This window comes from Chanos chanos, chromosome 12, assembly GCF_902362185.1.
Source record: "Chanos chanos chromosome 12, fChaCha1.1, whole genome shotgun sequence".
NCBI lineage: Eukaryota > Metazoa > Chordata > Actinopteri > Gonorynchiformes > Chanidae > Chanos > Chanos chanos.
In genome coordinates this window covers 2,931,732-3,003,820 of record NC_044506.1, presented here as the reverse complement: position 1 = coordinate 3,003,820, position 72,089 = coordinate 2,931,732, and the positions used below count along the sequence as shown (strand labels likewise).

General features: G+C 39.0%; 1 protein-coding gene across 1 annotated transcript; it reads right to left on the bottom strand.

Moving 5' to 3' along the window:
* Positions 1 to 33,096: 33,096 nt before the first annotated feature.
* On the bottom strand, positions 33,097 to 71,003 carry LOC115825445 (uncharacterized; the record flags this gene model as incomplete). The annotated part of the gene is made up of 3 exons (XM_030789278.1): positions 70,938 to 71,003; positions 34,075 to 34,173; positions 33,097 to 33,879 (listed from the first exon to the last, which is right to left on the bottom strand). Coding segments are annotated over exons 1-3 (948 nt in total), but the record flags the coding sequence as incomplete, so codon positions are not given.
* Positions 71,004 to 72,089: the final 1,086 nt, after the last annotated feature.

The window sequence follows — 72,089 nt, the reverse complement described above, 5'->3', positions numbered from 1 at the left end:
AAACCAAAGGCATGGTTAAAGCCATGGTGAAATTCTTTTCTACTTTTGGATTGCCTAAGGTGGTTCAGACAGATCAGGGATCTCATTTTATGTCAAAAATGTTCGCACAGGTGTCAGAATTCGGCATCAGTCATCGAACCTCTAGTGCATATCACCCGGAATCACAAGGAGTGTTAGAAACATTCCATCAGGCTTTAAAGTCAATGTTGCGTGCATACTGCACTGATTCGGGTAAGGAATGGGATGAAGGCATACCTTTTCTTGTATTTGCTATCAGAGAGATCGTCCAAGAATCTCTAGGTTTTAGCCCTGCTGAATTGGTTTTTTGGCATACTGTTCGGGGTCCTCTGAAATTGTTCAAAGAGGCATGGATGTCTGAGGAACGCAAATCCAGCAATAATGTGAGTTCGTTTCGTGAAACCCTACATCATGCTTGTGTGAGAGCGCGTCAGTCATTGTCATCTCCGCAAGACAAAATGAAATTGCATTTTGACAAGAAGGCAGTGACTAGAGATTTTAAACCTGGTGATAAAGTTTTAGTTTTGTTTCCTGTTGTTAGTTCTGCGTTACATGCAAATTTTCTGGTCCTTAAGTCGTTGATCGTAAACTGAGTGACACTGATTTTGTGATTAGTACTCCTGACCGACGGAGAAAAACTCGTGTTTGTCACATCAGTATGCTGAAGGCATATATTTCTAGAGACTCTGCTGAAACTAAATCTGCTGATGTCCCTGCTGTTTCTGTGTCCGTAGTTTCCCCTGTGTACAGTCCTGAGGAGGACGATCTCCGGTTGTTGAATAATTTGTTGCCCTGTGCACATTTGCAAAACTCTGAGATGTTGGATAATCTAGAGACTTATCTCTCTCATTTAAGTGATTCCACCCGTAAAGACCTCATCCAACTAATTAAAAGTCACTTACCTTTGTTCTCTGACCATCTAACCCTAACCACTGTCCTCCAACACGATACTGATGTATATAACCATTCCCTGATCAGACAGCATCCATATCGAGTGAATCCGACAAAGAGATCCCTAATGCAGCAAGAGGTTCAGTATCTCTTGGAAAATGGTTTCGCTACACCCAGTTCCAGTGCCTGGAGCTCACCGTGTCTCCTTGCCTCAAAACCAGATGGCACAGTTAGGTTTTGTACCGACTACAGAAAAATAAATGCAGTAACAAAACCAGATTTGTTTCCTCTACCCAGTATGGAGGACTATATTGATAAAGTCGGTTCTGCTCGTTTTGTGTCTAAACTTGATCTACTGAAAGGGTACTGGCAAGTCCCCTTAAGACCCCATGCATTGAAAATATCTGCTTTTGTCACTCCTGACCATTTTATGCAATATACGGTTATGCCTTTTGGACTTCGCAACACTCCTGCAACGTTTCAGCGTCTAATGAATAAGGTTTTAGTTGGTGTCAGTAATTGCATGGCATACCTAGACGATGTGGTTATATACTCCTCGTCATGGTCCGAATATTTGACTTCACTTAAAACAGTGTTCGGTCGTCTGCAGGATGCTTCCCTTACCCTGAACTGAGCTAAGTGCGAATTTGGAAAAGCCACAGTTACCAATCTTGGCAAGCAAGTGGGCCAGGGTCAAGTATGCCCCGTTACAGCGAAGGTACAGGCTATTGTAGAGTTCCCGGCACCAAGAACAAAAAGAGAATTACGTCATTTTCTGGGGATGATTGGTTATTATCGTGGGTTTTGCAGAAATTCCGCTAACGTGTTTACCTCTTACTGATTTACTTTGTGCTTCTCGTAATTTTGTTTGGTCAGATGTGTGTCAGTCTGCTTTTGAAGCAGGTAAATCTCTCCTGTGTAGCGCTCCTGTACTTGCAGCCCTGGATTTTTCTAAACCCTTCAAATTAGAAGTAGATGCAAGTGCTGGTGGGGCTGGTGCAGTTTTATTGCAGGAAAATTCCCAAGGCATAGATCATCCAATCTGTTACTTTTCAAAGAAATTCAGCAAATATCAGTTACATTACAGTACTATTGAAAAGTAAGCCTTAGCCCTTTTACTCGCACTTCAACACTTTGAAGTATGTGTCGGTTCCAGTTCGCTACCCATAACCGTGCTCACAGATCACAACCCATTAGTATTTCTGGCTAAGATGAAAAATGCGAATCAACGACTGATGCGTTGATCGCTATTTCTCCAGGATTTTGTATTAGATATCCGCCACAAAAAAGGTTCGGAAAATGTCATTGCTGATACTTTGTCCAGGGGAGTGTAGACTACACCTAGAAAAATCAAACAACAGGGGTGTTGTATGATTTTTTTTTTAGGGGGGGAGGGGTTACAACCCTTGGTCGTTAGTTCTTGTGTATGTTTCTGTTGTTTCGTTATGTGGGTGTGTGTCTTGCTGCTGTTGGTTCGTTTTGTGGGTGTGTGTCTCTCTGCAGATGTGCGGCGACGGGATTGGCTCCACGAAGCCACGTGGGATTCCGTCTTTTTTCCTGTAGGCTGCGGGGGAAGCTTTTAAAAAAAGACCAGCAGAGCAGCGGAGAGCGAGGAACAAACAGAGAGAGATTTGTTGTATTGGATTAGTGGTGTTATGTGGTATTTGTTAAGTGTTCCTCCTTTGTCTAAAAGAAACTGTTTGTCGATTGTGTGAGTGTTGTGTTAGTTTCTGTTCTGTTTAAAATTGTGTTTAAGAGTGTTCATAATTTTTGGTGTGTGCGGTTAACATCTGTTTCTCTTTCCGCCCTGGGAACTGTAGAGTCTTTATTTTGTCTTTTCTTTTCTGGTAGAGTAGGTAGTTTTTTTTTTGTTTTTTTTTTTTTTCAAAATTCAATCATTTTGGTTGTTATTTTGGCCTTGGCAAACCTCGACGCTATTCTCCCCTTTCTTTTTTTTTTTTTATTTCTGTGTAATTAAAATTGTAAATATCTTTGATAATCATATGGTCTCGGTCAGTTTTATGTTGCTCCCCAGTACCCCTGGAGCTGGGACGTAGCACAGGCCACAAGAGGCTCCGCTCCATCACGCCTTCAGTCCTTGATAACTCCTTATACCCCTGCTAGAACCCTCCGCTCTACCACCTCTGGTCAACTGACGGTCCCCTCACTTCGGGAACCCGGCAGCCATTCTTCCCGACCATGCCTCTTCTCCTCCATTGCTCCGCGGTGGTGGAATGACCTCCCTCACTCAGTTAGGACTGTGGAATCTCTTGCCATCTTCCGCAGCAGGAAACTGAAAACCCACCTCTTGAAAACCCACCTGTCACCCACTCCCTAACCTCCCTTTATATATATATATATATATCATCCCGGTCCTACATAACACAAATCTACACAGACACAAAAATCCATTTAAAGCCTTGTTTATTGTCTTATCTGTTCGTCGTTTTTGAAGATCTTCGTTTGTCGTTGTTTGTAAATGCGCATTATGTTCGTCCACTGTCTTCCGTGTTGGCTATGGCTATGGATGCTGCAAAAGGCCAAACTAAGTCACGATTTCCCTGACGGTTTTAAAGCTTGGTGGGTAGCTCTTTCGCGCCACGAACTGGTGGGGCAAACCATGCCCGAGTATTAGAACATGAAACATATTAAAGAAATGGCTTGTGGAAATGGTTATTTTAAATATTATGACCTTTTTATCATCACCGTGGGATGTATAAATTGAATGTGATTTTTAGGAATCCCTCAAATTATAACAGTGGGGGGAAAAAAGGAGAAAATGTATTTGGTGGTCCAGCCTCCAATATGGTATGAGCTAGGGGCGGGGCTTAGGATAGAAGAAGAGCCCTGGGGTACCTAGAGGGGTATATATATATATATATATATATATATACACACTAACCTTGTGTTTGTCATTCACTGTCAAAGAATTACAGGAGCGTCTACGAAGGGTAAATTAATGTACAGCCTTATTGTGATCTCTGTTTGAAGTAATAGGATCTGAGTGATGCATTTATTGAAAATCGCTTTGGATAAAAGTGTCTGCTTAATAGCAAATTGTAAATTGTAAAATTACGTAGTATGATGCATTTTAGCAAAACCATTGGGAGTCTATGCATTAAGAAATGAAACTGCTGGTCCTGAGAATCAGCTGAATGTTAGTTTGTGAAATGCGATTATTTTCTGAGATCATTTTATAACTTTGCTGGCAGTGATGAATGTAAAGTGTGTGGTTGGTCACCTTCTGCATGAGTCGACTCTTGTTCCGTCATGGTAGACACAGTGACAAGTGATGCTGTATGGATTATTTTTGGGGCTGTAGTTTCAACTGTAGTTTTGGCTTTAGTTTTGACAGTCATGGCTGTTTTAACTGAAAGGAGAGGAAAAAATGATAAAATTTTCACTAAAAATGTCTGTCTTAAGGCTAGATGAGCATTATACAATATACAAGACAGAGGATACACTGGAGTGATAATGTCCAAACTCTGTTGTATTTTGTCACTGAATTTGTACTTTCATTACACACTTCAGTCAGGATATATGTGGGCTCTTCAGGACTGAACTGGGGTGGTTTTGAATGATGCCAGCCTTAGACATATTATCCTTAGATTTTTGAGTGATACTATCCTTAGATACAGTAAAAGGACTAACATTAACCTGATAAAATTGACTCTGACAGTCAGCATGATACAATGCCCAACTATAGCTGCTCTTATTTAGGGAGATATTTTAATTGCCTCTTTTTCTTTTTTTTGTGAAATTCCATTCAGATTAGAACTGGAAAAGACTCAGTTGTGTGGTCAACGTAAATGGTATATGAATCTACATGTGAGAGACACTAATGATGAATTATCTGTGTGCAGTGTCTTAAATCTCCCAGTGCCATGCTACTCCCCATAATAACACATCATGTTTCATCATTTAAATCTATTAGTAACCATCTCGTTACGTTGCCTTTAAATGACAAGGGCTGAATTCAGTTACACTGTGTTAGAGTACAGCATGTCATATCTCACCATATGATACCTTATTGCGTTATGTCTTATCCACAAAATAACACAACATATAACACCATAGATCCAGAATATGAAGTCATTACAGAATCTACAGCCAGTTTTCCAAATTCAGGCTAAATATAGTCTGAAGCAGAAAAAAAGATTTCAATGAAGAACCAATTTTGAGTGAAATGTATTATATTAATAATTTATCAATCAGGTTTACTGTACATTTGAAAATGTTTTGAATAAGCTTTTTTGTAGAGCTGTGTATCTCAGACAAAGCTATCACAGAGTGATATATGGCATAGAAAAGGTATATTTGGAGAGGATTATTCTCAACAGTGTTTAAAACACAGAAGGAGATGACCTGTTTTGTGTTTACATGTCAGGGTCTGTTTATAGACATGTGAGATACAGACACACTGATGGCCATTAACCACAGTGGACTAGTTTCATTGTCACATTTAAATCATGTTTTTGATATGTCAGTGTTGTTGAGTTAATTTTTACTGCACAAACCATTAAGCATGTATTTCAACAAAGAGAGATATTTCATATTTCGCAACAGGTCCCATGAGACATGTAATATTTATCTTGTTATGCTATATTAGTAACTAAATCATTAACTGATAATTAAATATGAGGGATATTGAATGAAAGAGAATTCACACCCACCGGATGATGTCACAGTCAGACTGACCACTGGAATTTCATTACAGAAATAGATCCCAGAGTCTGAGAAAGAAAGTTTCTTTATCCAGAGAGAGAAATCAGATGATGTGTGAAACTGCTGGTCTGGATCAGGAATGGATTCCCATGATTTACTGTCAGCAGTGTGAATGTTCTCTATTCTTCCATCTCTGTATCTGCTCCAGGTCACTGTGTTCTCTCTTGTTTTATTACAGCTGAGGACAACACTACTCCCCTCTATACCATTCTGATGAGGTAGTGCTATAGAAACAAATATGAGGAAATATAATCCATCATCATCATCATCATCATCATCATCATCACCATCATCACCATCATAATCATCATCATCATCATCATCATCATCATCATCATCATCATCATCATCATATGCTGGTGTAACATCACAGTGACAGAAGTGCATCACCTAGACTGATATGTTCTGAGTGTTGAAACTGTTTCCAGTGGATGTTGCCTTAAACAGAAGCAAAAACATTCAAATACAGTCCAGGGTGGTATTGTGGTTGCCCTGAGGGCTACACGATGGGGATTTGGGTGTCATAACATCTTGACCATGGCAAGAACTCAGAAACAACCTGTATAATAGTGTTACGGCTGTGGTATTGGGGTGTATTTTTTTTTCTCCATGTCTCTCTCCAGATACTGCCCTCCCCTGTTCTCATCGTTGCTTTGAGTGGTTAACAGTGCCGGTGCTTAATTGTTCACCGGAACCGGCTGTTTCAAAAGTCCTGGGGAGACCGATAGACGGGGCCAGTGGGCCAGACGGCAGGGTTAACGCTGTGTGTGCGTGCATGCGTGTGTGTGCGCGCGTGTCTTGTAACTCTTACAGTGATATATCTCTGTGTGTATTTTATCTCTGTGTGTATATTGCCTGTTTACAGAAGTTACGCTGTGTGTTTAAATCGGATGACGGTGATTAAGTAGTGGATATTACTTTTGGTTTTGTTGTAACCCTTTATTTTCTCTTTTCTTGACTTAATAAATTCACAACCCACATATTTCCGTTTCCCATCTATCTTTTTGAGTTTTTTTTTTTTTTTTTTTGTTACCTCCCACAGTCCCTAGACCCTAACTCACGGGGACATAACAAATAGCTAGAACTTCCTATTATAATAATAGCAAGAGTTGCATCTACGATTTCTCCAGTCGTGACCTCCAGTCTTATAAAATCTTCATAAAGGCTTATACCACTGTTATTGCAAGGGTCATTGCACGTTTTCAATACAGGAGTTCCAGTTTGGTTTGCAATATAGTTTTTAGTTAGAAGGATTTCCGATTAGCTCCGTATAATCACTAACAGAGTAAAATATATTCCATGTGCTGCAATGTTATAGTTTATCTCTGGGAGCGGTTCAGTTTTTTTTTTATACTTTATTTGGTATTCATGTTCAAAAAATGTAGCATCAGTTTTGGAGGAAATAAACAACACGATGACAACATTCAAAATATATGGAGAGATTGGAGACAGTGGTGTGCCATTGAAATGAAACTCTTAATCAACACTGTTTAGAAAAACCAAGACCAGTGTGTTTTTATGTTGTTTGGTTTAAATTCTGTTTTTCATACAAGAATGAGGATTATCCCCAGCATGGGAATTTACACCCACCTATTGTCACAGTCAGATTGACCACTGGAATTCCATTACAGTAGTAGATCCCAGAGTCAAACAGAGAAACGTTCAGTATCCACAGAGAGAAATCAGACAGTACATGATACTGTTGGTCTGGTTCTGGTTTGGATTCCCATGTTTTACTGTCAGCAGTGAGAATGTCTTTTCTTCCTTCATCTGTGTCTCTGCTCCATGTCACACTGTCCTGTCTTATTTTACCACAGCTGAGGTAGACACTTGTACTTGCTTTAGCATTTTGATGTAGTATTTCTGTAGGAACAATTATGATAATATTGAGAGAGAGAGAGAGAGAGAGAGAGAGAGAGAGAGAGATAACCTTGATTTTATATTAGAACGGTAAAAAATGGCCCTCTACTTAAAGAGCTCATCGTTTCTTGAAATACTGTGATTCTGTGGACTTATCTGTCTCAAGAGTCACAAGCAGCCTAGAAAGATAAAGATAAATCCACTGCATAGGAGTATATATATATATATATATATATATATATATATATATATATATATATATATATATATATATACCTGACAATATCAAGTCTACTGTTCAAATTGTTCAAAGATTGTTGGAAATTAGTTTATGTTTACTGCTCTACTTTTCCGCATTTCACCATAAAACCTCAGATTCACTCACCACTCTGAGCAGTTTGTATCTTCCCATAGATCAGGAGACACAGACAAACCAGGACCTCCATGCTGAGATGATAATGACACACTGAGGAGAGATTAAACTTACAGGTCTGAAAAATGAACTACTTCACACACACTGAAACACCATCACGGAACTATAAAGTAACTGGCCTCTAACTGCTCTTCCTGATATGTAGTGATTGGTCAGGTTAATGTAAACTCATCCAATCAGAGGACTAGGTCAGATGGTCACCCATGTGACTTAGTAGCTGTCAGGCTGTTTCAGACTGTTATAGACAGAAGAGAGATGCTGTGTTTGGGTTTGTGGAGTCTGTGGTAAAAGTGAAAAGCGCTGTTCTAACAGTCTCTGTGTGTAAAGAGATGTATTTGTGTCAGTCCTGTGGGACCCCGTGCTCTGGGTCTGGTTTAAACATGATGCTCATTGGGAGGGGGGGGGGTGTATTTTGAAGACCTTCAACGACCATTTTTCCATTTTTAAGTCTTTATTTAGTGAGTCAAGGCTTAATGTCTGAAGTGTTTGCTCATGTCGTATGATATATGTGTGTAGAGGAGATGTTCTAGTCTGTGCTGTGTGTAGTTTTGTCTCTCTCTGCTGCTGTCCTGTTAATGAACCAGACTGGATAGAAAGCCCAGACTGCAGCCACTGTGGCCATTAGAAAACTCAGAGCAGCCAGACCCACCCCACAGAACATCAGCACTGCAGAGAGAGAGAGAGAGAGAGAGAGAGAGATCACTTCTCTATAGTAAGACTGAGAAATAACTGAGAGATCAGTTTCAATGGGAGATCACTATTAGACCGATACAGGAATCAGTAGCTGATGCCAGGTTAGTTATGATGTATTTCATATATGTATTTTTAGACATGTGACATACAGATATACTGATGGTCGTTTAACCACGCTAACCTCAGTGGATTAGTTTCTAGATTTTCCCACACATCAAACCTTTTTTTTCTGTTTTATTTTCATTAAGGTTCCAGGTAGCTCTACAACAGGGGTCACCAACATGGTGCCCGCTGGCACCAGGTCGCCCGCAGGGACCACATCAGTCGCCCGCAGGCCAGTTCTAAAAATAGCACTAATCACCAACGAGCTCAGTCTAAAATTTTATTTAATTGTGTTGTGTTTATTTAACTCTGTTTCCTACCTTGTTGAATCATTCTGAATAATTATTGTGATGAATCATTAATGTGATCAGTGTCTTCACGTAGAATATCATTAATAATAATATAAAATTAAAGGTAAACCGTGCAACTTTGTTCTTTCAGAAGTTTGTTATCAAACTGGTAGCCCTTTGCATTACTCAGTACCCTTGAAGTACCTCTCAGTTTCAAAAAGGTTGGTGACCCCTGCTTTACAATATAGAGATGACACATTTAAAGTGACACATTAGCCAGCATGATGATGACATAGATGATGATGATGATGATGATGATGATGAAAGTCACAACAGATAGAGCTTTGCAACACATGTCGGACTTTCTATCTCTCATTAAGGGTAAAGGCAGAATCAGCAGCAGTAGCCTGTCCAGGTGTGAGAGCCTCCATACATTTCAGTGGAAACAAACATGACAAACTCAGCACACTGGAAATCTATGTTTTTAAAACCAAGGTGATAGCTGTCGAGATAGTAATATCTCATGATGTTAAATCATCTGATATGATATAAAAACTCATAACTTTGTACAAATTAGAAAGAGATTAGATATTAAGTCTGGGAAGTATATTTAAGACATTAAGTCTATGTCTGTTACCAGTGTCATCATCACATTTCAATGCATTTCATCATTCAAGACTGACCAATGTCTTTAATTCAGTATAAAATAAGATGAATGGCATGCACACAATAGTAATTGTCCTTTAATAAATTTGACTGCAGATTGGGTTCAGATCAGCATGCTCAACAGAAATGAGGCCCCATGTCTGCTCCTCTCTACTGGGGTTTTCACTCTTCAGACAAACAAAACCACAGTGCTTAGCACAGTGTCAGGATAAAAGCTCACATTCTCTTGTTTAGTGACTGTTAATGGTTTCTTTAGGTGTCTAAGACTGTTCAGATACATGTGACGAACAACTACGCTTTGCTACATGTGTCTGAGCACTTTTCTGCCAACCACAAGTTCCAACAGAAACAATACCCACAGTTAACTAAACCCAGACAGCCAGTGAAATACATCAGATCACTCTTTAGTGAACAGAAAACAACACATTAAATGAACATTCTTTGGGAATTCTGTAGTGAGTTTTGTTTTTCTTCAGAGATATAAAAAGCAGTGAGAATACCAAAAGACAAAAAGAAAAAAAACACAAAAAAACACAAAACAAAACAAAACAAAAAAACAGCCAAGTCAAATAGATGCCTGTAGTTTTCATAAAACTATGTTTTGAGGTTGAAATAGTAATACAATAATAGTAATTTAAAAATATTATAATCTATTTATGAGTGTGAAAGGCTGTTTAGATGCTAAGCTTTTGTGGCAGTGGTATACACTTGCTTTGTTGTCTGTTGTGTGGTAATGGAGCTCTTCCCTATGGTAAGTAAAGGGAAAAAACATTTTCAAATATTTAAATGGACTTCTCATTAATCAGTAATGTCAGTGAGGATGGAGAAGAGATACCACAGTGTTTTGGAGTTTATTCAGTATTATTAATTTCTTTCTATATTCTGTATAAGTGTTACTTGTTTTAGCCAAAAAGATCTCAGACACCACAGATGATCGGGTGAAAGTTCTTCAGTTTGGGATAGGACACTGATCTGCATAATGGACTTTACTTTTTAACATACCTATGCTTAAGTCTACAGTGGATTAGGACCTACATTAACATTAAAAAAAAAAAATCCTAAAGCTGCTGATCCTGAGAATCAGCTGAATGTTTGTTTGTGAAATGTGTTCACTTTCTGAGAGTATTTTATAACTTATCTGGCAGTTATGAATGTAAACAGCTGTGTGGTTGGTCACCTTCTACACGAGTCGTGTCTTGTTCCTTCATGGTAGATGCGGAGAGATGTGATGTTGTATGGATTATTGTTGGGGCTGTTGTAAGGGATGATGGGCAAGTTGTTGTTTTGACCGTAGTTTCAACTGTAGTTTTGGCTTTAGTTTCGGCTGTAGTTTCAACTGTACTCTTGGCTTTAGTTTTGGCTTTAGTTTTGGCTTTAGTTTTGGCAGTCATGGTTGTTTTAACTGAAAGGAGAGGAAAAAATGATAAAATTTCACTAAAAATGTCTGTCTTAAGGCTAGATGAGCATTATACAATATACAAGACAGAGGAGACACTGGAGTGATAATGTCCAAACTCTGTTGTATTTTGTTACTGAGTTTGTACTTTCATTATACACTTCAGCCAGGTTACATGTGGGCTCTTCAGGGCAGAACAGGGATGGTTTTGAGTGATACCAGCCTTGGACATATTATCCTTAGATTTTTGAGTGATACTATCCTTAGATATAGTAAAAGGAATAACATTAACCTGATCAAATTGAAGCTGAAAGTCTGAACAAACATGACACAATGTCCCACTATAGCTGCTCTTATCGAGGGAGACATTTTAATTGCCCTTTTTTTGTGTGTGAAATTCCATTAAGATTAAAACTGGAAAAGACTCAGTTGTGTGGTCATGATAAATGGTAATATGAATCTACGTGTGAGAAACACTGATGATGAATAATCTCTGTGCAGTGTCTTAAATCTCCCAGTGTCTTAAATCTGCCATGCTACTCCCCATAATAACACATCATGTTTCATCATTTAAATCTATTAGTAACCATCTTGTTACGTTGCCTTTAAATGACAAGAGCTGAATTCAGTTACACTGTGTTACAGTACAGCATGTCATATCTCACCATATGATACCATATTGCGTTATATGTCTTATCCACAAAATAACACAACATGTATCACCATAGATCCAGAATATGAAGTCATTACAGAATAATAATAATAATAATAATAATAATAATAATAATAATAATAATAATAATAATATTTATTTAGAGCCCAATATCACTATTTATAGTCTCAAAGGGCTTTACATATCTATAACAAAGTCAAATCAAAATTATATCAAGCATAAGTTCGAGAAAATAGATAAGTCTTTAGTCTGGTTTTAAAAGTATGGAGAGAATTTCTCTCACTAGCTTTTGTAGGTAAACCATTCCAAAGGAAGGGAGAGCAGTAGGAAAAGACTCAGATGCCAGCGGATTTCTTTTTAACTCTTGGAATGACTAACAGTCCAGAATCTTGAGAGCGCAGGGTGCGAGGGGGGTTATAGGGTATAATTTAGACAGGTAGGAAGGCACAAGCCCATGTAAAACTTTACATGTTAATAAGGGGACCTTATAATCTACTGTTACATGAATTGGGAGTCAATGAAGAGAAGCCAGGACAGGCATAATGTGATCAAACTTCCTTGTTCTGGTCAGAGTTCCGGCAGCAGCATTCTGGACCAGCTGAAGACTATTGGTACTAGAGGCAGGCAGGCCAGAGTACAGAACATCGCTGTAATCGAGGCGAGCCGTGACAATTGCTTGAACAATGGTTTCTGCATCAGCCATACTTAGAAAGGGCTTAATTTTAGCAACGTTACAAAAGTGATAAAAGGCAGTTTTGGTTGTGTTCTTGATATGAGTGACTAGCGAGAGACTCGAGTCAAAAATCACACCAAGGTTCTGAAGAGTTTTGAGAGATGTTGCAGTTGTCAAAATTTAGAGTTAGATCACTAAAAAGATGCTTATGCGTAGGGGGACCAATGACCAGCATTTCAGTCTTACCTGCGTTAAGCATCAGGAAATTTGAAGACATCCAACCCTTAACAGCACAAAGACATGCCTCAAGGTTAGCCAATTCAGAGCGGTCATTGTGCTAGATAGGTAACATTGTGCTGGTCGGACGTAAGTTTCTGGTTCTAACACGAGTTGTGTTAGCTGTATGCTTCGCTTACATGTGGTATTTGAGACTGGATGGTTAGCCAAGGTTAGCCAATTCAGAGCAGTCATTATGCTGGATAGGTAGGAATATCTGAGTATCATCAGCATAACAATGGAAGTTAATGTTGTAACTACGAATGATGTCACCCAAAGGGAGCATGTAAATAGAGAATAGAAGAGGGCCAAAGACTGATCCCTGAGGAACACCATAGTTAAGCTTGTGGTATTCAGAGGTCACATTATTATAGTGGACACACTGCTTTCTCTCAGAGAGATAAGATTTAAACCAAGAGAGCACAAGGCCACGAATGCCAATTTGGTTTTCCAAGCGCTTTAACAATATAGTGTGATCGACCGTGTCAAATGCTACACTCAGATCAAGCAGAATAAGAACAGAGGTAGCACCAGCATCCATGGCTAATAAAAGATCATTAGTAACTCTAGTAAGGGCGGTTTCAGTAGAGTGAAAACACTATTTCAAACTATTTCACAATATTTCAAACAAACTGTTAGAGGACATATGGGCTATCAGCTGAGCAGCTACAATTTTTTCAAGTATTTTAGAAAGAAACGGGAGATTAGAGATCGGCCTATAATTATTTAAGGCTTCAGGGTCAAGATTTGGTTTTTTAAGTAAAGGCCTGATCACGGCTGTTTTAAAAGAGGGGGGTACAATACCAGATTTAAGTGACATATTTAGAGTGTTTAGGATTGTTGGGCCAAGAACCGAGAAAAGCTCCATATAAAGTTTAGCAGGTAGGGGATCAAAGAGGCAAGAGACTGGTTTAGCAGGGTGCACCAATTTGGACAGCGCGTCTAGAGAGATAGGGTTAAATTGAATTAAAGGCTGCACATCCTGACTAATCTTAGGCGCAGTAACAGAGAGCGTGCAGGCAGTCTGATTTGATAAATTAATTTGAATATTACGACGAATTAAGTCTATTTTTTGCAAGAAAAATTCAACAAAATCGTTTGCGGTAAAAGGGCTAGATTGAGGGGAGTGATTCTGGGTAAGTTTAAATATTGTATCAAAAAGGAACCTGGGGTTGCTTTTGTTAACATTAATTATTTTCAAGTAATATGCGGATCTGGCTGCGTAGAGAGCGCGTTTATAATCTATCAGGCTGTCGTGCCATGCAAGGCGAAAAACCTCTAGTTTGGTTGCCCGCCAGTTTCGTTCCAATTTCCCACACACCTGCTTTAGCGTGCGGGTGTCTTTATTAAACCAAGGTGTTAAGTGTTTACATCTATCCCTCCTCCGATATGACCTGTCCCCACACTGTCACCTGTCCCCACACTGTCACCTGTTTGTACACTGTCACCTGTCCCCACACTGTCACCTGTCCCCACACTGTCACCTGTCTCCACACTGTCACCTGTCCCCACACAGTCACCTGTCTCTACTCTGTCACCTGTCCCTACACTGTCACCTATCTCTACTCTGTCACCTGCCTCTACACTGTCACCTGTCTCTCCACTGTCACCTGTCTGTACACTGTCCCCTGTCCCCACACTGTCACCTGTCTCTACACTGTTACCTGTCTCTACACTGTCACCTGTCCCCACACTGTCACCTGTCTCTATACTGTCACCTGTCTCCACACTGTCACCTGTCTGTACACTGTCCCCTGTCCCCACGCTGTCACCTGTCCCCACACTGTCACCTGTCTCTACACTGTCACCTGTCCCCACACTGTCACCTGTCTCTACACTGTCACCTGTCCCCACACTGTCACCTGTCTCTACACTGTCACCTGTCCCCACACTGTCACCTGTCTCTGCACTGTCACCTGTCTCTACACTGTCACCTGTCTGTACACTGTCACCTGTCTCCACACTGTCACCTGTCTCTACACTGTCACCTGTCTTTACACTGTCACCTGTCTCTACACTGTCACCCGTCCCCACACTGTCACCTGTCTCTACACTGTCACCTGTCTCCACACTGTCACCTGTCTCTACACTGTCACCTGTCTCTACACTGTCACCTGTCCCCACACTGTCACCTGTCCCCACACTGTCACCTGTCTCTACACTGTCACCTGTCTCTACACTGTCACCTGTCTCTACACTGTCACCTGTCTCTGCACTGTCACCTGTGTCTACACTGTCATCTGTCTCTACACTGTCATGTGTCCCCACACTGTCACCTGTCTCTACACTGTCACCTGTCTCTGCACTGTCACCTGTCTGTACACTGTCATCTGTCTCTACATTGTCATCTGTCTCTACACTGTCACCTGTCCCCACACTGTCACCTGTCTCTACACTGTCACCTGTCTCCACACTGTCACCTGTCTCTACACTGTCACCTGTCTCTACACTGTCACCTGTCCCCACACTGTCACCTGTCCCCACACTGTCACCTGTCTCTGCACTGTCACCTGTCTCTACACTGTCACCTGTCTGTACACTGTCACCTGTCTCCACACTGTCACCTGTCTCTACACTGTCACCTGTCTTTACACTGTCACCTGTCTCTACACTGTCACCCGTCCCCACACTGTCACCTGTCTCTACACTGTCACCTGTCTCCACACTGTCACCTGTCTCTACACTGTCATCTGTCTCTACACTGTCACCTGTCCCCACACTGTCACCTGTCTCTACACTGTCACCTGTCTCCACACTGTCACCTGTCTCTACACTGTCACCTGTCTCTACACTGTCACCTGTCCCCACACTGTCACCTGTCCCCACACTGTCACCTGTCTCTGCACTGTCACCTGTCCCCACACAGTCACCTGTCTCCACACTGTCACCTGTCCCCACACTGTCACCTGTCCCTGCACTGTCACCTGTCTCTACACTGTCACCTGCCTCTACACTGTCACCTGTCCCCACACTGTCACCTGTCTCCACACTGTCACCTGTCCCCACACTGTCACCTGTCCCCACACTGTCACCTGTCTCTACACTGTCACCTGTCTCTGCACTGTCACCTGTCTGTACACTGTCATCTGTCTCTACATTGTCATCTGTCTCTACACTGTCACCTGTCTCTACACTGTCTACCGCCCCCACACTGTCACCTGTCTCTACACTGTCACCTGTCTCTACACTGTCACCTGTCTTTACATTGTCACCTGTCCCCACACTGTCACCTGTCTCTACACTGTCACCTGTCTCCACACTGTCACCTGTCTCTACACTGTCACCTGTCTCTACATTGTCACCTGTCTTCATCATCCAGAACCTGTTGTTTCAGCAGGGCACCAAGTACCTTCCTTACTGTCTTAATCAGGCACCCCCAGACACCTCCAAGAGAAGGGAAAAACAAGCTTGTGGAGGATTGGATCGAATTATTATTGTTTATGCTGTATTGGGCATTTTTGTGTGTTGCCAAAAAAAAAAAAAAAAGAAAAAAAGGTCAACGAATTAACAAATTATAATAGTGCTATTTGAGTTCAATAGAATTATTAACATCATTACTATGTGTTGTGTCAGTATCTTTTTTTTTTTTTTTATATAACTCCAAACAAATAGTTTACTTAAGTAACTCTTTATTTGCCGTAACACCTCTAAAATGAATCATGCAAGTTTGTATTCTGAGTTGTTCTGAAACTGGTTGTAAAAAATATAGATGCTGCAAAGTAAAAGATTCGACCACTGTGGGGAACTAGAACATTCTTATAAAGCAATTTTTAAAATGCATTTTAAAATCGCAGTTTTTTATCTTACCCATATATGACTTTGGACTTTGCATTGTTACAGTTTTTCCAGTGGTCGTTCTCTCTGTGGTTTGTTTTCTAATAGTTTGTTCAGTGGTCGCTGGTTGTCTTCTTGTAGTAGGTTGGATTAGTAGACAGTTCTCTGAGGAGACAGTCGTAGATGAGAGATTAATACAGTAAAGAACACATTTATCTTTTATCTGTCATTCAGGGGATGACATGTTCAGACTGATACATGAGGGAAACATTACTCTGTATGGTAGAGTGGTAATGTGGATCATTGTGTATGGGTTTATTTAGTGATGTGTTCTGTATGGTAGAGTGGGAATGTGGATCAGTGTGTATGGGTGTGTTTAGTGATGTTCTGTATGGTACAGTGGTAATGTGTCTACAGGACACACAGAGAAACCAGGACCTCCATGCTGAGATGATAATGACACGCTGAGGAGAGATGAAAATTACAATTTAAAACTGAAGACTGAAAAGTTCACACAGAATAAATCCCTAAGAGAGAGAGAGAGAGAGAGAGAGAGAGAGAGAGATGCATTAAATTCTGACCAACATTCTTACATCATCTTACAGCCATCAGCCATCAGCCATCACATCACATATCAATATCACATATCATTATATATACATGTGTGTGTGTGTGTGTGTGTGTGTGTGTGTGTGTGTGTACATGTGCATGTGTGTTTGTTAATTTGGATAGAAGATAGAAAGAAGTATAAACATATGAACTGCTGTTTAAGTGTGTGTGTTTCTGTTTATCTATCTATCTATCTATCTATCTATGTGTGTAGAGCATCCATAATCTCCCCCCACCCCCATCACCTCTGGAGCTTGTATGAGTAGCAGGTTCAGGGACTTGGTTTCTGGAGTGTACTGAAGGTGACACTGAGAGAGGATGGCTATTGGAACACTGGGCCAGTGGTAAATGAATCCTTTGACGCGTGGACAGTACTGTTCACCACTAGGGGGCGTCTGAGTTCCTGTAAGACTATGTTAGAGATCTGTGAGAATGACGTTGGAATGATGTCACACTGTATTCCTTTTTGGCTGCTAGTCACTGGAACAGGATTCTCAGAACCCAGATCATCGTTATAGATTATATTTACTGAGAGAAATAAAAGACTGTACCTTTCAGTCTCAGCCAACTATGATAAACCATCACATCATTAAAATATACCCTTATTCATACTATATATTTGTGCTAACATTTTGAATCCCAGTTCTGTTACAATGGGTTTTTTTTTTTGTTTTGTTTGTTTTGTTTTTTGTTTTGTTTTTGTTTTGTTTTTGTTTTGTTTTTTTCAGTTTTAATTCAGGAATTCAAATGACAACATTCTCTGAAGAGAAGTGTGAAAGTGAAGCTGTTTCTCCTTCTTGTCACTAGGTGGCAGTCACTCTCAGTCAGACACCTGTGGTAGTCTCATGAAGAATTCAGTTAATAGTGTTCTCTTCTGGATGCATTATGTTACCTAGCAACAGTGTGCTTGGTTTCGTGTGTATTGGGGGAAATGTGCAGGGGTGTGTAAAGTAAAAGTAGAAGTACTCCTGCTAAAAAAGTACTCTGACTTACACTGATAACTGTTATTATAATCGTGAATGAGTGTCTATTTTACTCTTGCTTAAGTATTTTTCAGTGGGGACATTTTAATTCTACTTAAGAGTAATTTTTCTTTTTTGTTTGCACGAGTCCTCCTACTTTTACTTTGTATACCCCTGAACACGTGTGTTATATTGTGGTTAAGCTGTGTGTTGTGTGTTGGCTCTCATTTAAAAGAGAAATTTCAGAAACTCCAGAGAGAATGGATCTGGTTGGAATAGTTTTTTTTCTCTCTCTCTCTTTTCAGAGAAAAAAGGCAGGTATACGACAATTATATGTGACATCTTTCCTTAAGGTGATTCAAAGCCATATAAATGACTAATGTGTTTTTATTAATATAGCTAATAGTTTCATGTGAAGACCTGTTTGTAATGGTCCATTTTAGCAGCTGTATTCTCTGATAGTCATAAAGAATCAAATAAACAAAAATAGAAATAAACCTGATTTAGAGACATGAAAAGTTAAAACAGCAAAAGAACTTTTATAGCAACATGAAATAACATTTCAGATAACAGACCAGACCATGCTTTGTGCTCCTTCTGTTACATGCAAGACTGTGATACAAGGCTGTGTTTTACACATTGCTGTGCTGAGTGTCTGTAGCACACACATCAGTGCTAATACACTGTGTCTCTGAGTGATTTTTTTACAGCTCTGATCTGGGTGCAGTTTTGTCTCTCTCTGCTGCTGTCCAGCCAGAGTGCCAGGCTTGGTGATAGAGAGTCTGGACTGCAGCCACTGTGGCCATTAGAAAACTCAGAGCAGCCAGACCCACCCCACAGAACATCAGCACTGAAGAGAGAGAGAGAGAGAGAGAGAGAGAGAGAGAGGGAGAAGGAATAGGACTTAAATGTCTCAAAAGTCACAAACAGCCAAAAAATGGGAAAAAAAGTTAAAAATACTACCCTCTTGTTATAACTACAGGTGGCAAAGTACACGACTAAATACCAAATGCTGAAATAAAAAATACTCCAGCTGCAGTTACACTGTATAAATAAACTCAGAAAACCTAAGACTGATCTGTGGGTCCAGTCAGATAGCTCAGCCTCAAACAGTGTTGATAACGGCTGGACATTCATGTTAATGTGTTATATAATTATAACCTACTGTTTTACCAGCTGACAGTTTTATAAACCATGTATAGTTGCTGAGATCTAGTATCTTTGTTTTACCTGTTTCTGTCTTTGTGATATCACTTACTGTCGGCATTTCGGTGGAGTTATCAGTCATGTTGTGTAACGTTTGTACTTTGTTGGAGGTCACTGTAGTTGTCCATGTTGTAAGTACTTGGTTGGAGGTCTCTGTACTTGTCCTTGCTGTAAGTACTTGGTTGGAGGTCTCTGTGCCTTTTCCCATACTGTTTCCTGTGGGTTTTCCTGTAGCCTCTCTGTCTGTCTGTGCTGTGGGTTTTCCTGTAGCCTCTCTGTCTCTCTGTGCTGTGGGTTTTCCTGTAGCCTCTCTGTCTGTCTGTGCTGTGGGTTTTCCTGTAGCCTCTCTGTCTGTCTGTGCTGTGGGTTTTGCTGTAGCCTCTCTGTCTGTCTGTGCTGTGGGTTTTCCTGTAGCCTCTCTGTCTGTCGGTGCTGTGGGTTTTCCTGTAGCCTCTCTGTCTGTCGGTGCTGTGGGTTTTCCTGTAGCCTCTCTGTCTGTCTGTGCTGTGGGTTTTCCTGTAGCCTCTCTGTCCGTCTGTGCTGTGGGTTTTCCTGTAGCCTGTCTGTCTGTCTGTGCTGTGGGTTTTCCTGTAGCCTGTCTGTCTGTGCTGTGGGTTTTCCTGTAGCCTCTCTGTCTGTCGGTGCTGTGGGTTTTCCTGTAGCCTCTCTGTCTGTCTGTGCTGTGGGTTTTCCTGTAGCCTGTCTGTCTGTCTGTGCTGTGGGTTTTCCTGTAGCCTCTCTGTCTGTCGGTGCTGTGGGTTTTCCTGTAGCCTGTCTGTCTGTCGGTGCTGTGGGTTTTTCCTGTAGCCTGTCTGTCTGTCTGTGCTGTGGTTTGCAGCTCTCCAATTTTCATTCTAGGAGCAGCAGCTTTAGCATGCACACGAGAGAATACTGCATTGCATTAAAACGTTACGATTTAAACACAGGGGAAAAGAAATAAAAAAAGAAAAAAAGAAAGAATCTGCATTGAGAAGAGATCAGCAAGATCCTTCACTGAATATATGTGACACTGCTCAGATACAGTGTAATTCTATAAAGAAAATCATATAAATATGAAATATTCAATGTACTATATATCACTCTCATTGATGCATCATCCGCCAGCCAAAGAACTGATGAATTAACAAGAAACATAAACAAGATATTTTGAACACTACAAGTTTAATGAGCATAAAAAAGTGAATGAAATATTGTAGAATATTGTCATTAATAATACTGAGTTAATCAGAGTCACATCTCTGGAGAGAACTAAAGCGTAAGACAACGAGGAATTCTTTATTTGTGTTCTGTCAATCAGTACTTCTGCTCTTTACAGCTAATGACCTAGAGAGAGAGAGAGAGAGAGAGAGAGAGAGAGAGAGAGGGAGAACAGATAGACAGCTAATAAACAGTCGTCCGGTCACAAAACAGGAAAATTAACAGATAGCTAAGAAACAGTCATCCAGTCTCAAAACAGGAAAATGAACAGACAGCTAAAAAACAGTCGTCCGGTCTCAAAACAGGAAAATGAACAGACAGCTAAAAAACAGTCGTCCGGTCTCAAAACAGGAAAATTACCAGACAGCTAAGAAACAGTCATCTGGTCTCAAAACAGGAAATAAGTCCAGCTGGATTGGGTTGTATAATGTAGGAACACAGACTTTTATATCAACACAGTTCAAATGCACTCAGAGTGCATATTCTATCCAGTAACCTCACTGGAGTAGTCTGTCCCATAGTTGTGGGCGCTTCAGTTATAATCTTTGAGCGGACTGAAAAATAAAATCAATTTGTCGTTGTAGACTAACGCTCAGAAAATCACAAAATTCTCACTGTGTAATTTATATTTTAGCTAAATTACACCCAAGAGGTCTTAGATCTTCAATAGTTCCAAAAGAATCATTCAGTCTTAAATTTTAGTTATTTGAGAATCGTGAGAAACCTGGGGCAGAAATAGAGAGATTTCATTCCACACCATGCAACACAACTTTTCTACAGCACACTAAGGCCATGGAGGACTCGCCGTTGTTCACATAAATATCTACAAAACAAGTGCAGTTCAGCATGCAGGTGATTTTTTTCCAGTAGTGTTCAGAGTGAGGTACAAAAAGTGCTGTCCTTTTTGGCCGTCACGCACAGACACGTACATTCAGACAGACACAAATTTTACATGTCTGTTTTTAGACATATGACAGACAGGCAAACTGCAGTAATTAAATAGTGTCAACCACAGTGATGTGGTCTCACGGTTACTTTTCAGATTATAGACCCACTTACAAAAATGTCTTTTTTTTTTTTTTTTTTCTTAAGTTAGGGCAAGAAAAAAAAAAAAAAAGAAAAAAAACATTGTTTGGAAATCTTTCAAATGGGTGGCCTTACATTTAAATCAGATTTAAATTGCAATGCCCAAACCCGCCATATGATTTAACTGAAACCATTTCTTATGCAATTCTTTTGCAATGTTCTTATGCAACATTAAAATGATAAAGAAATCTGCAGTATTGCAGTTACTGGAATTCTGGCCCAAGTTTGAGTACTTTTGAGACAATAACCCCAGCATCCGTAAAGAATAGGAGTGTTGATTCAATGAAAATGTGCAATTCTGTGTAAGCTGATGTCATGGTAACTCCTGAACTATTACTTTATGAGGAATATTGAATGAAAGACAATTCACACTCACCTGATGATGTCACAGTCAGATTGACCATTGGAATTTCATTACAGACATAGATTCCAGAGTCTGAGAGAGAAAGGTTCTTTATCCAGAGAGAGAAATCAGATAATGTGTGAAACTGCTGGTCTGGATCAGGAATGGATTCCCATGATTTGCTATCAGCAGTGAGAATGTGCTCACTGTATCTGCTCCAGGTCACTGTCTTCTCTCTTGTTTTATTACAGCTGATGAAGACACTACTCCCCTCTATACCATTCTGATGAGGTAGTGCTATAGAAACGAATATGAGGAAATGTAATCCATCATCATCATCATCATCATCATCATCATCATCATCATCACCACCACCATCATCATCATCATCCTCCTCATCATCATTTTATGGTGTAACATTACATTTACATAGGTCTGTCATGTAGTCCAAATGATATTACTTAACATGATAAGACATTCTATCAGTTTATAGCCAACCACTGAACAAAAGAAGGTTAAAGGATACTTTAAAAGTACAGTACACACAAAGGGATTGTATAGTTTGTGTTTCTATCCGCATTTTGGCATTCTCTGTCTCTTTACTAGAATTCCACAAGAAGTCCTTGGTTTGGTTACAGGCATCCAATGATTCTGGAACTCCAACTGCAGTTTATCTGGTAATGAATTGTTTGGTATAATTTATTACCAAACCTATTCCATTACACCATTATTAATGTTCCATATAGAGGGAAATTACCGGATACCTCAGTACTTATGTTGATCAAATTACATATCTGATATTTGTTCGGGCTGTATATTTCAGGCAAAAACTGTACTCTATATAAATCAACTTTAGAAAACTACACCCCTTAGTAACAGGACAATAATCTTAATCCTCTACAAATAAATAAAAAAATAAATAACTTGATTAATTAATTAATTAATTAAATAAATAAAATGGAGGGGAAAAAAATCAAAAACTCTACAAAAAAAACTCCTGTTATGACGTTTTCTCCAATACATTCTCATATTTCTCACTGCACATTGAAAGTTCACACTTTTGACAAGGCTCCACCTCAGGACTACAGATCTATTGACTTACCACTCTGAACTATTCACTAACCACTCTGAACTATTCACTAACCACTCTGAACTATTCACTTACCACTCTGAACTATGCACTTACTACTCTGAACTATTCACTAACCACTCTGAACTATTCACTAACCACTCTGAACTATTCACTAACCACTCTGAACTATGCACTTACCACTCTGAACTATTCACTAACCACTCTGAACTATTCACTAACCACTCTGAACTATGCACTAACCACTCTGAACTATTCACTAACCACTCTGAACTATGCACTAACCACTCTGAACTATTCACTAACCACTCTGAACTATTCACTTACCACTCTGAACTATGCACTTACTACTCTGAACTATTCACTAACCACTCTGAACTATTCACTAACCACTCTGAACTATTCACTAACCACTCTGAACTATGCACTTACCACTCTGAACTATTCACTAACCACTCTGAACTATGCACTTACCACTCTGAACTATTCACTAACCACTCTGAACTATGCACTAACCACTCTGAACTATTCACTTACCACTCTGAACTATTCACTAACCACTCTGAACTATGCACTAACCACTCTGAACTATTCACTTACCACTCTGAATTATTCACTTACCACTCAGAACTTTTCACTTACCACTCAATACTATGCACTAACCACTCTGAATTATTCACTTACCACTATGAATTATTCACTAACCACTCAGAACTTTTCACTTACCACTCTGAATTATTCACTTACCATTCTGAATTATTCACTTACTACTCTGAATTATTCACTAACCACTCTGAATTATTCACTTACCACTCTGAACTATTCACTTACCACTCTGAACTATTCACTTACCACTCTGAATTATTCACTTGCCACTCTGAACTATTCACTTACCACTCTGATTTATTCACTTGCCACTCTGAACTGTTCACTTACCACTCTGAACGATTCACTTGCCACTCTGAACTATTCACTTACCACTATGAACTATTCACTTGCCACTCTGAATTATTCACTTACCACTCTGAACTATTCACTTATCACTATGAATTATTCACTAACCACTCTGAACGATTCACTTACCACTCTGAACTATTCACTTACCACTCTGAACGATTCACTTACCACTCTGAACTATTCACTTACCACTATGAACGATTCACTTGCCACTCTGAACTATTCACTTACCACTCTGAACTATTCACTTACCACTCTGAACTATTCACTTACCACTCTGAACTATTCACTTACCACTCTGAGTTGTTTTTATAACCACAAAGAGCAGAAGACAGAGACGAGTGGACGGTTTCATTCTGTCAGGGGTCTGGGTGCAATGGGTGGACGACTGTGACTGAAGGTTTGGCACTTCAGTTTATGACAAAGACATAAAACTCTGCTCTTTACGGAACACACTGAACACCAATCAGCAGGCTGCCAAGATTTTTTGACAGTTGGTCGTATTAGAGGAGAGGCTGTGTTTAAGTATTTTGGGTCTGTGTGTGGGTGTGTGAAGCATGTACTGCAGTCATAGTCTGCACAAAATGTCACGCACCACTGCTAAAGAGCTGTGTATCACAATGTCAGATCAGGTAATGTGGATACAGTTATAGAAACATAGACAGACAGAGAGAGAGATGGAGAGAGGCAGAGGGGGGGGGGGGAGAGAGAGAGAGAGAGAGAACATACAGATGCAAATGGAAAGTTGGTCTGAAATACCACAACAGTTAACAGCTACAGAGTGTTTCCACACAGGTCTAGGACAGTTACTGAGCCCTATGTGTGGTTTATGTGAGCATTTGGTATATGCTGAGCGTTTCTGGATTGTCTACAGTTATTATTATAGCCGCGGGCCTCTCTGTTAGAGCCTTAATCCTAATAATTATATAAAACAGTGAGAAACTTGTACCTAGCACAGAGTACCTTTGTGCGTTAAAGTATCTGTTTGCTGACTAGTACTCTAAGAGATATCAGCGATATCATAAATTGCAAGATCTTAAACCGCATACGAAAAAACAACAACAATAATGACAGCAATACTACTACTACTACTACTACTACTAGTACTGCTAATAATAATAATAATAATAATAATAATCATCATCATCATCATCAGAGATAAGCACACGTTGCATATATTATGATGATGGTTCAGAGGAATTCAGGTGTCACAAAAAAATGCAAAAACTTTAAGCTAAGTGGTAAGTAATAGAGTAAAAGTACTTTGTTACTGTATTTCAGTAGTACATTGGCGGTTTGTGTAGTGAGTATTAATAAAAAGAGCATATTTGAACTTTCTATCAGACTACATCTATAAAGAAATTACACACGCTTCACTCCAGTATATTTCTGTCGTTACCTGTCTTATGAGGCACCGTCGGTCGTAAGGCATCGAGCAGGCGTAACTGATGCAACTGATGCACATGTATATAAATACGTGATAGATCGTGTGTGATCGGGTCCTTACCTCATAGGTTCACTCATTATTGCCAGTATAAGTGCATGGCCTGGCGGATGTCAAAGCAAACGTCAAAATGTTTATGGAGGACAATTTCCAAAGATAACATTGGTTTGTATGCAACGTTGAGTCAACGTATACGTTGAGACAACTAAAGGTTAGTGATTGGATCATTTTCAAAGGTAATGTTAAGCTCCAGAGTACATCCAAATGATCATACTGAATGAATTATAACATGTTTTTTCATCCTGTACTTTTGAAAACTTGAGTACATTAAAATCCTGACACTTCAAGGCTTTGACTCAAGCGATTCTTCTCAGTGAGTAACTAACACTGTTACTGGGGTCATTCTTTTCTGGTTTTGTCTTTATAGGAGCTGAAGTAGTCTATAATCTCTGACTAAGTTTACCATCCCTCTCCATGACAACCTTTCTAATGTTTTATCCTTCTTCTAAATAAGAGGTTATGTTGTAATAAAAACAAATCTGTTTCACTCCTGTTACTTTTATCTTAAAATTAGAGCTGGAAAATAGTCCTTATGTGTATTTAAAGTGGGGCGGCACGGTGGCGCAGAGGGTAGCGCTGTTGCCTCACAGCAAGAAGGTCTCAGGTTTGATTGAATGTGAGTGTGAATGTGTTTGTCTGTGTGTCTGCCCTGCGATGGACTGGTGGCCTGTCCAGGGTGTTTCCCCGCCTTTCGCCCTATGAGCGCTGGGATAGGCTCCAGCACCCCCCGCGACCCTAATCAGGATAAGCGGCTTAGATAATGAGTGAGTGAGTGTATTTAAAGCAGAACCTGACACCAATAGTGAACACTGGATTTGTAGCATTTTTTTCATAGCTTTTTGTGCTAAACAGCCGCTCCGATAAGGAAATCTGATTTTTGATGATCACAGTTGTGATGATGATGATGATGAGGATGATGATGAGGATGATTATGATTATGATGATTTGGCATTTGTCCGTCCCCAGAGTGACATATATCAGTAGAACATGTAGTCACTGTTCTTTCAGTTATAAACAGTGAAACATTTATATACAGCATAATACAGTAAATTTTAAAGTACAGTATTCTATGATACAGTAAACACCAGTCTGTAACACAGTCATTCTGACTGCAGTGACTGTAACCTCATTCTAACCTTGGTGACTGGGTCCTCCATGGCAAAGTGAAAGACTGGCATTTGAAGCTGATAGATGTATATGTCAGGTGGCAAAAATAATCATTTTATCAAACACACAGAGGGTCTATGCATATCCAGTTCACTGAGTCAGATCCATAAGTTCTGCTGAACATTTTTGACCAGTGATGAAATTCTGGTCCATTAACAACATATGAAACCATCCACATCAGAATCAACAAGTTCCACAGCAGTAAAACAATTAGTCAAGGGAGAACACATGGACAAATGTGGGACATTTCAGGTACACACTCTTGGTTAAAGTGGAGAGCAGTGTCAAATCTGACAGATGAAAGATCATCTCTGACAGTGAGAAAGAAACACCCTACATTTCTCTCACAGTGCACTTTGTGAACACTGAACAGCTGAGTCCAGTGGTGCAGTTTGACTTGGACCTAAAGGTAAAAGAAAAGATTGTGACACACATTAGATCGAGACAGCAGATGGTATTCTCAAAAGCCACCTAATGTAGTTTTCTTCCTTCTCTTTAAAATTAGTAGTGGAGTATGCTTGTAAATCTACACACTGAATGTAGCATACACAGAAATTATTTTACAAACACAATGCAACAGTATGGGTGAATATTCCACTCACACAGTTTATGTTGTGTATATTATTCAAAGGGTGAAAATTAAGTAATTAGACATGTTTCAAAGAAAATGTAAAAATGGTAAAATCATTCTTGAAACATCAACAACATATATTGTATCTAATCCAAGGTCTTGTGCTTTACCTCGCAAGTGGTATAAGGCATCGTTCAGAAGCTCATTGGTCGCTTCGGTAAAGATGAAAAGAAATTAAGAAAAAGAAAAAAAGTTGATCTGTTAGGTCTAGCTATGCATAATTTGAATATGATTGAGCTGTTTACGCAAAAGGGAGAAATTATCCTTCAGTATATACTGAGGTAAATATAACTTACTGGCTGTTGGTGCAGAGGTGACTTCATTAAAAGCGGCATAGACATGATTTGACTCCTCTACATTATATGTAACCGCTGAGACCCAAAGATTAAAGAAAGAATACGTGTTAATAAACGGTCATAAGACCATATGCATGTGTATGTTTGTCATTTTCAGTTATGACACGTGTTCTGCTTTACATAAACTCTCTCAGAGACATATAGCAAATCAGAATGCCCTCTGTAAAGATGCGTGATTCAAGAGAGATAGAGAGAGAGAGAGAGTGAATGTGTGTGTGTGTGTGTGTGTGTGTGTGTGTGTGAGAGAGAGAGAGAGAGTGTACGTGTATGTGAGTGTGTGTGTGTGTGTGTGAGAGAGAGAGAGAGAGAGCATGTATGCGCGTGTGTGTGTGTGTGTGTGAGAGAGAGGGTATAACATGGTCTGTACCTTTTCTCCTGTGGCATTGTCTAAATAAAAGTATCACCACAGTGATCACCATCACCAGCACCAGAAGACCAGCTCCTCCAGTCACAGCAACCAAAAATATATTATGTCTCCTGTGATCTAGAAAGATACACATCTGTTCTCATCCTTCAGGAGATCCTACAGTACACTTGGTTTATGTCAGCATGCCTAAGACTGTTAAGATGCTTACCAGTTGGAGTAATGGATTTTACTGGCCTTGTTATCTGCCTTGTGGTAATGGGGGTTGTATCTACAGTAAATGAAAGGAGAGAGAAAAAAAAAAATAGTTAAACATTTCAGTTGATTCATTATTAATCCATAATTGCAAAAGTAGATGGAACAGAGATTATTCATTTTACTGTTATAGGTCACTGCAATGCTTTCACAAACTTTAATTTGTTTAGACCACAAGGACCCAGAACATCAGAGAGGCTCTGATGAAACTCATCGGACTATGCCTATAAAATATTAATTGAATATTCTCAGTAAACTTTCATTTTGTCTAGTTTAATTTAATCATCTTAGAATTTAAATTACGATTAATGAGGTAGGGTCAGTCATGAATAACTGCCATTCATTGCTAGTTTCTCTGACATATAAATGAGAATTTTGAGGAAAACTGACAGTTCCTTAAAGCCTATTTTTAGAAAATTATATTATATATTTTAGAAAAAATATAAAAAACAAAACTGAAAGTCATGGGGTGTGATGTGTTTTAGTGAAATTATCATGTGAAACATGTTTATTTTCTGAGAGCATTTAGTATCTTATCTGGCAGTTATAAATGTAAACAGCTGTGTGGATGGTCACCTTTTACATGAGTCGTGTCTAGTTCCTTTGTCACAGAGGCTCTTGTGAGTGCTGATGGATTCACTGCCGTTCTGGTTGTTGGACTAGCTGTTGTAAAGGCTGTGGTGCTGGCTGCTGTTATGGCTGTAGTTCTGGCTGTAGTATTGGCTGTCATGGTTGTTTTAACTGAAAGAAGATGAAATTTTACTTGAGCCATCTGTCATAAGGATGACATGACACTGTCCTATTCATGTCATAACAGATGTTATATACAGTCATCAGATGTTATAAACAGTCATGACCATTAATGTGAGTTCATGACATTTATCACTATACTGCCCTATGTATAATACAGTCATATTATATAATATGTGTGTTTGAGAGAGAGTAATAGTTAATAAACTGTATGTTTGAGAAAAACAGACTGAAGATTAATAATCTGTATACAGTGTCGTAAACCTCTCAGTGCCAGCCACATGCCACTCTCTCTCAGTACCATAATAACACCTCATATTTCATAATATAATTTCATAACACATCATATGACACGTTAACACCTCATATTTCATAATGTAATTCTATTACTAACCATCTCATCACATTGCCTTTACCTGACAAGTACTGAATTCAGTTACATTGCATTACAATACAGCATGTCATATTTTACCATATGATTTTGTGTTATCCATCAAATGTCACACCAAGTAACACCTTACACCAACATATGAAGTAAAATCATTACATTATCTCAAGACAATTTTCCAGATTCAGTTTAAATATGGACCAGATCAGAGAAAAGATTTCAGTGGAGAAAAAAAAAAATCAGGTGAACTATATTTTATTAATAGTTTATTAAACAGGCTTACTGTACATCCAGAAATGTTTTGAATGTTTTGATGTTTTTTGAGTCTTGTATTTAACACAAAGCAAACAGACAGTAATATATGGCACAGAAAAAGGTATATTTGGAGAGCGCTGTTTTCAACAGTGTTTAAAACACAGAGGGAGATGACCTGTTTTGTGCTTACATGGCAGGGTCTGTTTATAGACATGTGAGATACAGACACACTGATGGCCATTAACCACAGTCGACTAGTTTCATTGTCAAATTTAAATCATGTTTTTGAAATGTCAGGGTTGTTGAGTTAATCTTAACTACACAAACCATTCAGCATGTATTTCTACAAAATGAGACATGAAACATCTAATACTTATGATGTTAAATGGCTGATTGCATTTGTATAAGGACACAACTATTCAATTTGGGCGAGTTTAATAGTGTCTAGAAAGAGGGTCAAACTTGTCCTAAGTTACTTCTGACTACATTAGGGTATATGACACATATTATCAGATAGGTACCACTTAGGATGAAATCTATGTTTCCTTTTCTTATATTAGTGTTATATGTTATATGTTATATTAGTAACTAACTCATTAACTGATAATTAAAGATGAGGAATATTGAATGAAAGAGAATTCACACCCACCTGATGATGTCACAGTCAGATTGACCACTGGAATTTCATTACAGAAATAGATCCCAGAGTCTGAGAGAGAAAGGTTCTTTATCCAGAGAGAGAAATAAGATGAAATGTGAAACTGCTGGTCTGGATCAGGAATGGATTCCCATGATTTACTATCAGCAGTGAGAATGTGCTCTATTCTTCCATCTCTGTATCTGCTCCAGGTCACTGTGTTCTCTCTTGTTTTATTACCGTTAAGGACGACACTACTCCCCTCTGTACCATTCTGATGAGGCAGTGCTATAGAAACAAATATGAGGAAATGTAATCCATCATCATCATCATCATCATCATCATCAACAACAACAACATCAACATCAACATCATAGTTATTATTATTTGATCATTTAATATTATCGTTCATACTGAAAACAGACTTTGATATTTTCACTACTAGTAAATATATAATTAATCACTAAAAAAATAATTTTGATCACTTATTGAGCAAAAGATGTTCTGCATGATAGAAAGGTTACAGTATATTTCAGTATTGATATTATTCATGTTATACAGTTTGTTTTGTTCACCATCAATAAGAGTAGATATAACTATAGAGGTAACTGTAATTGATATTGTAACGACCTCGCCTCCTCCCTCGCCAGTCTCAGCCATTCCGCGATCAGCATCGCCGGTCTACTAATCACCGGCCTGATCTCTCATCCCGCACACCTGCTTTCACTTAGTTTTCCCATCACACCTCTCCCTATTTAAACCCCTCCGTCGGATCAGTCAGTGCGAAGTCTACACTTCCCTGTGTCCTCTGAGCCGTTCCGTCTGTTTGTTGCATGTTTTATATTCGTGCTGACTTTGAACCTGAACTCTCCTTTTTGGCTTTGTAAAGCTCTTTTTGTTTATCTATTTGATTAAAATCCTGTTTTGCCCGCACTTGCGTCCCCTGCTTTGGTCTTGCCTGACAGATATCATGTAAAAATGACATCTAGCAATTAAAATACATGGTGGGAAGGGAGAGGGTGGTGTGTTGTCCAAAAGGAAAAGTCTATAAATGACACTGCTCTAGCTCTACATGGTTTTCTGATGTTTGTTTTTAACCCTTTAATAAATCAAGAATGAAGTTTATCACCAGCATAGAAACACTCACCTATTGTTACAGTCAGATTGACCACTGGAATTCCATTACAGTAGTAGATCCCAGAGTCAAACAGAGAAACTTTCAGTATCCAGAGAGAGAAATCAGACAGTATGTGATACTGTTGGCCTGGTTTTGGTTTGGATTCCCATGTTTTACTGTCAGCAGTGAGAATGTGTTTTCTTCCTTCATATGTGTCTCTGCTCCATGTCACTCTGTCCTGTCTTATTTTACCACAGCTGAGGTAGGCACTTGTACTTGCTTTAGCATTTTGATGTGGTATTTCTGTAGGAACAAGTTTGATAATATAAGTGCACATATAAGAATATGTATTATTATAAGTTTATTGTTCTTAAGTTGAAAGCACAGGGCTATAGCAAGTAATATAAGGCTATAACTCTGCAGATATGTTTATCATTACATGATGCAATATCACATTTGTGCAAATACTACGTACGATTCAAATGATGGGTCCTGTAAAACCCCATGAGGTCTTTCAACAATATCAATTCAACGATATCAAGTCCAGTTTTAGAAAAACAGGACTATGTAAAAAAATAGTTTATGTTTACCATAACTGTCATCATACTTTCTGCATTTCATAATAAAACCTCAGACTGACTCACCACTCTGAGCAGTTTGTATCTTCCCATAGATCAAGAGACACAGACAAACCAGGACCTCCATGCTGAGATGATAATGACACATTGAGGAGAGATTTAGCTTGTAGGTCTGAAAAATGAACTACTTCCCACACACTGAAACAGCATCATGGAACTGTCAAGTAATTGGCCTCTAACTGCTCTTCCTGATGTGTGCTGATTGGTCAGCTAAATGTGAACTTAACCAATCAGATGGTTCAGCAGGATGGTTACTCATGTGACTTAGTAGCTGTCAGGGTGTTTCAGACTGTTATAGACAGGAGAGAGATTCTGTGTTTAGGCTTGTGGAGTCTGTGGTAAAACTGAAAAGCGCTGTTCTAACAGTCTCTGTGTGTAAAGAGATGTATTTGTGTTTGTCCTGTGGGTTGGAAAGAGTGATAACCACACCAGTGCTATATGTCTGCTTTAAACATGTCGCTCACATGTGTAAAATAATGATTGTTAAGACCTTCTCATGCTCATGAGACTACAACGACTGCTTTTACTTGTGTTTTTCATTTGTAATTCTTTATTTAGTGAATAAAGACTTAATGCCTAAAGTTTTTGTTTATGTCGTATGATATATTTATTATATCTGTTACATTAACTGTTTACATGACATCATTTTAGCATCACTTGAACAAATAAAACTAAAAGAAAGAATAAAGGAAGATACCTCATTTGTCTGAAATATATAGATCTATAAAAGTCTATAAGTAGAGACTACATGTGATATCACTCTGTGTTAAGTGTTTGTGTAAGGTCAGTATGAGACAGTAATAATCTCCTAAAGACAGTTACATTGGCATCATAAAAAATGTATACACACATATCAACACCACTACATTAACATCAATTTACAATTTACAATTTAGTTATTTGGCAGACGCTTTTTACCAAAGCGACTTACAATTGGTGCATCAGTCGGATTTCTAATACCTTCAACAGAGATCATAATAAGACTGAGCGTCAAATTGCCCTTTCGCATTGCGCCCCTGGAATACTTTTACAAACAGAAATACAAGACAAGGGTTTTTTTTTTTTTTGTTTGTTTTTCTCTAGGGAAGGGAGGTTAGGCATTGGGGGACAGGTGTGTTCTAAAGAGGTGGGTTTTCAGTTTCCTGCGGAAGATGGTAAGAGACTCCGCAGTCTTGACTGCATGGGGGAGGTCGTTCCACCACCTCGGGGCAATGGCGGAGAAGAGGCGTGGTCGGGAGGAGCGGCTGCCAGGTTCCCGGAGTGAGGGGACCGTCAGTTGTCCGGAGGACGTGGAGCGGAGGGTCCTAGTTGGGGTGTAAGGCATTATAAGAGACTGAAGGTATGATGGGGCAGAGCCTCTTGTGGCCTGGTAGGCCAGCACCAGTGTCTTGAACTGGATGCGGGCTGCTACCGGAAGCCAGTGGAGTGCAGTAAGCAGTGGAGTGACATGAGAGTGCTTAGGGAGGTTGAATACCAGGCGTGCAGCGGCGTTCTGCACGAGCTGGAGTGGCCTGATGGCGCAGGCCGGCAAGCCAGCCAGTAGAACGTTGCAGTAGTCCAGGCGGGAGATGACAAGCGCTTGGACCAGGAGCTGGGTTGCCTGTTGCGTGAGGAAAGGGCGGATTCTCCTGATGTTGTATAGGGCGAATCTGCAGGATCGTGTGACTGCTGCGATGTGCCCGGAGTATGTCAGCTGGTTGTCGAGGGTTACGCCAAGGTTTTTGGCTGCTGAGGTGGGAAACACCGCAGATCCCTCGATGGTGATTCTAGTGTCGATCGCTGGGGAGTTCTTAGCAGGAAAAAACAGGAGCTCCGTTTTCTCTGGGTTAAGTTTGAGATGGTTAGCAGACATCCAGGAGGCAATGTCAGCTAGGCAGGCTGCGATGCGAGGTTGAACCTGGGAGTCAGAGGGGGGGAAGGAGAAGAACAGCTGTGTGTCATCAGCGTAGCAGTGGTAAGAGAGGCCATGGGTGGAGATAACCTGGCCAAGTGATCTGGTGTAGAGGGAGAAGAGGAGTGGACCAAGTACTGACCCTTGTGGGACACCTGTGTGTAGAGTGCGGGTGGAGGAGACCGATTCCCTCCAAGAGACCTGGTAGGAGCGGTCAGACAGATAGGACTTGAACCATGCGAGTGCAGAACCCGCGAAGCCCAGCCCAGCAAGGGATGAGTTGACCGTGTCGAATGCTGTGGAGAGGTCTAGGAGTATGAGGACAGAGCTGAGAGACTTCGCTCTGGCCAAGTGGAGCTCCTCCGTGACAGCAAGGAGGGCCGTCTCGGTGGAGTGGCCGGCTTTGAATCCGGATTGATTTTGATCCAGGAGATTGTGCTGCAGAACATATGGAGAGAATTGGTTATATACTGCACGTTCCAAGGTTTTGGAGAGAAACGGTAGGAGAGAGACTGGGCGGTAGCTACTGACATCAGCAGGGTCTTGGCTGGGCTTCTTGAGCAGTGGCTTGACCCGTGCTCTCTTCAGGGCAGAAGGAACCGTACCAGTAGATAGGGAGCTGTTGATCAAGGACGAGATGAAGGGCAGAATGTCGTCCGAGATGGCCTGAAAGAGAGGGGAGGGGATGGGATCAAGAGGACAGGTAGTAGGACGATGGGATTTGATAAGTAAGAGAGCTTCAGCGTCAGATAGAGGGGAGAAGGAGGAGAAGATAGCGGGGGGGGAGGGTACAGGATCCGAGGTGGGAGGGGAAGGGGGGAAGGAGTCGCAGATGTCATTGATCTTCTTCTCGAAGAAGGAGACAAAGTCATCAGCAGATAGGGATGAGGGAGGAGGAGGAGGAGGAGGAGAAAGGAGGGAGGAGAAGGTGGAGAAGAGTTTGCGGGTGTTGGCGGAGGCAGAGTTGATCCTAGAGTGGAAAAAGGCAGATTTGGCAGCGGACAGGGTAGAGGAGAAAGAAGAAAGAAGAGAGTGGTAGTGGGACAGGTTGTTGGAGGATCTCGATTTCCGCCATCTCCGTTCAGCCGCGCGAAGTTTGGTTCTGTCGGCACGGATACTATCAGTCAACCAGGGACTGGGAGCGGAGAGGCGAGCCGGTTTGGTGACTGGGGGGCAGAGGGTGTCCAGGGTGGAGGCCAGCGCAGAGAGGACCGTAGAGGACTTCTCTTCCACGGGGAGAAGTGAGAAGGCTCCTACAGATGGGAGAGAGGAGCAGACCATGGAAGAGAAGGCGTCTGAGGATGTGAAGCTGTGAGAGACTTGTCTTAAGAAGAAGTCTGATCTGAGAGACTGTGTAGAGGAGATGTTCTAGTCTGTGCTGTGTGTGGTTTTGTCTCTCTCTGCTGCTGTCCTGTTAATGAACCAGACTGGATAGAAGGCCCAGACTGCAGCCACTGTGGCCATTAGAAAACTCAGAGCAGCCAGACCCACCCCACAGAACATCAGCACTGCAAAGAGTGAGAGAGACAGAGAGAGAGAGAGAGAGAGAGAGAGAGAGAGAGAGAGAGAGAGACAGAAGAAAAAGGACTTATATATCTAAAAAGTCACAAACAGCCAAAAAATGACAAAGAAAGAAAAAGTTAAACATACTGCCCTTTTGTTGTAACTACATGTGGCAAAGTACATGACTAAATACCAAATGCTGAAATAAAAATACTCCAGCTGCAGTTAGACTGTATAACTAAACTCAGAAAACCTCAGACTGATCTGTGGGTCCAATCAGATAGCTCAGCCCAAACAGTGTTGATAACGGCTGGACATTCGTGTTAACATGTTAAGTAATAATTACCTACTGTTTTACCAATTGAACCATGTATTGCTGCTGAGACTTTCAACAAGTTTTAATGTTTTATCCTTGTTTTACCTGTTTCTGTTGTTATGTTATCTCTTGGGCCCAGTTGTTCAAAAATTTTAATCTGGATCAGAACGATCCACTTTTGGAAATCCCGTGTTTTGCAATCCAGGATCAGGTAATCCATCTTACTTTTGTGCCGTTTGTTTCAAAGCAACATTGGATTGGATCACCCTGATCCAGATACAAACTTTGTAATAAAACTTTAAAACTGCCAAAATAGTACAATATTTGTATCAGTAGCATATATGCATCTATATATATTTTGCACTTGATTTATTTAACTGTTGCATTGATGAAGTAGATGAAGTAGACATTAGGCTACTTACCTAAGCCTTTCAGTGCAGTAAAGTAAAAAAAAAAAAAAAAAAAAAAGAAGAGAGAGAGCAATCTCCTAAACAGCTGTCAATATCAAACAGAGGTAAAATATTTAATTGTAACTGTCAAGTATATACTTTTTTTATTGCACTGTACTGAAAGGCTTAATAGGTAGCCTAATGTCTACTTTATCTACTCTATCACCGTAACGCTTAAACAAATCACAAATCAAGCATTTAATGTGACACATTAGCCAGAATGATGATGATGATCAAAGTCACCACAGATAGAAAGTTTAACAAGTATTTCAGAACATCTCTCATTTCAGTGAAGGCAGAAACACCAGCAGTAGCTTGTCCAGGCATGAGAGCCACCATATATTTCAGTGGGAACAGACTTCAAGCATAATTTATAACTATAAAACAATAATGATAGTCAGCAAGTTGGTGAATTTGAGATAACTGTAGTTGCTGATTGCATCTGGGAGGGAAGCAGCTGTAGAGTTCTATGATATTGTATTGCTATGTAAGACTGTAGATGATCACTATCAGTTCTCGGTTTGCTTCTGAGAGACAGGTCCATATACAGAAGAAAAACACATACCGGCTACAATATACGGAGGAGCATCTTTGATGTTTTATTCAATTGTTTTAAGCTCACTCCTCTAGGCTTTGTAAATGGATTTTTGTTTTTTTTTGTTTTTTTTTGAGTAAAAAAATAAAAGAAGAAATGATTGAGTAAGGTAGTAACCTTAGTGATATTGATGTATACTTGTTGCTACTACTTGCGTCATTTTTATTTATTTATTTATTTATTTTCCGCAAAGAAACTGCAGGATAGAAATGAATGGCCACATCAGCCACGTGCCATTATGAAAAACACTCTTACGAGAAAAAAGATGATTAATCTGTAGTGTATACAATCGATGATAACTACATGTGTAGGCCAGTTTTCAGTGCACTTACAGGTCACCTCATCAGAAACACTTACTTTGCAGACACACTTTGTTGGTGCACAGTTAGAATCTATGGCTCTGCTCTTGTCAAACATAATTTGTGTTAGCTAGAAATTAGCCCTTCATAGCAGCTGTTGGTTGGATATTTTGGTTGGCAGACCACTCTCAGCCCAGCAGTGACAGTGATCTGAGTACAAAGCCCAGCAATGCTGCTGTGTCTGACCTATATCAGCACAACACTCACAACATGTCACTATCACAGCCGTGTTGAGAATGGTCTTCCACCCAAATAATATCCGGGCAACAGCAGTCCTGTGGTCAGAAACTGAGCATTGATTAAAGGGGTAGGGAAAGGCTAACACAAACTGTAGCTACATGTGTCTGAGCAGTTTTGTTCAAACCACCAGTTCTCACAGAAACAATACTCAGACTTAACTAAACTCAGACAGACTTTTGGCCCTGTGCTAACTGGAAGCATAAAAGCAAATCCTAAAATATTTTAGCTGATTAATCATTAATTCAGAATGCAGGCAGCAAGAACACAGGCACCTTAGTGTTTTGAACTTGAATTCTTATTATTATTCATCTTACGGCTGTGTGTCATTAAAATTCTTTCCCAAAGCATTTTGGTGAAAAAATTTTGGAAAACAGTAGCCACTGGAGAAATTTCTCATACCCTGAATATGCAACCAATATTTTGAATAAACTTTGCTGAAGTTCAGTTTGATTTAAATTGACATTACTGAAATATGATTCATCATGAATGGCTTTTGGTTATTGCACTGCAAGTCATGTTAATATTTTATTGAGAATTCTGAGAAACCAAGCGGCTGAAGAATATTCAGAAAACAGCTCTTCCCAAAAACACGAGAAAGAAGTATGAAACTCACATGTCGCGATGTGTCAGTAGTCTATGCATTAATACACAAAATTTAAAAGTAAATAAATAGAATTGCTGATAGAATTGCTGAGGCCGCTGAATGTTTGTTTGTGAAAAGTGTTTATTTTTTGAGAATATTTCATAACTTAGCTGGCAGTTATGAATTTAAACAGCTGTGTGGTTGGTCATTTTTTACATGAGTTGTGTCTTAAACCATCTGTCATAAGGCTGGTGTGACACTGTCCTATTCAGGTCATTGCAAGGTATATTTGGAGAGAGTTGTTTTCAACAGTGTTTAAAACACAGAGGGAGATGACCTGTTTTGTGGTTACATGGTGGGGTCTGTTTATAGACATGTGAGATACAGACACACTGATGGCCATTAACCACAGTGGACTAGTTTCATTGTCACATTTAAATCATGGTTTTGAAATGTCAAGGTTGTTGACTTAATTTTAACTACACAAAAAAATAGGTATGTATTTCTACAAAAATGAGAGTTAACAGTATAATAAGGGGTAATTTCATATTTCAAGATACAGATCCCATGATACATCTTACATTTGCCATGTTTAAGTCCAGAGCATAACAGTTTCTAACTTGTTCTAAGTAAAACTACATTAGGGAATAAGGCACTGGTTAAAATATATTTCAGCCAGTCATCCGTCACAATGACATCTGGTTTTTTTTTTATTCTCTTTTCTTTTTAAAAACCTATATTAAAAACCATTCAGACAGTAATGCAATTTAAGAAATATAGCTCGGTGAATGTTGCTTTATTACTGTTAGGATATGATAGTAACAGAGTAGGGAAAGGCACTGACATACACACAAGGTGCTGGAGGGTGCCGCCTGCCTGGGTTTTGCTGTTTCTTTAAGAGGGACTGGACGAGCTCTCGCGAGAGAGTAGCTCGAGAACTCTTTGACTGGTTAGGCGGCCACCTTATTGGTCAACTGCGTATTCCTACTCCTGGAGATATTCCCCTCTGTACAGATGATTTTTGGTTTGGGTTGAAGTCTTTGTGGTATTACGTACACTTGTTGGATTGCCATCATCACAACTGAACTGCTAAGGAACAGCTTGTGCTCGCTGAGTGATGAACAGACCTCACTGCGCCTTGGAACAGCTTCATGGAGACACCACCCACGTTCCCCAGGTTTGGCCGTGTAGCCTCCCACACATCTCCTTAGTTAAATATACACACTCATAGACAGGTATAATGCCACGCTATACACAGCACATAGGGTGGTATTGGGTTAGGGGACTGGTCTTAACTAGATTAGTCATTCCGTTTCCCTAGACTGCGAACGCTGATTGTTTTGGGAAGGTGCTTGTTGGATGCCCGGCCTCCTTTCCCCTAACATTAGTAACTAACTCATTAACTGATAATTAAATATGACGAATATTGAGTGAAAGAGAACTCACACCCACCTGATGATGTCACAGTCAGATTGACCACTGGAATGTCATTACAGAAATAGATCCCAGAGTCTGAGAGAGAAACTTTCTTTATCCAGAGAGAGAAATCAGATGATGTGTGGAAATGCTGGTCTGGATCAGGATCATATTCCCAGGATTTACTATCAGCAGTGAGAATGTTGTCTATTCTTCCATCTCTGTATCTGCTCCAGGTCACTGTGTTCTCTCTTGTTTTATTACAGCTGATGAAGACACTACTCCCCTCTATACCATTCTGATGAGGTAGTGCTATAGAAACTAATATGAGGAAATGTAATCCATCATCATCATCATCATCATCATCATCATCATCATCATCACTACCGCCACAATCTTCATTATAATCGTTATTATTAGATAGTTTAATATTATTGTTCTTGCTGAAAAAAGGGTTTCCAATGACTGACATTTTTACTGTTTAGTAAATACATAATTAATCATAAAACAAATTCAGGTAGATAACTATGCAGTCTGCTATACATGCTATGCATGTATGCTATAAAGTCTGTTTAGCTCACTGTCAATAAGACTAGATATAACTTTAGAGGTAACTATAACTGATACAATGTAAAAATGACTTCTAGCAATTAAAATACATGGTGGGAAGGGAGAGGGTGGTGTGTTGTCCAAAAGGAAAAGTCTATAAATGACACAGCTCTAGCTCTACATGGTTTCCTGATGTTTGTTTTTAACCCTTTAATAAATCAAGAATGAAGTTTATCACCAGCATAGGAACACTCACCTATTGTCACAATCAGATTGACCACTGGAATTCCATTACAGTAGTAGATCCCAGAGTCAAACAGAGAAACATTCAGTATCCACAGAGAGAAATCAGACAGTACGTGATACTGTTGGTCTGGTTTTGGTTTGGATTCCCATGTTTTACTGTCAGCAGTGAGAATGTGTTTTCTTCCTTCATATGTGTCTCTGCTCCATGTCACTCTGTCCTGTGTTATTTTACCACAGCTGAGGTAGACACTTGTACTTGCCTTAGCATTTTGATGTGGTATTTCTGTAGGAACAATTTTGATAATATTAAACGAGGGAGAGAGAAATAAACTTGATTTTACATTAGAATAGTAACATTGAAAAATGGCCCTTTTGTTAAAGAGCTCACACTGTGATTCTGTGTTCTTATCTATCTCAAAAGTCACAAACAGCATAGAAAAATAAAGATGAACTTACTGTGCGTTATATGCATGTATGTATGTATGTATGTATGTATGTATGTATGTATGTATGTATGTATCAGTGTTGTTGTCAAGACCACCTAAATTGAGACAAAATCATCACCAAGAACAGAGTGTATCGAGACCAAGACAAGACCAAGACTTTGAGGGGTTTAGACCAAGTCAAGACCAAGACTAAACAGTAGGATGCAGCAACATGTTTTAAACTGATATTCATTTGCATTTAATGTCATTTCCAAAAAATTATTCATAATTTCACAACTGGATACAAGGCAGCATAACATAAAGTGTGAGTAGTTTATATAACTTTTGACGAGATAGAGATCAATTTGGTGAATGTCAGGCAAACGTCCAATTTCAAGCTAACTTCACTGTGGTTATCCCAGTAGCTGTGGTCTTGACAGGTCTTGAAATGAAATCCTGAGTCCTCTATGTCTGAGACTGAGACAAGACAGAGTAAAAATGTGGTCGATTCTGAGACGAGACCGAGACCTTCAAAAAGTGGTCTCGAGACCAAGACCGATGTCGAGTACTACGACACTGGTATGTATGTATGTATGTATGTATGTATGTATGTATGTATGTATGTATGTATGTATGTATATATGTATGTATGTATATATGTATGTATGTATGTATGTATGTATGTATGTATGTATGTATGTATATATGTATGTATGTATGTATGTATGTATGTATGTATGTATATATGTATGTATGTATGTATGTATGTATGTATGTATGTATGTATGTATGTATGTACAGTGCCAGTCAAAAGTTTGGACACAATTTCTAATTCAGTGTTTTTTCTTTATTTTTATATATTTTTTCTTATTTGTTTTTATTATTTTAATTTTCTAAATTGTACAACCATGCTGAAGGCATCAAAACTATGAAATAACACGTATGGAATTATTCATTCATTCATTTTCTAAGCGACTTATCCTAATTAGGGTCGTCGGGGGTGCTAGAGCCTATACCAGAGCTCATTGGGCAAAAGGTGGGGACACAACCCAGACGGGTCACCAGTCTATCGCAGGGCAGACAGACAGGCAAACACATTCACACACACATTCATACCTAAGGACAATTTAGTATCTCCAATTCACCTGACCAGCATGTCTTTAGACTGTGGGAGCAAACCGGAGCTCCCGGAGGAAACCCACACAGACAAGGGGAGAACATGCAAACTCCACAGAGAAAGGACCCTGACTGTCAGGCTTTAAACTGAACCCAGGACCCTCTTGCTGCGAGGCAGCATCACTACCCACTGCACCTCTGTGCCGCCCATAAGGAATTATGTAGTAAGCAAAAAACAAAACAAAACATGTAAACAAAGCACAATCTAGACAACAGTAAAGATGAAGAAAAACTTTTGAATGACTAGGTGTGTCCAAACCTTTGACTGGGACCATATCTATCAAACGCAGCCTTATAAAAACAGGACTATTGGAAATAAGTTTATGCTTACTGTTCTGTCGACATAATTTCTGCATTTCATAATTAAACCTCAATAAAACCTCACTCACCACTCTGAGCAGTTTGTATCTTCCCATAGATCAGGAGACACAGACAAACCAGGACCTCCATGCTGAGATGATAATGACACACTGAGGAGAGATTAAACTTATAGGTCTGAAAAATGAACTACTTCACATGTAGTGATTGGTCAGCTAAATGTAAATTCATCCACTCAGATGATTAGGTAAGATGGTCACCCATGTGACTTAGTAGCTGTCAGGCTGTTTCAGACTGTTATAGACAGAAGAGAGATGCTGTGTTTTAGGGTTTGTGGAGTCTGTGGTAAAACTGAAAGGCGCTGTTCTAACAGTCTCTGTGTGTAAAGAGATGTATTTGTGTCAGTCCTGTGGGTTGGAGAGAATGATACCCACACCAGTGCTCTGGGTCTGCTTTAAACATGAGGTTTTCATGCTCATGGGACTGTGACGACCACTGTTGCTTGTATTTTTCCATTTTAAAGTCTTTATTTTGTGACAGTACTATTTTAATTCTTAACAGTTCAGGCGCCAGGTGAAATCCACCACCACTCAGACAGAGTAGTTAAAAATAAATTTATTATAATAATAAATGTTACTGATCCTGGCTGAAGCTACAGTGAACCAAACACAACAAACACAGTTATTCAATTATTTATTTATTTATCTAAAGAAAATAAGTCCTGACCGCAAGCTTCCAAAGATGCGTTTTATTTTTTTAGTCGGTGCACGGTAACAAAAGTCTCTTTGGGGTTAGGAAGTTGGGGAAGCGAGGACAAAACAACGAAAACCAACAAAACCAAAAAAAAAAAAGAAAGAAGAAGGGGAGAAAAAAAACTTTTCTTCAAAGTCTGTTTGAGCCCCTGCTTCCAAAAGAAACAATTTCAAAACAATGACCTTCAAAATTATACGCACAATAGTCCGACATTCCGACTTTTAAAATTGCCGTAACAGAATAACTTTAAACACAATTTCCATCACATCAACAATAATAGGGCAACCTGGGCGCCATAGGAAATTAAAAATAAAATAAAGCAAAATTTACATAAACGGAGAACAGAAGACTTAACCCAAGGTTAAAAAAAAAACCCTTTCGGAAGGGAAAAAACCCAAGCCGTAACCCAAGGTTACCCAAGGTTACGGCTTCTAAAGAGCGGTCAGTATGGAAACGGACTTAAAAAAAAAAAAAAAAAAAGATTTGCCTCACCGCTGCCATGTCACCCGCTAAATACGATTAAAAATTCACAATAAAATCGTAAGCAGTAACTGACCACGGCTTAACAGTGGAACTTGCAGGGTTCAAAAGGCCGTAGAATGGAGAAAAAAAAAAAAACCTCGCTCTCTCTAAGACACTCAAAAAAACCCAAGCGCGTCAGGACAGCGCAGCCACCTCAAGGTGTACCATAAGCGCAGAGCCCGCAATTACCTGGGCCGGTATTTATAATTAAGGATCATGACCCGTATGCAGACGCCAAATTTTTTTAAAAAGAATATTTTATTATAAGGGACATGGCTTTTATTGCCACAATTTAATGATGAAAGACTTAATGCCTGAAGTGATTGTCTATGTTTTATGATAGATTTATTATATCTGTTATATTAACTGTTTACATGATATCATTTTAGCATCACATGAACAAATAAAACTAAAAGAAAGAATAAAGGAAGATACCTCATTTGTTTAAATAAATAGATCTATAAAAGTCTATGAGTAGAGACTACATGTGATATCACTGTGCTGAGTGTCTGTGTAAGATCAATATAAGACAGTAATAGTCTCCTAAAGACAGTTATATTAGCATCATAAAAACAATATATACACACATATCAACACCGCAACATTAACATCAGTGTGTCTGAGGATGTGCAGCTGTGAGAGACTTGTCTTAAGAAGAAGTCTGATCTGAGAGACTGTGTAGAGGAGATGTTCTAGTCTGTGCTGTGTGTGGTTTTGTCTCTCTCTGCTGCTGTCCTGTTAATGAACCAGACTGGATAGAAGGCCCAGACTGCAGCCACTGTGGCCATTAGAAAACTCAGAGCAGCCAGACCCACCCCACAGAACATCAGCACTGCAGAGAGAGAGAGAGAGAGAGAGAGAGAGAGAGAGAGAAATATCACTTCTCTATAGTAAGACTGAGAAATAACTGAGAGATCAGTTTTAATGGGAGATCAACATTAGACTGATATACAGGAATCAGTAGCTGATGACAGCTTAGTAATAGATATGATGCATTTCATATATGTATTTTTAGACATGTGACATACAGATATACTGCTGGTCGTTTAACCATGCTAACCTCAGTGGATTAGTTTCTAGATTTTCCCACACATCAAACCTTTTTTTCTGTTTTATTTTCATTACGGTTCAAGGTAGCTCTACAACACAGAGATGACACATTTAAAGTGACACATTAGCCAGGATGATGATGATGATGATGATGATGATGATGATCAAAATCACTACAGACAGAAAGTCTGACATGTGCTTCAAAACTCAATCTCTCATCAAGGGTAAAGGCAGAATCACCAGCAGTAGCCTGTCCAGGTGTGAGAGCCTACATACATTTCAGTGGAAACAAGCATGACAAACTCAGCACACTGGTGGCCTATGTTTTTAAAACCATGGTGACAGCTGTCGAGAAGATAATATCTCATGATGTTAAATCATATGATGATGATATGATATAACAACTCATAACTTTGTACAAATTATAGAGAGATTAGACTTTAAGTCTGTGAAGTCTATATATCTGTGACCAGTGTCATCATCACATTTCAATGCATTTAACTGTTCAAAACTGACCTATGTCTTTAATTCAGTATAAAATAAGATGAATGGCACACACAATAGTCATTCTCCTTTAGTAAATTTGATTCCAGATTAGGTTCAGATCAGCATGCTTAACAGAAATGAGGCCCCATGTCTGCTCCTCTCTACTGGGGTTTTCACTCTTCAGACACACAAAACCACAGTGTTTAGCTTTTAGCACAGTGTCAGAATAAAAGCTCAGATAAACTGACGCATTCTCTTGTTTAGTGACTGTTAGTGGTTTCTTTAGGTGTCTAAAACTGTTCAGATACATGTGATGAACAACTACGCTTCGCTGCATGTGTCTGAACAGTTTTCTGCCAACGACAAGTTCCCACAGAAACAATACCCACAGTTAAGTAAACCCAGACAACCAGTGAAATACATCAGATCACTCTTTAGTGAACAGAAAACAACACATTAAATGAACATTCTCTGGGAATTCTCTAGTGAGTTTTGTTTTTCTTCAGAGATATAAAAAGCAATGAGAATACCAAAAGAAAAAAAAACAGCCAAGTCAAATAGATGCTTCTAGTTTTCATAACACCATGTTTTGAGGTTGAAATACTAATACAATAATAGTAATTAAAAATATTATACTGTATTTATGAATATGAAAGGCTGTTTAGATGCTCACCATTTGTAGCAGTGATATACACTTGCCTTGTTGTCTGTTCTGTGGTAATGGAGCTCTTCCCTATGGTAAGTGAAAGGACAAAACATTTTCAAATATTTAAGTGGACTTCTCATTAATCAGTAATGTCAGTGAGGATGGAGAACAGATACCACAGTGTTTGGAGTATAATCAGTATTATTCATTTCTTTCTATATTCCATATAAGTTTTACTTGTTTTAGCCAAAAAGATCTCAGACACCACAGATGATCTGGTGAAAGTTCTTCAGTTTGGGATAGGACACTGATCAGCATAATGGACTTTACTTTTTTACATACCTATGCTTAAGTCTACATGAATTAGGACCTACAGTAACATTAAAAAAAAAAAAATCCTAAAGCTGCTGATCCTGAGAATCAGCTGAATGTTTGTTTGTGAAATGTGTTCACTTTCTGAGAGTACTTTATAACTTATCTGGCAGTTATGAATGTAAACAGCTGTGTGGTTGATCACCTTTTACATGAATCGTGTCTGGTTCCTTCATGGTAGATGCGGAGAGAAATGATGTTGTATGGATTATTGTTGGGGCTGTCGTAAGGGATGATGTGCAAGTTGTTGTTTTGACCATGGTTTCAACTGTAGTTTTGGCTTTAGTTTCGGCTGTAGTTTTGACTGTAGTTTTAGCTTTAGTTTTGGCTTTAGTTTTGCCAGTCATGGTTGTTTTAACTGAAAGGAGAGGAAAAGATGATAAAATTTCACTAAAAATGTCTGTTTTAGGGCTAGATGAGCATTATACAATATACAAGACAGAGGAGACACTGGAGTGATAATGTCCAAACTCTGTTGTATTTTGTCACTGAGTTTGTACTTTCATTACACACTTCAGCCAGGTTACATGTGGGCTCTTCAGGACTGAACTGGGATGTTTTTGAGTGATACCAGCCTCAGACATATTATCCTTAGATTTTTGAGTGATACTATCCTTAGATAAAGTAAAAGGAATAACATTAACCTGATAAAACTGACTCTGACAGTCTGAACAAACATGACACAATGCCCCACTATAGCTGCTCTAATTAAGGGAGACATTTTAATAGGCCCTTTTTTTTTTAGTGAAATTCCATTCAGATTAAAACTGGAAAATAATCTGAGTGCAGTGTCTTAAATGTTAAATGTCCCAGTGCCATGCTACTCCCCATAATAACACATCATATTTCATCATTTTAATCTATTAGTAACCATCTTGTTACGGTGCCTTTAAATGACAAGGGCTGAATTCAGTTACACTGTGTTACAGTACAGCATGTCATATCTCACCATCTGATACCATATTGTGTTATATGTCTTATCCACAAAATAACACAACATATAACACCATAGATCCAGAATATGAAATCATTACAGAATCTACAGACAGTTTTCCAAATTCAGGCTAAATATAGTCCAGAGCAGAAAAAAAGATTTCAATGAAGAACCAATTTCGTGTGAAATTTATTATACTAATAATATATTAAGCAGGCTTACCCAACATCTAGAAATATTTTAAATATGACTTTTGCAGAGTTGTGTATTTCAGACAAAGAAAACCGAGATATGTGATATGTGGCATAAAAAGGTATATTTGGAGGGAGTTGTTTTCAACAGTGTTTAAAACACAGAGGGAGATGACCTGGTGGTTACATGGTGGGGTCTGTTTATAGACATGTGAGATACAGACACACTGATGGCCATTAACCACAGTGGACTAGTTTCATTGTCACATTTAAATCATGGTTTTAAAATGTCAGGGTTGTTGAGTTGATCTTCTAATACTTATGATGTTAAATGGCTGATTGCATTTGTACAAGAACATAACTATTCAACTTGTTTGAGTTTAATAGTGTCTAGAAAGAGGGTCAAACTTGTCCTAAGTGACTTCTGACTACATTAGGGTATATGACACAAATTATCAGACAGTCACCAGTCAGGATGAAATCTATGTTTCCTTTTTCTTTTCTTTTCTTTTCTTTTCTTTTCTTTTCTTTTCTTTTCTTTTCTTTTCTTAATCATATTCAGACAATATTGCGATATGATGAAAAAAAACAAAAAAAAAAAAAACAATCTAGCCCTGTGAATGTTATATTAGTAACTAACTCATTAACTGATAATTAAAGATGAGGGATACTGAATGAAAGAGAATTCACACCCACCTGATGATGTCACAGTCAGATTGACCATTGGAATGTCATTACAGAAATAGATCCCAGAGTCTGAGAGAGAAAGTTTCTTTATCCAGAGAGAGAAATCAGATGATGTGTGAAACTGCTGGTCTGGATCAGGAACAGATTCCCATGATTTACTATCAGCAGTGAGAATGTGCTCTATTCTTCCATCTCTGTATCTGCTCCAGGTCACTGTGTTCTCTCTTGTTTTATTACAGTTGAGGGTGACACTACTCCCCTCTATACCATTCTGATGAGGCAGTGCTATAGAAATGAATATGAGGATCCATCATCATCATCATCATCATCATCATTATTTGATAGTTTAATATTATTGTTTTCACTGAAAACAAGGTTCCCATAATTTTGACTTTTTGAGTACCATTTAGTAACCATAAAATTGATCATAAAACAAGTTCAGGTAGATAATTTATGGAATAAAAGATAGATCAGATATAATCTTGGGCATAACTGTAATTAATACACTGGAAAAACTAGCTGTTAAAACACATGGAGGGAAGGGAGAGGGTAGTGTGTTGTTTAAAACAAATGCTGTTTAAATAACACACCTCTAACTCTACATGTTGTTCTGTTTGTTTATTTCAGTATTGATATTATTCATGCTATATATTCTGTTTAGCTCACCGTCAATAAGACTAAATATAACTTTAGAGGAAAGTATAATTGATTTAATGTAAAAATGACATTTAGCAATTAAAATACATGGTGGGAAGGGAGAGGGTGGTGTGTTGTCCAAAAGGAAAAGTCTATAAATGACACAGCTCTAGCTCTACATGGTTTTCTGATGTTTGTTTTTAACCCTTTAATAAATCAAGAATGAAGTTTATCACCAGCATAGGAACACTCACCTATTGTCACAATCAGATTGACCACTGGAATTCCATTACAGTAGTAGATCCCAGAGTCAAACAGAGAAACATTCAGTATCCAGAGAGAGAAATCAGACAGTGCGTGATACTGTTGGTCTGGTTCTGGTTTGGATTCCCATGTTTTACTGTCAGCAGTGAGAATGTGTTTTCTTCCTTCATATGTGTCCCTGCTCCATGTCACTCTGTCCTGTGTTATTTTACCACAGCTGAGGTAGACACTTCGCTTTGCTTTAGCATGTTGATGTGGTATTTCTGTAGGAACAAGTTTGATAATAAAATAAGTAAGTAAGTAAGTATTATAAGTTTATTGTTCATATGTTGAAAGCACAGGGCTATAGCAAGTAATATAAGGCTACAACTCTGCAGATATTCTTATCATTACATGATGCAATATCACATTTGTGCAAGTACTATGTGTGATCCAAATGATGGGTCCTGTAAAACCCCATGAGGTCTTTCAACAATATCAAGTCCAGCCTTATAAAAACAGGACTATGTGAAAAATAGTTTATGTTTACCATAACTGTCATCATACTTTCTGCATTTCATAATAAAACCCCAGACTGACTCACCACTCTGAGCAGTTTGTATCTTCCCATAGATCAGGAGACACAGACAAACCAGGACCTCCATGCTGAGATGATAATGACGCACTGAGGGGAGATTAAGCTTGTAGGTCTGAACAATGAACTACTTCACACATACTGAAACAGCATCATGGAACTGTAAAGTAACTGGCCTCTAACTGCTCTTCCTGATGTGTGCTGATTGGTCAGGTAAATGTGAACTTAACCAATCAGATGGTTCAGCAGGATGGTTACTCATGTGACTTAGTAGCTGTCAGGGTGTTTCAGACTGTTATAGACAGAGATTCTGTGTTTAGGCTTGTGGAGTCTGTGGTAAAACTGAGAAGCGCTGTTCTAACAGTCTCTGTGTAAAGAGATGTAATTGTGTCAGTCCTGTGGGTTGGATTTAGTGATACCCACACCAGTGCTGTGTGTTTGCTTTAAACATGAGGTTGACAGGTAGGTAAAAAACAAAAACCTGATCGTGAAGCCTTCTGCACATTCATGAGACTATAAACACCATTGCCCCTCCCATATTTGTGAGTAAAGTGGAATGCCGTATTCTTTTTTTTATTTACACTGTGACGTGGAGGCATATAACAGTTAAGTAAGAATAGACTCATTCTCATAGTCCTCTACCATAAGGGGTTCAGTAACTCACAGATGTTGATTTCAGTAATGTTAACCCGCTGTAAGCCATGTTGGTTTTAGATTGGCTCTGGTCATCACAACACTCTCCTGAGGCCTCTTCACCCTTAACTACAGGAAAACTGGGGTTTGTGACACCCACAGTCCTGGAGTGCTTTAGCTTTTTCTTACCTGTCCCCAAACTGTCACCTGTCTCTACACTGTCACGTTAAGTTAAGTCTCCGTGATTGCACACACACACTGTGAACAGTGAGCAGTGAATTTGTCTCTGCATTTAACCCATCCAACACACCAGTAGTGAACACACACCAGACGCAGGAGCAGTGGGCAGCATTCCTCTGCGCCTGGGGAGCATTAGGATTAAGTGCCTTGCTCAAGGGCACACAGCCGTAGATGTTGGGCCTGGGAATAGAACCGGCAACCCTCCGGTCACAAGCCCGGTTCTCTAACCTGTAGACCGTCACCTGTCTCTACACTGTCACCTGTCTCTACACTGTCACCTGCCCCCACACTGTCACCTGTCTCTGCACTGTCACCTGTCTCTGCACTGTCACCTGTCTGTACACTGTCACCTGTCCCCACACTGTCACCTGTCTCTACACTGTCACCTGTCTCTGCACTGTCACCTGTCTGTACACTGTCACCTGTCCCCACACTGTCACCTGTCTCTACACTGTCACCTGTCTCTTCACTGTCACCTGTCTGTACACTGTCACCTGTCTCTACACTGTCACCTGTCCCCACGCTGTCACCTGTCTGAACACCGTCACCTGTCTCTACACTGTCACCTGTCCCCACGCTGTCACCTGTCTGAACACCGTCACCTGTCTCTACACTGTCACCTGTCCCCACACTGTCACCTGTCTGTACACTGTCAACTGTCCCCACACTGTCACCTGTCTCCACACTGTCACCTGTCTCTACACTGTCACCTGTCTGTACACTGTCACCTGTCCCCACACTGTCACCTGTCTCTACACTGTCACCTGTCTCTACACTGTCACCTGTCTGTACACTGTCACTTGTCTCTATACTGTCACCTGTCTGAACACTGTCACCTGTCCCCACACTGTTCTTTTCTCACTACACTGTCACCTCCACAGTCTTATTGTTCCATGCAGTGTCACTGGTCTGCATAGTGCCATGTTTCTCCACAGTGTAACAGTGCCATCTGTCTGTAATGTCACTACAGCATAGAGGGCACTAAAATCACCCTCTACATGAGCCATTGTGCTTTAACCTTTGGGGGAAAATATGAGACAGATAGGTCATTAGAATGATCTGTTATTTTAAATCTGTTTTCTGTTTGTTCCATTAAAATGACTTACTGAGGAATGATTTGATCATTTGAATCCTTTTACAAAAAAAAAAAAAAAAAAAACACTCCGAAGTGAAAATACAGAAAATCGCTGCCACGACAGCTGTCACCTGACTCATCATGTCAACCAGTAAAGTAAAGCACTCGTGTAGAGAAGTGTACATCTATTGATATTTATTACTGACATTTGGACAAATGTTATCGACTTGATGCAGAAATGGAAATGACTTGAGTTAGGTGTACGTTTATGAGAGAAAGGAAAACAAGCTTGTGGAGTGGAGTTGTGCCCATGGTAACCCAATAAAACCAGAGGTTGAATACTTTCACTTTTCACACTTTGGAATCATTGCTTTGATTGGAATAAGTGGCACATGTACATGAAGAACTTTCAAGAGAAACTCACACGTGCAGCTCCACAGAATAGCAGTGCACACATGTAAACATATTTAGTACACATTCACCATGTAAACACACACAAAACACATTCACCATCCCAATTCCAGCTTATCAAACTGAAATATACAACTTTGCAGAGCCGTGATAAAATGTCACATATTGAAGACATCAAGAAGCAGCTATACCTTCATCACAATTTCCCTGACATCAGTACCAGAAAAATGAAAACAAGGAAAGAAAAAGAAAAAAAAAGGAAAAGAAAGAGGTTGTTGCGCTGTGATTACATGTTTTCACCACTCGGGGGCATCACAGATAACAGCAGTAAAATTACAGACACTTCTCTGTTCTATTAAAATTGTCATCAACATAATAAGCACATGTTTTACCCCAGGTGAAGTTTGATATAGATTTACTGTGAAAAGAACTCTGTGAATTTGTTGTATGGCTGTTACATTTCCTGTTAGATCAGACAGAACAGCACAAGTTGATTTGGAGGATCATTATAGTTTTTTTCAGTAATTTACAACATAATGTTTTATAAAGAAAATATCTTTAGAATATTAAGTCTGTTGAACTTAAGTCGGTTTTTTTGTTTGTTTGTTTGTTTGTTTTTTACCTGAATACACCCCATTAGAAAACTCAGAGAGAGACAGGGAGAGAGAGAGAGAGAGAGAGAGAGAGAGAGAGGCAGAGAGAGAGAGAGAGAGGGAGAGAGAGAGAGAGAATGTCCATGTTCATAAGGTTAAAGTGATAATGTGCAAAACAGATCTCCATCTCTTGTTTATCAGAGCATTGACAATTCAACATTAATGAGAAAGCAGAAAGTAAAAAACAAACAAACAAACAAATAAAAAAACAAACAAAAAAATCAAAACAAACAAACAAACAAAAACCTCTCTGTTGATTAACTCCTTGTTGCTTTACAGATTGTTACGTCCCCAGTGTAGTACAGTGTCCAGGGATATGTAGGGGGGAATGTAGCATAAAGGAAACCCACCACCTGTGCTTGTTCGGGACGGTGTGATGGTGGAGGAAAACACAGACACGGGGAATCAGTGTGAAAAAAAGTGCTCGATATATTAGGGAATATTTACAGAGTGAGATTTACAAAATATTTACAAGTATATATTTACAAACACACACAAAAAAACACACACGAAGATGGGAGAGGACGACAAACGGTGCCAAAGAAATGAAACTACTCACTCATTATCTAAGCCGCTTATCCTGATTAGGGTCACGGGGGGTGCTGGAACCTATCCCAGTGCTCATAGGGTGAAAGGCAGGGAAACACCCTGAACAGGTTGCCAGTTCATCTTAGGGCAGACACACAAACACACTCACATTCACACCTAGGGGCAATTTAGTGTCTCCAATTCTGCATGTCTTTGGACTGTGGGAGGAAACCCACACAGGCACGGGGAGAACATGCAAACTCCACACAGAAAGGACCCTGGCTGCCCAGCTGGGAATCAAACCCAAAACCTTCTTGCTGTGAGATGACAGCGCTACCCACTGTGCCATCTTGCCTCTCTGCCAGGGGTTGGCCAAGCCGAGAAGGGCACTGCGTCTCTGGTTGGCCAGGCTGGCACGAGGAGGCGGGACCTAACACCAGGCTAGATGGAACTGACAGCAATTCGCACCACAGCTAGTTACCTGGGGAGAGAAAGAGAGAGAGAGAGAGAGAGAGAGAGAGAGAGAGAGACGCAGGCGAAACAAGACACACAAAGAAAATGCACAGTGCGCCGCATGTAACACAGATCCTGTACTGCACTGTCCAGGAATTCAAAATCCATTCTCAGAGGAAGCTCGACAGTGAAGTTATTTCTTCTTCTTGTCACAAGGTGGCAGTAATTTTCCATCAGACACCTTATGATAGTCTGAAACAGAATTCAGTGAATAGTAGTCGCCTGTAGATGCATTATGTTGCTTGGCAAAAGCACGCCTGGATGTGACCAGTTTAATATGTATTGGGGGAGATGTGTGTAACATTGAGGTTAGGGTGTGTCTTGTGTGTTGGCAAGCATTGGAAAGGGAAACTTCAGAGCTTGGGTTATTGCCATTATCAAACTCAGAGAGAAGGTCAGATTGGTGACAATGGGCAAAAAATAGTGAGGATGTGGAAATAAAGATGTAAATGCAAATGTATCAGTAAACAGGTCTGATTATTTTTTCTCTCTGCAGGGAAAACAGCACTTACATCATACATCTAACATCTTTCCTCAAGTTGACCCAAAGCTGAGTAAGTGGCAAGTGAGTTTTTATTAAATTTGAATAATAGTTCCCTGTCAAGACTTATTTTACACTTATAACACTCTACTCGATTCACTATTTCCGGGAGGAACACTTTTTTTTTGGTTTGTTTTTTTTTGTTTTTTGGGGGTTTTTTTCGGTTCATTTTATTTTTGTCACCCCCTCCCCCTGGAAGTTTCCATGTGTGCCACTTGTTGTGATAATGTGTTGGACACTTACGTTGTTAAGGCTGGTGAGGGGTCTAAAGCCAGTGGTTCAAACGCAGATATGAACACGATTTGAGCAAACAAAGAATTTTATTTGTTTAACTTTTCTGTTTTTGATAAAGTCAGAAAAAAGGAATATTACAACTTGTAAACATCAAAATACACCAGAAATTTTATAACATTTTGAAGGTTTCCCCCCTTGCAGGAGTAGAGAAGTTTGTTCCACAGTCTTAGAGAGATTGTTTGCACTGACAGGATATAACCTGCAGTCTCAGAGCCAGGACATGAGCAGTCCCTCAGTCTGAGGTTAATGTGGTTCCACAGAAACAAAGCATCATCAGACTAGACTGTGGTAGAAATGACTTCATTTCCTCATGTTGTTTACCTGTCTGATCTGATCAGTGTGTTGGTGAGTGTGGCTTCTTAGTACATAAACTCTCACTTTGCGTTCAATACTAATGTAACTAACACCATGACCAGCTCTGGAAAACTGTGGTTATTGTAATAACTATACGTCTGTCTGCTCCTAAAAACCATTGAAGTAAACAAAACGGAATTAACGTTGCAAGTCTTCAGTTTGGAGTTTCTGGTTTCTGGACATTGGAGTGAACTGGTTCAGGTTGATTATGATCTAAGAATAAAAACAAAATGGAAGATTAATCATAATAACTTAAACTCCTCTGGACACATAATGTTAGAATACAGATATTATGTGTTTAAGGTTTAACAGATGCACCAGTGAGAGCCATTTAACATAAATACATTCTAAAACTGTAGACTAGCAAGATGAGTATTTTTGACACAAAGATGCTGAAATGAAAATGATTTAGCAGAGTCTGTGCAGGGACAGACAGTGAGAGACTCTGTTTACCATTGTTATTGTTGCTTTTGTTGTGGTTGTTTGTTGTTTGTGAATGCAGGATGACAGAATATGTGACATCTTCACTCTGGTTCTTCAGACCTGAGAATAAATCAGATTAAACTCATTATTCACAGTGTCACAGTGAATATCTTTGTATCTTTACAACAGTGGAGATTAAATCACTCTCATACTGTTAATTAATATTTTAAGAGTAACACATAATTATGTACAACAAGTGGAGTTCAGTCACTCTAATGCATGGACACATAACTTTCAAGAAAGAAATAAACTCTGGTTGAATTTCATTGGTAATGGGGATTCTGCTACATTTGCTCAAATGCCTTTTTCTGACAACTTTCAGTGTGGTTTTCAGCCTGACAGCTCAGAGACTCCACTTCTAAAAAGCAGCAAAAGAAGTTTGTCTAAATGTTGATTCAGGCAAAATATCAGTGATTGTGCTGCTGGATCCTGCTGCTGGTTGTTGACAACAACAAACTATTTTAAAAAGATTAGGGAAGATTTGGGAAGGACTCTCTAGAACAGTCCTCAGTTGGTTTGGGTCATATTTATAAGGCAAGAGTTACTTTGTCGGCATTGGCAATAATGAATGAGTGAATAGCCACTACATATGCTGTCCCCGAGCGCTCAATTCTTGCACCACTCTTAATCAAACTCATTTTACTCCCACAAGGCCAAATTCTGCCAGGTAACAAAATTGTGTACCGCAGTTATGCAGATGAAATCAATTCTACATAGCTCTTTTGCCAAGCAATTGCAGTCCCATAGACTCATTGCGTGAGTAGTCTACATAGAGCAAATAAACCACTGGATGTACCAAAATTTCCTTGAAGTAAAAACTACAGAACAGAGAGAATTTTGTTTGGCCCTAAGGAGGATAGACTTAAGGTAAGTGCTTACTTTGAAATCTTCATGTTCTACTGGATTTAGACCTTAGCTTTGGTAGCCATAACAAAACAATAACATAATTAGCCTTCCATCATCTTGAAGGTATAGGAAGGATTACAGATTCAAACAAGTCCAAACACGACCTAGAGAAACTCATACATGCATTCCTCCCCAGCGGGATGATCTATTGCAATGGCATCTTTACTGGCCTTCTCAAAAAGACCACTGGATAGTTCCAGTGCATTCAGAATGCTGCTGCTCAGATTTGAACTGGAACCAAGAGGACTGAGCACATTACCCAGATTCTCAGATCTTTACACTGGCTTCCACTTAGCTACAGAATTGATTTTAAAGTGTTGCTACTTCTTTTTAGACCATTTACTGGCTACCATCTCCAATATACTGGGAAAATACAAACCTAGTGGACCTCTTAAGATTATTAGGGACTGGTCATCTAATAATGCCTAGAATACGAACCAGACATGTTGAGAGCATTTAGCTGTTTTGCTATCCACAGCTGGGATATCTCCCAGAAGATCTAGTACCCCAACTTAGCCATTTCTAAATCTAGAAAACCCTAAATCTGAAAATCTTCACACTTTCCATGGTTAAGTTTTCAGGTACAGCATCTCACTGCATTTTTTAATCTTGTTTTATCTTCCTATTTTAATGCCCTTTATGTTTTTATCCATGCCTTTGTAAAGCATTTAGAATTACCCATGTGTATGACATGTGATATGTAAATAAACCTGTCTTACCTTGCCTTGCTCTCTGTTGAACCAAGCTGTTATTACACAGTGAAGCACTCAGCTTACCGTTGTTTTTATTTCTCATTTGTGGATGTTGGATGACAGAATATGTGACATCTTCACTCTCATTCTTCAGGCCTGAGAATAAATCAGATTAAACTCTCACAGTGTCATTGTGAATGTCCTCACATCTTTACAGATTAAACCGCTCTTACTCTATTCTTTTATAAGACTCACAACTGCAGTCCCAGTGTAGAGTTAATGTCCTTCATTACTTTGTGTACAGATGAGTCATTCAAGAGTTGTGTAGATGATGGAGAATCTTTTGAGATATATTCTGATCAGTCTTGTGATGAGGAAAAACCTGAGGATAAGGATAGTGATGCTGACGAGCATGGATTTTCTGAAAGTGAACCTTGTGATGGATAAATCGTACTGTCAATTTTGCTACGCTGCTGTAGTCAGAAAAGATTAAAGATGCGTTATTTTTTCACAAATATTCTTGTGTTAACATGATTTAAGTCAAAATGGATGAATAAATTAATTTAATTTTTTCATTTAAAAAAGGAAGAAAAAATGAAACAATGTGTTTAAAAAAAAATCAAAAATGGAATTTGCATATACCATATATTGTATAAGCACTATTTTGCTTTTTGCTTTTGGTTTTTAGAATCCAAAAAACGTACCTGATACTGTTTGAATCTCAGACAATGCATTACCCAATTTAAGTAATTAGTTACTGTGGGGGATATTCTGATGTATTTTGGGCTCAGATAACTCAGATAACTGCTCTACGTGGATCTATTATACTAATTGTCATTATTTATCAAAAATCATCTAATGAAGCAGGTATCAAACATTGTCATGTATGTTCAAGTATTAATGTTTAACATTAGTAAATTTACTCAAAAAACTTTTTTGTAGCGTCTTAAAGGAAATGACATCTGAGAGATTACGCGCAAAATAATAGTAAGAACTATAAGATGATAGTTACATCTGAACAGACATGGCTCAGGATAAGAGAACTGTTTAACCTGATGGTCTCATTACCATAGAAACAAAGAGAGCGTCACACCTTTGGCGCCGTGTTACTGTTGGAGTCAAGAGCAATTGATTAAGGCAAAATACAACCGGTAATGGGCGAATGGCAGCCATCACAGACAAAAGGGGACTTTAGCATTAACACCTAGATTCTGATTTGCATCAAGCAACGTTGTAAACCTATTGTCTGTTTGCTTCATGGTATAAAAGGCCGATCACGGTAACAGTTCTCTGAGTTAAGCTTCAGCGCAGGCAGACGTGCTGCCGGATTCCACCACCACCGAATAAAGCTTTTCTCCAAGCATGCTTTTGGTCTGGTTCATTTACTTCATCCATTCCTCAATTCTTTTTTTATTTAATTTAATGTATTCTTTTAATTATCTTACTCTAAACTGTTTTATTTATTCATTTTGACAATCTCCCCTGTTTTATGTCCCCTGAATTATGTGGTTTATCCTTGCTTTTTTATTGTGTGGTCTGTTTACTAGCATTTTATTTATTTTATTTATTTTATTACTTTTTATTATTATCATGATTATTGTTATTTTCTTTCTGCTGATATTTAAAAGCACTCTGAGCTACATTCTTTGTATGAAAAGTGCTATACAAATAAAGTATTTTTATTATTATTACTTGTTAAATCACAAGAAAATCCAACAGAACCAATATAGGAGAAAGGTACAATGTGGTCAGCTGTCATTCACACACATCCATATTTCATACCTTCATTGGACAATGTCATTGGATCAGTCGCTGATTTTCTATGCCCACAGAACTGAGGGAAATAATTTCTGCCATTTTTTTGGGTGTAGTTCCATACTAAAAACACCAGCACCACAACAATAACTCCTGCTCCGATGGCAAGAAGGATTTTCCAGTAACCTAGAACAAGAGTTAAATGTCTAATTATAAAGACTGAAAATATATCGAAACATTTAGTGACTTGGCAAGTCCATCATAAATTTCATGAATACATATTCAATGATGATAAGGCACTTCCCTGTGGAGTGTGTGAAAAACATGTTTTTTAATGACTGTACAAGCGATGCAATTACATATTAATTGTCTTTTCTTTTTGTGCATGTTCAGAAAAAGAAGTCTTTTCAGATACTGTCATAATTTATACTCAGAGATGTAAGAGTGACTCAGATGACAAAAACTAAAAAAAAAAACACATAATTTAAGTGAAATAACATTTGTACAGAGTCTTGTTTGAAAGTATTCACAGTAATGCGTGCATAACCGATAGAAAGCTTTAGTGGTTTTACTGTGGAAACTACTCTGTTCTACGCTGATGACGTGTTGGTAAAACCACACAGACACCATTAGACATATGAGGAACAGAAAGACTGATGATGGTTAAACTGTGTTAATGCCTGGACTGATAAACAAGAAGATCAACTCTGCTGATTTGCATGTCGAACAAGACCTGTTTAGAATTATTCTAAATTTATCAGTGTTGTCTGTCACAAAGTCAAAGCGGTGACTTCATTTTTAAAGTACTGTGTGACTGTGGAGGTTCTAATACATGTATATTACATGTGAGTAATTTAAAGAATTACATACTATAGCCATATTACTAATCAGTAGTGCTAGGCAGTATGACCAAAAATTTGTATCACGGTATTTTTTTTAAGATTCTGGCGGTTTCACGGTATATCGCTTTTTTACGACTGGGCCATTATGTAGGTTTGTAGTGTCAGGAGTACATAGAATATAAAAACATTTTAATTTCATCATGTGTATAAAGAAGCCGTTGATTACTATAGAGTTTGCTTGGCCGCAGAAAATTATACAATATATGAAGGCATCAGTATACATGAAACAGTTGCAGAATGTAAACAATTTTTATTGTTCAAACTGCAACTAGTAAAAGCAGAACTTAAAAATAAATAGATTCGCCAACAACTTTAACACTGCTTCCATTTTAAAACAAAATATTTCAAGTTCTATAAACACTATAAACTGACCCAAAATACTCAAAGTGTTTAAATATTCAAAGAGATATTTCTCAAACATTCTGTTGCACAAGAAACAAGCATAATATTAATTCACAATATGTTATCCTTAAAGTCAAAGTATTCAAGCATTAAAATGCCTGTTGATCAAAATACCCTTGGTTCTCGATTTAACAAATAAAACATTCCAAATTTTAATGTGCATTAGTATTATCCTTCAAGGTACAGTATTTAAGTATCCAAAAGGGCTACATTACCCGTCCAATACTAACACCCACAAACGTGTTACTTACTAACAAGCCGACGAAAACACATATCCCAGACTGGCAAAATTAGCAGTGGTATACATGTGTGTGCCCACAACGTCTGTGCCATCAGAGAAGGTGTTTTCCACGCCAAGAGTTATTGTAAAAAGACTGTAGTCTGGTCTTCATGCTGACCGTGTGGACATGCTCATTTTTCTAAATAAGATTATGGAATAGGCTATAAGCCCTCACAGTTGCTCAGATCAGCCTTTATGAAAATGGACGTGTTAAAAATGAATGTTCATGTCAGCACTGCCATCAATCCGGTATGTTTAGAATTTAAACATGTTCAAAATCATTATCAGTATAATTATGGCTTAGGTGCGCATTTAATACAGGTCCCCTCACAATACACTTTGTAGAGCACTCCATAGAGCTTCTAGCAGTGAATAATAAGGCATAGTTTGTTGCCTACTGAAGCATTAGAGCTGTAGTTTCAGCCATGCCGCGGTATGACAGTATACGAAAAATTCATAATGTACGGTAAATTAGAACTGGTATACCGGAGGAACGGGTATACCGCCCAGCACAACTAATAAGATAGCAAACACTGATAAATATAAATTAAAACATTTTTAGAATTACACAAACTATGTCTTTTATACTGTCTTGTATTATTTTGCCTATAAAATAGAGAGAAAGCTGCTGCATAAAACAGAAGACAAGCTGTTGCAGTTTTACTCTAGAAACCGACCTGTTTGCTCCTGTCACCACACCGCTATCTTTAGACATACGAAGAGCAGAGACGCTGATCATCAATAGATCTTAACCTCGAGACAGATAAACAATTTGTTTTTGGTCTCATACACTCACACAAACCTTTTGGGGTGAGAAGTCAGCAGAGGAACCTGCTACTTATTCTCATGAGAAAATCTTTCATTAAGTTTTACAAATAGAGGCAGCACACTTCCTAAAAAAACAATATCAATAACTGAAACTATTATGCATTTGAAACTCTCAAGCCTAGTTTTCTTGTTTCTTGTCATTCAGTCAGAGATTCTACCTGTTTCTCTTTGCTCTTGGCTAAGTTTCTGTATTTTATTTTTTATTTTTCAAAAGATATATATATATATGCGTGTGTGTGTGTGTGTGTGTGTGTGTGTGTTGTCTTTGTGTTGAAGTTTGAGGTCTCTGTATGTTGCCAGTGAGAACGATGCTTTTCTTTTTATTTCTTGAATGTTAACAATGGCATAACTGTATATTTCTTGTGTGTGGACCAAAGGCATTTGTATGAGGACGGAAATCAGAGTCGACCTGTGTGCACCGATTCGTTATTTTTTGAACTGTTAGGGAATTTCAGGAATGTACTGAAGTATTACTGTTTATGAGATATTGGGCATTTTTGTGTGTTGCAAAAAAAAGGTTAACCTCATTTATCAAATTAAATTTGAATGAAATAACAAATTATAATAGTGCTATTTGAGTTCAATAGAATTATTATTGAGTGAGTGTTGTGTTAGTATTTTTTTTTCCATGTATAACTCCAAATAATTTAAGTAAATCTTATTTAAGTAACTCTTTATTTGTCATAACACTTCTAAAACAAATCACGTAAGTTTGTATTCTGAATTGTTCTGAAACTGGTTGTAAACAATTTAGATGCTGGAAGTAAAAGATTCGACCACTGTGGGGAAGTAGAACATTCTTATAATGCAATTTTTAAAAATCCATTTAAAAATCGCAGTTTTTTATCTTACCCATATATGACTTTAGATTTTGTTCAGTGGTCACTGGTTGTCCTCTTGTGGTAGGGGGCATTAGTGAAGAGTTCTCTGAGGAAACAGTAGTAGATGACAGATGAATATAATATAGAACACATTCATCTTTTATCTGTCATTCAGGAGATGACATGTTCAGACTGATACATGAGGGAAACATTATTCTGTATGGTAGAGTGGTAATGTGGATTAGTGTGTATGGGTGTGTTTAGTGATGTGTTGTGTATGGTAGAGTGGTAATGTGGATCAGTGTGCATGGGTGTGTTTAGTGATGTGTTGTGTATGGTAGAGTGGTAATGTGGATCAGTGTGTATGGGTGTGTTTAGTGATGTGTTGTGTATGGTACAGTGGTAATGTGGATCAGTGTGTATGGGTGATGTTTAGTGATGTGTTCTGTATGGTACAGTGGTAATGTGGATCAGTGTGTATGGGTGTGTTTAGTGATGTGTTGTGTATGGTAGAGTGGTAATGTGGATCAGTGTGTATGGGTGTGTTTAGTGATGTGTATGGTACAGTGGAAATGTGGATCAGTGTGTATGGGTGTGTTTAGTGATACTCTTTGAGCTCAGCTGAGTGAAGTTCAAAACCATCCCAAAAAAAAAAAAAAACAGAATATGGACCAGTTACAGGAACTCCATCACTTGACATGAAAGTTGGACTTCCTAAATAAACTCATATACTCAAACAAATATGTTATTATGTTATCAGAGCAGCATAGCCTTGACCTGAAGCCTACTCTGTGGCTGTGTTAGCTGAAGTTAGCTAGCAGAGACTGAGCATTATAAACCTATGGTAAAAATAAATAATTAAATAAATAAATTGAGAGAAGCATTTTCTATCACAAAATTGCTCAATACCTTTCAAGTGAACAGTCTCTATTGTATAAAAATCACTGAGAGTCTAAATATCTTTGGAGGAAACTAACTGGAGCACAGTTCAGGCCACTGTAAAGCAACAAGTGATTAGAAGCAGTTTTGTATCATTAATATAGATATAGATAACATGTGTTGTGGGGCCTAACACAGAGCATGTCCTATTAAGGCTGATAGTTAAGAGGCCTCAATTTTCTTTAGGGGTTATTTGGAATGAACGATATATCTCATCTATTCGAACTTAAATCTATACCAAAATTTGTCCCTGAAAAGGAGACCAGTACCAGCAAATCAAGAACAGGAATAAAGAGTTTCGGCAGCAGAATGACTTCCGATCTATCACTACGTGATCTCCATTGTCATCGACACAGAAGCACAATTTAATGACATTTGATCAGCAAGAACAATGAGAAGAGGGAAACCAATGATTGTAGAATTCCAACTACATTTTGTTTGGTCATAAGTCGTTTGGTATTATTTATTACCAAACTTATTCCATTGGAGCATTACAAATGTTCCACAGAGAGGACAATTAAAGTATATTTCCGCACTGATGGTTTTCTTTCTATGCAATCTGTTTGGATCATCATCGATAAGAGCAGATACAATTGTAGAGTTAAATGTAATTGATATAATTTAAAAATGTCAAATAGCAGTCGAAAGCCCTTTAATAAATCAAGAATGAGGATTAATCACAGCATGGGAATTCATACTCACCTGTTGTCACAATCAGATTGACCACTGGAATTCCATTACAGTAGTAGATCCCAGAGTCAAACAGAGAAACATTCAGTATCCACAGAGAGAAATCAGACAGTACGTGATACTGTTGGCCTGGTTTTGGTTTGGATTCCCATGTTTTACTGTCAGCAGTGAGAATGTGTTTTCTTCCTTCATATGTGTCTCTGCTCCATGTAGCTCTGTCCTGTCTTATTTTACCACAGCTGAGGTAGACACCTGCCCTTGCTTTAGCATTTTGATGTGGTATTTCTGTAGGAACAATTATGGTAATATAGGTCAATTTAAGTACCCTCTGCTGTGGTATTTGGATGTGATATTGCTGTAGGAATGAATATCAGGAGATTACCATGACATTCAATGTAATCAGCACTCTGTAATGTAATTTCTTCAGAGACGTATAATCTAATTAAAATGACTGATCTTACAAACTAAGTTATACTGATGCAGCAAAGATTGTTAAATGAGACCACGCCCAACACAATAATATCTTCTCTCATAAAACTGAGATTCAGTTTCTTTCCTTCAGGCTTATGTTTATTGTTATTAAATGTTACCAGAAATATACTGTTATATATTTGATATTTGTACACTTCAGTTTGTATATTTCAAGACAGAAAAAAAACTGTTCTCTTTACAAATCAGCCTCAGAAAACTAAAGCCCTTTATGTTTTTAACAGAATAATAATTCTCTACAGAAACACTCCTATCAAGACATTTTCTCTAACACATGTTCATATTTCTCACTCAGCATCCAAAGTTCACATTTTTGACGATGCTCCACCTCAGAACTAAGCACTCACAAATATTCACTTACCACTCTGAACTATTCACTAACCACTCTGAACTATTCACTTACCACTCTGAACTATTCACTTACCACTCTGAACTATTCACTTACAACTATGAACTATTCACTTACCACTCCGGATTATTCACTTACCACTCTAAACTATTCACTCACCTCTCGGAATTATTCACTTATAAATCTGAACTATGCACTTACCACTCTGAACTTTTCACTTACCACTCTGAGTTGTTTTTATAATCACAAAGAGCAGAAGACAGAGACGAGTGGACAGTTTCATTCTGTCAGGGGTCTGGGTGCAATGGGTGGACGACTGTGACTGAAGGTTTGGCACTTCAGTTTATGACAAAGACACAAAATTCTGCTCTTAACTGAACACACTGAACACCAATCAGCAGACTGCCAAGATTTTTGGACACAGTTGGTCGTATTAGAGGAGAGGTTGTGTTGAAGTATTTTGGGTCTGTGTGTGGGTGTGTGAAGCATGTACTGCAGTCATAGTCTGCACAAAATGTCACGCACCACTGCTAAAGAGCTGTGTACCACAATGTCAGATAGGGTAATGTGGTTACAGCTATAGAAACAGAGAGAGAGCGAGAGAGAGCATACAAATGCAAATGGAAAGTTGGTCAGAAATACCACAACAGTTAACAGCTACAGAGTGTTTCCACACAGGCTCAGGACAGTTACTGAGCCGTTTGTGTGGTTTATGTGGGCACCTGCTTGCTCTTATTGACTGTTGAGCATACCTGTTATTGTCTTCAGTTATTAGTGCATGACTTTCTTATGGGATAAAGAGATAGCCATAATCCTCTCCATTCCCGAAACCAGCTTATGAGGTCACGAGATCTGGACCTTGGTTATTTTAGATCTAAAAATAAAATTTGAAACTAAGTACAATTGCATTAAAAAATCAGTGGTTGAGAACCTCTCCTCCGAGACAAGCGTGTGCTTAATTTGGTTTAGACTTGTTATTTAGCGTCCGCTGTGTGTGAGAGTTGTGAGAGAGGACGTGAACACAGACCCTTGCATCATCAGCACTTCTACTGACAGCAACTGGAATTTTAGACGCATGTTGGCAGCAGCAGCGGGCTTGTGTGTGAACTGGCAGCATACAAAATTCAGTAAGACAAAGCGATGATCGTTATGACATTATCTGTAAGAAACGCTCAATACAGTAACCTGGTACAGCGTCTCTAGTAAAGGCAATTGTATGCAACATGTTAAATATATATACTCTGGCCATGATGAAGGCCAGGCTATTTCTTTCATATTAGTCAGCTAGCTAACGTTTCACACAACGCCAGTGATTGAAACATAGCTTATGTAGGTGGCGGTATCAATAATAGCAGGCCTACGAAACATTTCAAAGCCAAATTTGGAAATGAATATAAATTTGTAATGACGTTGGTTTGTAATGGTTTTACTCTCAAACATCTTTCTTTTATTTTCATAGCTAGCTAAGGTTGCAATTAACCCTAGCCTAATTATCATTAATCAGTGTATGGACCACACCTGTGTCCATAGCATGTGTGTTTATGGGTGGAGGTGTGTGTGTGTGTCAATCCCCAGATACAAAAGCCACATGAGAGGTCATTCAGTTCAATTCAGTTCAGATGGTGTACTTTACAAGTAAAACAGAAATACAATTTGTTTCTTCTACATAGCAACAGGTCTCTTTCTATGTATGTAATTTTTGTATGTGTAATTCTGATAAAAATCTAACCCTAGAGTAATGTTTTGCTTATTGGTCTAACATTGCCTGATGTAGTTTTCTTGCCCCTCTTTAAAATTAGTTGTCTAGCATGTTTGTAAATCTATACACTTAGTGTGGCATACACAGAAGTTATTTCACAAACACAAAGCAACAGTATGGGAGAATAATTATGACAATAATATAATAATTGTCTTTATTGCCGTCCAACCATATACAACATTGCATGTCCTCAGGATCATGATAAGTAGTTGCTGTGCTTCACGAGCACTGCCATCTTGGACATTTCAGCCATTGATGTTTTTCTGCTGGTCCAGGGAATCGAATAGGCTTCCTTTTGGACACAAGCTGCTTCCATAACCTTTAGGCTGTGGGCTGCACGTTCTTCTCAAGCACTTTATGTTCTGTATACCATTCCACAGGCGAAAAGCAAGTAATTAGACATGTTCCAAAGAAAATTTCAAATTGTAAAATCAATCTTAGAACATCAACATATACTGTACCTAATCCAAGGGCTTCCGCTTTACTTTGCAGATAGTATAAGGCATTGTTTGGTAGCTCATTGGTTGCTTCAGTAAAGAATAAAACAGAAATGTTTAAAAAAAAAAAAAGGTCAAGCTGTTAGTTCTAACCATGTATATTTTGAATATAATGGGTTTTTTTTTAAGCAAATGGGAGAAACATCCTTCAGTATATAATGAAGTAAATATAACTTACCAAGTAATGCTTCAGAGGTGACCTCATTAAAAATGACACAGACATAATCTGACTCCTCCATATTATGTGTAACCGCTAACACCCAAAGACAAAAAGAGGAAAGAAGAAGAAGAAGAGGAAGAAGATGTTAATTCAAAGTTATTAGGCCATGTGCATGTATATGTGTGTGTCATCTCTACAAAGTATGACATTTGCATTTCATCACATGAACTCTCTCAGAGACACAAAAACATATTACAAATGAGAACATATTCTGTAAAGATGCGTAATTTCCGAATGTGTGTGTGTGTGTGTGTGTGAAGGTACAAAATAGTCTGTACCTTTTCTCCTGTGGCATTGTCTGAATAAAAGTATGACCACAGTGATCACCATCACCAGCACCAGAAGACCAGCTCCTCCAGTCACAGCGACCAAAAATATATTATGTCTCCTGTGATCTAGAACGATGTCATAAAATCTCTCATCATCAATCCAGGGACTGCTCAGTTAAGTCAGCAGGTAAAAGTCTGTGAATGGTATTCTTGTATGTTAGGTCAGCCTCCTTTTATGATCCATCTAAGGTTGGCAAAGCAACAGACGTGCTTAAAGTGCTAACAGAATGAATTTTCTTTACCGAAGCCTGTGCTTCAACTTCACTGGTGTCCTGTGGGACAGGACAGGCAGTCATGAGATGACCTGGCCCATAGCATAAAAATAAACAAACAAATAAAACCACTCTGAAGAGTCAGGCGAGGAATGAGCGAAGGGTCAAACTAACTTTTGATGTGTTAGGAACTTTTGGACAGTTATTGTGGGCTGAATCTCTGTGCAGTGGGGAGAAAGTGAAGGCAGCTGTATGTGTTAATACAAACTCATCAGTTAGAGTGGCAGCATCAGACAGCCCAGCTACGTTTTGTTCATTCAAATGAATGACTACTCGCTCAGGAAGGGCGTTCTTCAACTCCTCCAGTAAAGTTAGCTCCATTCCTACACTCAGTCTCTCCAGAACGAAGGCCCTACGATCTCAAATTCATCACTCAGACCTCTGTAGACTGAACTGCTCTACTCTGTGCTCTCATGCTTCAAACAAAGCCACAATGTTTAGCATTTAGCTCAGTGTCACATTACAAACCCAGACATACTGGAACATTCTTATATTTAGTGTCTGTTGGTGGTTTCCTTATGCTACTAAAACTGTTGAGATATATGAGATGAAACAACCACTGTTAGCTCCATGTGTCAGAGCAGTTTTGTTCAAACCACCAGTTCCCATAGAAACAATACCCAGAGTTATCCAAACTCAGACAAACTGTAAAAAAACATGTAATGACTCTTTAAGATGGCTTAAATGAACATGAAAATATGTCGCTATAGAGGAATAAATTAAAATATATTCTTTGTAGGATTTGGAATTCTTTTAGTAGTTTTGCTATTCTTCAAAGATATAAAGAGCTATGGAGATAACAAAAAAAATAAAAATCCTGACTCAAACTCAGTCAGTGAATGCGGTGAGGTTGGAATAATATGTTTTATGGAAATACAAGGCTGTTTAGATGCTCACCCTCTGTAACAGTGGTAATGGGGGTTTTCGCTGTAGTAACTGGAAAGAAAAAAAACAACATTTTTAAACATTATAGTGGATTCCTCGTTCATCCATAATGCCAGTGAAGATGAAAAACAGACACTGCAGTGTTTTGGAGTTTAATCAGCATCTTTCATTTTACTGCTATAGGTCACTGAAAAATAGGTCACTAAAGAACTCTCACAAAGCTTTATTGGTTTCGGCCACAAAGAACTCAAAGCACACACATGTGCAGGTGAAACTTTTTAAATTGGGGATATGAAACAGGTGTGTGTGATGGACTCTTTTAAAATACCCATCCTTGAGTTTACATGGATTTGAGGCTGCATTAACATTATTGAGAATGTGATCAGTTCTGAATGGCTTTGGTTATTGCACTTTAAGTTACTGTGATATTTCCACAACATTAACAGCAAAAAGTGTTAAGAAACAGCTGTAAAGCCAAGCAGTAGAAGAAGGTTCAGAAATGAAGCGAGGGCAAAACTATGAAGAAGACGTGACTGGCAGTTATGAATGTAAACAGCCCTGTGGTTGGTCACCTTTTACATGAGTGGTGTCTCCTTCCTGGACTGTAGACGCTGTGATAAGTGATGTTGTATGGATCATCACTGGGGTTGTTGTTAGAGACGATGTGCAAGTTGTAGTTTCGACTGTAGTTTTGGAAATACAACACACCCTGTCTCAATGTGTAATATTCCATCACACCAGTAATTCATAATCACCATGTCACATCACACCATATCACACCATGCAGTCGCATCATGTAATGTGTTCATGCGATATTGATGGAGAAAAACAGCATGTACAACCAGTTTGATCAAAGTTTAAAGACATGAAGAGTCTCTCTCTCTCACACACACACACCTCCACTACATCCTTCACATCTTAACAGTGAACTTGACAAAATAATCGCTTACATGTGTAGGTCTATGCCGCCTTTTTCTCGCCTAGTGTCTGGCTGCACTGTATAGAAAAAGGATGGAGTCCGTGCTTTCAACGGACCACAACATGAATGCCGATTTGGGTTTGATGTGCCTGTCTTATGGCCATCATACGGTGCCTCACAACTCTGGCAGATAACGTAGTCTGGAATGGTGTCATTGGACAGGACAACCTGCCTGAATCTCTCCCATACCTTACTTTTCTGGCTCACTTTGCATGTATCGCCCGTTTTTAACTTTACTCTGATTAAGTCGGCCATGTCGCCAGTGGTAGCCTCCTCTCTCTGACCCAAAAAAAGAGTTTTGGCTGTGTATAATCTAAACAAAAGCTACGGATACCACTCGGGGAAAAACTCTTAGGCCTATTATCAACACATTATCTTATCTGAAACACATGCACTGACAAAAACCACAATCGCAAATTAATGATAAAGCCGCTGATCAACTATTAGGCCAGGCTATAATTATAAATGAATGCACTATCAATCATAGTCTGGGTGCAGAGAGATGTGCGATAGATGTAGATTACTTTATGGTTCGGTAATGCCGATTTTTGACAGCCAGGGCATGTTGGAAAGTTGGAAAGGGTTGGAAAGTGGACTAGTAATCACAGACTAGCCTATTACACGCAATTCGGAAACCCTATGACACAAAACCTATTGCACGCAATGTTTCTACAAGTTATTTATAACTTAGTCAGAATGCTGCTTTGTCCCTTTTTGACCCGACCCACTAGTAAGTTTACCCGAACACGCCCAACCCGTAGGTTATGGGTCGACCTGCACATCACTACCCAACTTCATGGCAATAAAAACACTCTCGACTGTCTTTTGCAGGGTGGAGGGTTCATGTTCACAGTTTTCGAGGGTTTAAAACTTTTATCTGGATTTCGTGGTTGGGTGGCTTCACGGCGTGAGGGTACAGAAAACACTGTCTTGTGAGTTAACACATATTCGTCAGCAAGCACGGCAGCTTGCGCCACAGAAGTTACTTTCTGCTCGTTAAGATAAACAACAATTCTTTCCGGCAAACAGTTTTTAAACTCTTCTAACAACAGTAGCTCTTTAAGCTGATCGAAATCTAAAACTTTACAAGCATGTAACCATTTATCGAAAAAACTGGCCTTTTCATGGGCAAATTCAACAAACGTCTGGTTGGTGGTTTTTACAATATTTCAAAATTTTGGCCGGTAAGGCTTTGGGGACTAACTCATATGCTCGCAACACAGTGGCTTTTACAATATCATAATCCAAACCCTCTTCAATAGACAACGCCGCGCAAACCTCTTGCGCTTTACCCACCAATTTACATTGTAAAAGCAGAGACCACAAATCCTTAGGCCAGCGCAGAGTAGCTGCAATGCACTCAAACGCACTGAAATATGCGTCTACCTCAGTTTCCCTGAAGGGCGGCACCAACCGAATGTGCTTGCTCACATCAAAATCAGGGCTGTGTCCGAAATGGCATACTAGCGTACTGCATACTGCATACTAGCCTAGTATACACTGCATACTGCGCACTACTCCACACACTAGTATACAGTATGGTACGCAATTATGAGAACTTTCGTGTAGTGTACTACACGTTTGCTATCGGTTGGGCTATCTGTTCTGTTAAAATCGAACAACACACGACAACCACAAATATGTATCAAAAGTAGCCCCATAAGAAAGCATATGAAGACTTATTACACCAAAATATGCAACTGATACATTTATATTCGGAACTGCAGCTGCAGTTGAAATTGAAGCTGGTTCTGTCGCTGTCCGCCATGTTTTTAAAATTTTTTGACAGTTGGAAATCACAGCGTTGCCTCATGGGATGCAGTAGTCGGCGAAGTGAGCTCGGGATGTATACTAGAAATTTTCGCCAGAGTAGTACATCATCCGGGTAACTGTGGTGTAGTGCAAAATTTTTACTTTTCACGTACTGCATACTACTTACTACTTTTACGTCATAATTAGTATGCGAGTAGTATGTAGTATACCATATCCCAGGAGTTGTATCAGAGGAACTCGAGCTTGCGCAAATATGCGTTGACGACGCAGCCCGCAACTCACCCTGCCTTCGCTGGTCTCTCGCAGCCTCAGCTTCGAGCACTCGAAGTCGAACGAGCTGTGTCTCATGCTCCTGCCGTTTTATCTCCAGATCCAGCTCCTTAAGCCTTACGGATAGGAGTAAGTCTCCAGTCGCCGCAGTCTGCCGGGACTCCGCTCCTGACAGTGTAGCTGCTCGCCCCATTGCAACGCCTGACCCAGGTGACTCGGATTCTGATAGGACCCCAAGCTCTACAAGTTTATGATATAAAATATCTTTGAGCACCTTCTTCATTAGTGACCGTGGCACCTCAATAGAAAAGAACTCAGCGAGCAGGTATAGGTCTGCTTTTCTGCAGCGCTCAAACTGTTCCAAAGTTGGACACACAGCAAAATCTTCTAATTGAAACTCTTCCATAATCCCACAATCCCCCACACCTAAAGTGAACAACTACCAACCAGAATATAAAACAGACCAATAACCATCAAAGAAAGCCAAACGGACGAGCCCCCAATTTATGTTACGTCCCAGCTCTAGGGGTACTGGGGCGCAATACAAAAGTGACAGAGCCCATATAATTACCAAAGATATTTACAATTTTATTTACACCAAAATAAAAAAAGAAAGGGGAGAATAGCGTCGGGGGTTGCCAACGCCAAAATAATAACCAAATATAAAACCATTTTGGAAAAAAATCTACCTATCCTACCAGAAAAGAAAAGACAAAATAAAGACAAGCACTACACTGGCTCCCTATCTAACCAAAAAACAGGAGAAAACGATAAAGTTAACAAAAATGGCAGCTCACCCCTACAGCTCCCAGGGCAGAAACAGAACAAATGTTAACAGATGTTTCTTACAAATAACTTAACAATAAGTTAAGTATATGTGTGTGTGTATATATATATATATATATATATATATATACACACATATGTGTGTGTGTGTGTGTGTGTGTGTGTGTGTGTTAAATATTCGCAACTGAAACATGTTTAAAAAAAAAGGTCTGGTCAAGTGATTGTACATACTTTGCTTTTTTAAAAGTGTGATAGGAAACTCACTCCCTGCTCTTGTGTGTTGTCATGGTATCTCTGGAATAATTAAAGATGAGTATTGAATGAAAGAGAATTCACACCCACCTGATGATGTCACAGTCAGATTGACCATTGGGATTT